General features: G+C 40.2%; 1 long non-coding RNA gene across 1 annotated transcript; it reads right to left on the reverse strand.

Moving 5' to 3' along the window:
* Window positions 1-42,438: 42,438 nt before the first annotated feature.
* On the reverse strand, window positions 42,439-43,486 carry LOC307163153. Its single transcript, XR_013822027.1, has 3 exons — window positions 43,274-43,486; window positions 42,661-42,742; window positions 42,439-42,470 (listed from the first exon to the last, which is right to left on the reverse strand). It is a non-coding gene; the product is annotated as an uncharacterized lncRNA (long non-coding RNA).
* Window positions 43,487-72,089: the final 28,603 nt, after the last annotated feature.

A 72,089-nucleotide genomic window follows, 5' to 3' on the forward strand; every position in this document is an offset into this window, starting at 1 on the left:
TCTGGTAAGAACTCGAGCTGCTGCGTTTTGAACTAGCTGTAGTTTGTTTATTAAGCGTGCAGGACAACCACCCAGTAGAGCATTACAATAATCTAGCCTTGAGGTCATGAACGCATGAACTAACTGTTCCTCATTTGTCACTGAGAGCATATGGCGTAATTTAGATATATTTTTAAGATGGAAAAATGCAGTTTTACAGATACTAGACACATGACTTTCAAATAAGAGATTGTTATCAAAGAGCACACCCAGGTTCCCAACCGATGACGAAGACTTAACAGAGCAGCCATCAAGTGTTAGACGGTATTCTAGGTTATTACGTGAGGAAGTTTTTTGTCCAATAATTAGAATCTCTGTTTTGTCAGAATTTAGAAGTAGGAAATTACAAGTCATCCAATTTTTTATATCAGCTATGCATTCCGTTAATTTTGTGAATTGGTAGGTTTCGTTTGGTTTTGAAGAAATATACAGCTGAGTATCATCGGCATAACAGTGAAAACTAATGCCATGTTTCCTAATGATATCTCCTAAGGGTAGCATGTACAGAGTGAACAGCAGCGGTCCTAGTACTGAGCCTTGTGGTACGCCATACTGAACTTGTGATCGATGAGACATCTCTTCATTTACTGCTACAAACTGATAACGGTCAGATAAGTATGATTTAAACCATGCTAGTGCAATTCCACTAATGCCAACATAATTTTCGAGTCTATTTAAAAGAATGTTGTGGTCAATAGTGTCAAATGAAGCACTAAGATCGAGTAACACTAATAGAGAGACACAACCACGATCGGATGATAAGAGCAAATCATTTGTGGCTCTAATGAGAGCTGTCTCGGTACTATGGTACGGTCTAAATCCTGACTGAAAGTCCTCGCAGATATCATTTCTTTCAAGAAAGGAACACAGTTGTGAAGACACTGCTTTTTCTAATATCTTTGACAGATAAGGTAGATTCGAGATCGGCCTGTAATTGACTAATTCTGTAGGATCAAGTTGCGTTTTTTTAACAAGCGGTTTAATCATAGCCAGCTTAAAGGTTTTTGGTACGTATCCTAGAGACAAAGATGAATTAATGATATTAAGAAGAGGATCTATGACCTCTGGAAGTATTTCTTTCAGTAGCTTAGTCGGTATAGGGTCTAACATACATGTTGTAGATTTAGATGATTTAATGAGTTTAGTAAATTCTTCCTCTCCTACAGCAACGAATGAATCAAATTTTTCCTCTGGGAGACTACAATGCACTGCCTGATGCGATACTGTAGTAGACGGTTGCATAGTTATAATTTTCTCCCTGATATTATCAATCTTATAAGTGAAGAAGTTCATAAAGTCATTACTGCTGTGCTGCTTGGAAACTTTGGTGCTTGAAGCTTTCTTTTTCGTTAGTTTAGCCACCGTTTCAAATAAATACCTAGGATTATGTTTATTTTCTTCTAATAGGGTTGTAAAATAAGCAGATCTAGCAGCTTTTAAGGCCTCTCTGTAAGTAATCGAGCTCCCTTTCCATGAAATGCGAAATACCTCTAGTTTTGTTTTCTTCCAGTTGCGCTCCATTTTTCTGGCTGCTCTCTTAAGGGCCCGAGTGTGCTCGTTGTACCACGGCGTTGGACTATTTCCTTTAATCTTCTTTAAGCGCAATGGAGCAACTGTGTCTAAAGTGCTGGAAAAGAGAGAGTTAAAAGTTTCTGTTGCAATATCGAGTTCTTCTAAGCTATCCGGGATGCTGAGATGATGAAACTGATTAGGAAGATTATTAATAAAGCAATCTTTAGTGGCAGAAGTGATAGGTCTAACATATTTGAAACACGGAGTCGGCTTTGCAGCCTTGGCTAAATGAAGTTTACACGAGACTAGATAATGATCTGAGATGTCATCGCTCTGCTGCAGAATTTCAACGGCATCAACATCTATTCCATGTGATAATATTAGATCTAGAGTATGATTACGACAATGAGTAGGTGTTGTCTAACTCCAATAGAGTTTACAATGTCTTTAAATGCCAAACCCAATGCATCTTTTTCATTATCGATGTGTATACTCACCAACAATTAGTACTTTATCTGCAGTCAATATTAATTCTGATAGAAAGTCCGCAAATTCTTTGATAAAATCTTTATGGTGCCTTGGTGGCCTGTATACAGTAGCCAGCACAAATCTCAAACGTGATTTATCATTTATACTATATACTTTTACATTAAGTACTAACACTTCAAAAGAATTATATTTAAAACTTGATTTCTTAGTGGTTTTGAAAATATTACTATAAATTACAGCAACTCTCCTACCCCTTTGCGTTTCAGACGAGGCTCATGCTTATAACAGTAATCTTGCGGGGTGGACTCATTTAAAGTAATGTAATCGTTTGGTTTTAGCCAGGTTTCTGTCAAACACAGCACATATAGGTTATTATCTGAAATAATATCATTAACAATGAGTGCTTTTGAAGTAAGCGATCGAATATTCAGCAACCCAAGCTCTAGCATTTGCTCGTCTGTATTATAGCTGTTTTTTATTTGTTGAACATCAATTACATTTTTAACCTTAGATGGGTTTAAACGTTTTTTGGATTTCCAAATTCGGGGAACAGACACAGTCTCTATATGATGATAGCTAGGTGAAAGAGGCTCTATGTGAAGGGATTTATCTGACCTTGGTGACGCGAGGCCTTGCATTTATCACATATAAATCCTATATTGCCAACAGAGAAGGCTATGCTAAACATGTGACATGAAGTGCAGGTGACAATAACAGGACAAGACATTACTCACCGTGTTTGTTGAGTGATTCTTACTCACCTGAGCTTTTTATGAACTCAAAGGCGCGGGCGCGCGAGAGAAAAATAAATAAATAAAAATAGCTGAGCGCACGGGTGGCGCGTTAACAGGCTAGCGAATTACTAGCGTGTTGTGCTAGTAGTAACGGAAGCTAGCGATGTCAGGTTAATCTGAGATGTTGGGTAAGCTGTATTTAGTAGTATAAACAACTAGAAATTGTAGTAAATGATGGTTCAAAACAAGGAAATACGAAGCTAAGACGGACCTTACAGCACCGAAGCAAACACACTCACAGCAGGCAGTGAGGCAGACAGGAGCAATCGATCAGTGATCATATATATAACATACATAATTCATAAAACTATAAAAACATAATTCAATCAGTTAAATCTTTAAGCAAAAAAGGTTAATGGCTGTAGGCTACATTACTTTACAAACATTTGACACATTAAATAAATATCATTCAGTGTCTATTTCAATGTGCAGCAGCTTTTTCCACATAATGCTCTTTTCACATAATTAAATGTTCTCTAATCCAACCTGTATCATTTCTTAATTAGGGTAATGAAGTTAACATTTGACTACTTCTCAGCCAACGGCAAGAAGGCAGAGGCTCGCAAAATGGGGGGATGAAGAGGAGATGGCCACAAAACCAAGTATTGAAAGAATATTAAGATAAGAATAGGAAAAAGAATGCTTTTTTATTTGTAGGAAATAAAGATGACTAAATAAATCATGAATAATTTGTTTATTTGACAGCTGTGGTGGTGGTTACGGCATATATATCTTCCCTTCCATCTGGCATCCTTCCATTCTTTACAGTAATCTGTTTCATTTTCAGAAGGTGTGATGATGGGAATATGTGTCATCAATGCCTCTAACCACATTGGAAATATTAGGTTACTTCCAGAGGTTGCAGCAAGATGTTATCGAATGTCATTTATCAGATTAGCCTAATTTAAACCGATTTTTACACTATAGACCTCAGTCCTGTGAAAGCGAGGCATACTTTCCTTCCCACTGTTACAGCAGCCTTACTAATGTGCTCTACATCTCTGATGTTATAAAGAAAAATGTGATGCAATGAATGAATATTGCACTGCAAAAACATTTTTTTTCTTACTTAGCATTTTTGTCTTGTATCCAGTCAAAATATCTAAAGATTCAATTAAATCAAGATGCATTTTCTACATAAGAAAAATTACATAAGGTATGTCTTTCCTGGAAAAAAACAAAACAAATTTAAGTAAATTTTTCTTATTTTACAAATTATCTGCCAATGGGGTAAGAAAAATAATATTTTTTCAGTTTGCATTGTTTATTTTTGCAGCATGAATAAATTAAATATTTAAACCGCCTACACTTTAAAAAAGGGGGAGGAGACCGAAAGAAACTTAGCTGTGCTATGTAGATAATGTAATGATTGCTACCAATAAGTTAAAGACCTATCAGCCTGCGCCATCTAGAGTTTCATGTCTGAAAAAGTTTCATGTCTAGAGTTTCAGGTCTGGCAAAGCTTCATTAATAACTCATTTCCAAAGGGCGTCACCAACGGGTGTCGCTCAAATGCCTCTGGGTGTAATTGGATAGACCTAAAGCCAATCAGAGCAATCGTCATCGTGTAAAGGCATAATGCTGCGTCCATTCGCCTAAGTTACACTACGCCATAAAATATGTACTCTTTTTTTGAAGAAAAGGTATTTACTTTTGAATTTGTAGCAAAAAAGTAGGCAAGCTTTGGGACATACTATTTCGTCATCTTTATCGGACGGATCTGTCGCGTGCATCCTGTCACGTAAACTGCCCTGTCAATCATCTTGTCACAGTTAAAATCCTCTAGTCAAGTCAAGTCAAGTCATCTTCATTTATATAGCGCTTTTAACAATGTAGATTGTCTCAAAGCAGCTTTACAGAGATAAGCGTATAATTTAAGGTAACAGAGATTGTTTCGGCTTTACAGCAGAGTTAAGTTATTTCCATCTAAAGTTAGTTTTAATTGATTTGCTTCCGTCGCAATGATCATTTGTTATTAAATTAGGGGCCGCTAAGACGACACCATTCTCTCTACACAGACTTTAAACGCGAACCTGTGAGAAACACTGATGGCGTTCACATGCGCATTTAGAATGGGTTCTATAGTTATGTGCGTTTGAATATACGCAGGTTTGGAATTCCCTACAAGCCAAGCCTAAACAAAATACTTGTCTTTCCTTATAAATTTTGATAAGGAATTTTATTTTATTTGTTGCTTTGGGGTAGGACCGCGAGACAAATTTTCCCGACAACGCCTTATCTGTAGAGTGGTAGTGGGATCCTCCATAGGGAGAGACTAGTTGGCACTTCAGCACTGCGTTGTCATCGGTCCAGGCGAAGGTCCTTCGTCAGATCTGGATACGGCCTGGATCCGGCAGGCTGCAGGAAAACCTCGGGATAAACACAGACACTAAAATTAGCGTAGATGCCATTCTTCTCATGATGTAACGAGTACATCAGGATTTTTGGGAAGTGTTCCCGGTTCCGGCTGACCTACTATATGCAGCCTAACATTAAATTATAGAAGTCTATAATGTATTATGTGAAAGCTAGGTCAAAGAGATGTGTCTTTAATCTGGCTTTGAACTGACAGAGTGTGTCTGCTTCCCGGACAATGGTAGGAAGACTGTTCCAGAGTTTTGGTGCTAAATAGGAAAAGGATCTACCGCCAGCAGTCGATTTTGATATTCTAGGTATTATCAACTGGCCGGAATTTTGAGATCGTAATAGACGTGACGGACTATAATGCGTTAAGAGCTCGCTCAAGTACTGCGGAGCTAAACCATTCAGTGCTTTGTAAGTAATCAGCAATATTTTAAAATTGATGCGATGTTTAATAGGGAGCCAATGCAGTTTTGACAGAACTGGGCTAATATGGTCATACTTCCTGGTTCTGGTAAGAACTCGAGCTGCTGCGTTTTGAACCAGCTGTAGTTTGTTTATTAAGCGTGCAGGGCAACCACCCAGTAGAGCATTACAATAATCTAGCCTTGAGGTCATGAACGCATGAACCAATTGTTCCGTATTTGTCAATGAGAGCATATGGCGTAATTTAGATATATTTTTAAGATGGAAAAATGCAGTTTTACAGATACTAGACACGTGACTATCAAATGAAAGATTGGTATCAAAGAGCACACCCAGGTTCCTAACCGACGACGAAGACTTAACAGAGCAGCCATCAAGTGTTAGACAGTATTCTAGATTATTACGTGAGGAAGTTTTTTGTCCAATAATTAGAAACTCTGTTTTTTCAGAATTTAGAAGTAGGAAATTACAAGTCATCCAATTTTTTATATCCGCTATGCATTCCGTTAATTTTGTGAATTGATAAGTTTCGTTAGGTTTTGAAGAAATATAGAGCTGAGTATCATCGGCATAACAGTGAAAGCTAATGCCATGTTTCCTAATGATATCTCCTAAGGGTAGCATGTACAGAGTGAACAGCAGCGGTCCTAGTACTGAGCCTTGTGGTACGCCATACTGAACTTGTGATCGATGAGACATCTCATCATTTACTGCTACAAATTGATAACGGTCAGATAAGTATGATTTAAACCATGCTAGTGCATTTCCCGTAATGTCAACATAATGTTCTAATCTATTTAAAAGAACGTTGTGGTCGATGGTGTCAAATGCAGCACTAAGATCGAGTAACACTAATAGCGAGATACAACCACGATCGGATGATAAGAGCAAATCATTTGTGACTCTAACGAGAGCTGTTTCGGTACTATGGTACGGTCTAAATCCTGACTGGAAATCCTCGCAGATATCATTTCTTTCAAGAAAGGAACACAGTTGTGAGGATACTGCCTTTTCTAATATCTTTGACAGAAAAGGTAGATTCGAGATCGGCCTGTAATTGACTAATTCTGAAGGATCAAGTTGCGTTTTTTTAACAAGCGGTTTAATCATAGCCAGCTTAAAGTTTTTTGGTACGTATCCTAGAGACAAAGACGAATTAATGATATTAAGAAGAGGATCTATGACCTCTGGAAGTATTTCTTTCAGTAGCTTAGTCGGTATAGGGTCTAACATACATGTTGTAGATTTAGATGATTTAATGAGTTTAGTAAATTCTTCCTCTCCTATAGCAACGAATGAATCAAATTTTTCCTCAGGGAGACTACAATGCACTGCCTGATGTGATACTGTAGTAGACGGTTGCATAGTTATAATTTTGTCCCTGATATTATCAATCTTATAAGTGAAGAAGTTCATAAAGTCATTACTGCTGTGTTGCTTGGAAACTTCGGTGCTTGAAGCTTTATTTTTCGTTAGTTTAGCCACCGTTTCAAATAAATACCTAGGATTATGTTTATTTTCTTCTAATAGGGTTGAAAAATAAGCAGATCTAGCAGCTTTTAAAGCCTCTCTGTAAGTAATTGAGCTCTCTTTCCATGAAATGCGAAATACCTCTAGTTTTGTTTTCTTCCAGTTGCGCTCCATTTTTCTGGCTGCTCTCTTAAGGGCCCGAGTGTGCTCGTTGTACCACGGCGTTGGACTATTTTCTTTAATCTTCTTTAAGCGCAACGGAGCAACTGTGTCTAAAGTGCTGGAAAAGAGAGAGTTAAACGTTTCTGTTGTAATATCTAGTTCTTCTAAGCTATCTGAGATGCTGAGATGATGAAACTGATTAGGAAGATTATTAATAAAGCAATCTTTAGTAGCAGAAGTGATAGGTCTCACATATTTGTAACACGGAGTCGGCTTTGCAGCCTTGGCTAAATGGAAATTACACGAGACTAGGTAATGATCTGAGATGTCATCGCTCTGCTGCAGAATTTCAACGGCATCCACATCTATTCCGTGTGATAATATTAGATCTAGAGTATGATTACGACGATGAGTAGGTCCTGACACGTGTTGTCTAACTCCAATTGAATTTACAATGTCTTTAAATGCCAATCCCAATGCATCTTTTTCATTATCGATGTGTATATTAAAATCACCAACAATTAGTACTTTATCTGCAGTCAATATTAATTCTGATAGAAAGTCCGCAAATTCTTTGATAAAGTCTGTATGGTGCCCTGGTGGCCTGTAGACAGTAGCCAGCACAAATCTCAAACGTGATTTATCGTTTACACTATATATTTTTACATTAAGCACCAATGCTTCAAAAGAATTATATTTAAAACTTGATTTCTTAGTGGTTTTGAAACTATTACTATAAATTACAGCAACACCACCCCCTTTGCGTTTCAGACGAGGCTCATGTTTATAACAGTAATCTTGCGGAGTGGACTCATTTAAAGTAATGTAATCGTTTGGTTTTAGCCAGGTTTCTGTCAAACACAGCACATCTAGGTTATTATCTGAAATCATATCGTTAACAACGAGTGCTTTTGAAGTAAGCGATCGAATATTCAGCAACCCAAGCTTTAGCATTTGCTCATCTGTATTATAGCTGTTTTTATTTGTTGAACATCAATAAAATTTTTAACCTTAGTTGGGTTTAAACATTTTTTGGATTTCCAAATTCGGGGAACAGACACAGTCTCTATATGATGATAGCTAGGTGAAAGAGGCTCTATGTGATGGGATTTATCTGACCTTGGTGACGCGAGGCCGCTAGCAGACAGTCGGTTAAGCCAGTCTGTCTGCTTCCTGACCTGAGCCCCAGATTGTCATGTTTGAGCTCTAAGACTATGAGCCATATTACTAGAGAGAAGAGCAGCACCATCCCAGGAGGGATGAATACCATCTCTTTTCAACAGGTCAGGTTTGCCCCCCAAAAAAATTGCGCCCAGAGGCGCAATTTAAATTTCTATTAAATCTAATTTAATTCCTACCGTTTCGGAGAGAAATGTAGTACCACGTTCATCTGCCAGTGGGTCTTTCATGGAGACTGTCCTCATGTGTTTGCAATTTGTATATAATAATGCATTTAAAAGTTGGTGCGCTTCACCAACGGACGTCGCTCAAATGCCTCTGGGCGCAATTGGATAGACCTAAAACCAATCAGAGCGATCGTCATTGTGTAAAGCCCGCCCCAACGTTTCTGATTGGTGCCGCGATTTCGACGGATTAGAAATGGGCTTGAATGAGCTCTTTGCAAGACTACTTGCAGAGCAAATCTAAATTTGCCGGAAGTTGTCTGGGTTTTCCCAGGCTAGGTAAGAATGTCATAATCAACTGCAGGCAGTAGATCCTTTTCCTATTTAGCACCTAAACTCTGGAACAGTCTTTCTATCATTGTTCGAGAAGCCGACAATGTCAGTTTAAATCTAGACTAAAAACACATCTCTTTAACCTGGCATACACATAGCACATGATCAATTTCTATAATTCAAATCATGTAAAATGATTATTAGGCTGCATTAGGTCAGCCTGAACCGGGAACACTTCCCATAACACCTGATGTACTCCTTACATCATAAGAAGAATGGCATCTACGCTAATATTAGTCTCTCTGTTTATCCTGAGGTTTACTGTACTCAGCCGTATCCAGATCAGGACCTGTGCCTAGACACGACCACAACGCAGCCCTGAAGTGTCAAGCAGAGACCGTGTCAACTAGACTATCCCCTGCGAAGGCCTCATCGACACGACAAAACAAAAAAAAATTCTACGACAAACGTTTTTCCTCTGTACAGATGAACACGTTATCAAAATGATTACATTCACACGCATCCAAGGAAATGACTAAAACGCTGTACTATGCATGCCAGACAAGTAATTGGCAATGTCACTTTGTAAAGAAATATGGTAACACTTTACAATAACAGTAAATGAATAATCATGTACTAATGCCTGAATTAATAGTTACTTTAACATGAACTCATGATTAGTGAAAACACACTAATCATGAAACAATGAAGAGCGATCCTTAACTATGACAGGTGTCATAAGGATTCATGCATGAATAACAGCAGCCTTAAAGGTGCTCTAAGCGATGTTGGGTGACGTCACTTCTTGTTGACGTTCAAAGTATTGTCAAACAAAACAGAGGCTAGCTCGACCGGTTTTTGTGGAACCGATTCCTCAGGAACTGTTGTAAGTCTCAGTAGGTTGAGTTTGATGGGAAAGAGAATATCACAAAACAGATTAAGATGAATTATTAATTTAGTATCTTTTGATGAGGATCAGTGAAAATAATGACAAACTAATCCTGTGCCATTCAGTAATGTTTATGACAAAGCTGCAGATGTCAATAGTTTAAATTATGACTATTAATAAATAGTATTAATACTTTTTTTTACATTTATTTCAAATACGGAACCTGATTGATTTAGTTTACCCCTAAATGTTAATTAATACATGACCTATCAAACATGTACTAACATGTAGTTAATGCTGCCGTTATTCATGCATGAACCCTTATGTGTAACAGAATCCACTGGAGGCAAGTTGAAGTGAGAACCCAAGTGCAGCTCTAATTCCAAAACATGATCAAACATAAAACAAAGTCATGGCGTGGCATGGAACTCAAAACATGAACATGAACTTACAAGACACAACATTGGTTACAGGAAACATGACAAAGACATGAGACATGGCCAAAACAAGACGTGACAATATGAATCCTGTCGTAGTTAAGGATTGCTCTTCATTGATTCATGATTAGTTTGTTTTCACTAATCATGAGTTCATGTTGAAGTAACTATTAATTAAAGTATTAGTACATGATTATACATGTACTGTTATTGTAAAGTGTTACCAGAAAGACTATGCGCCCATGCACATACGTATTCATACATGTAATACATGTAATACGCATGTGCATGCCATCACCGTTTTCCCAGATTCACATTTTTGAAGTTTACACGGAGATGATAACGGTACCGCTTTCAAAACCCATTTTTAAAAATGTGGACTTGTATACTTCAAAGTTTGCGTTCTCAGGCCACCAAAACACTGTTGTCGTGTAAATGAATAGCAAAAAACGTTTTCAGTTGAAAAAGTTAATAACTAATGGTTTTACTTTCTTCTAGAGCTGCTGAACAGCCAAAACAAGCTTTGTTGCATTAATTTCCTATTATCACTGTAAAGCTTCTTTGAAAAAATCTGTTGTAAAAAGGACTAGTCTGTATATATGTATGTTGATTGTCAGGTCTTGTTTTTCTATAGCAGGTATGTTGGTGTGCTCCATTATGTTTACTTGAGTTTTTGTTTTGCCGTTTTTTAGTTATTTGTATTCTCTTATTTCTCTTTTAATTAATCTTCTACACTTGGATTCAACCCTCCCTCGTCTCTGAGTTCGCTAGCGTTACACCCATACATGAAAATTCTATCATCGTGACCACCCTCATTCCAAACCTTTGAATTTTTTATTATTATTATTTTGAACAATTTACAAACAGCTCTAGATAAAACATAATACCATTCATTGTAACCAGAATTGTCAAGCTACAAAAATATTACTTGTTCATTAAATACACATGCTAAATAATTTACATGTGGCATGTTATGATAGCTTTGGGTTTTATCTGAAATAGATAAGATGAATTGCCTCCAGGGCTACAACTCAAATAAAAAATGTGTGTTTATGTTACAGATTAAGTTCCTCTAACTCAGTATACTTTGTTGGTTGAAAATAATTTAATTTGAAGTTGTCATAACTCAAAAAAAGGAAAAGAAGAAGAAAAAAGATGCCAACACATTATTTTTTTTAGAGCACATACATGCCTGTTAAATAAACTCTTTTCAAATTATATTTTGAAAAAGTTGGACAGTGAAATTAAATACAGTAGAAAAAAAAGGGAAGGGAAATATAAAACTTTAGGAGTGTTATTGGTCGCTTCACTGTTGTAGCTACTGAAAACAGAAAAAAGTTCAGCATGTTTTAATTTAAAGCAGTGACTCAACAGTTTAACTGACTTCATTACTTGTGGAAAGCATCTCATTTCCATTTTAAACCATTTTCATAGACCTTCATCTGTCTTCTCATGTTCAAAGGGACACTTATAACCCAACAATAAATTTAACAAGAGCTTATTACCCCTGAGCAACAGACTGACACCCTTCATCTTCAGTTTCCCACTGCAACCCATTGAAACCCATTGAAACCCCTTTAACCCAATGAAGTGTCAGCAGCACCTCTGCTGTTTGCACTGTAAATCACACCTTATACTCATAGCTCTGTATAAAATCATAATTTATGTAGAATCATTAATCAACTGCTGTAAAAACAAAACAAAAATTTCAAGGCAATCAATCTAAAAAATCAGAGCTCATAACAGTTTATCTCAGGTTTTGACTGTAACCCTGGTTCCCTGAAAATAGGAACGAGACACTGCGTCTTGGATTGGCGCTATGGGGAATGTCCTCAGCGTGATTGGTGTCTGAGGCACATGTGACAAACACGCCAATTAATTGCCTGACGACAGTCCATGACATCACAAGCTGAGCGTCTGTAAGTATAAAAGGGTGCCTGTAATACACGTCATCAACTCTTTGTCTGAAGGAGATGCACAGGCAGGCCCTAGCCATGGAAACAAGATGCAGTGTCTTGTTCCCCTTCTTAGGGAACCAGTGTTACAGTCGTAACCTGACAAATTCTCTGTCGAAAAATCTTCGATTGACACTATGGGGAACCAATACCCACTAGGCCATGCTGAGGGAATGCCTACCTCATTAAGCGGTGAATATGCACAAACATAATGGGCATAGCATGGGCTGATTCTGCTGATACTTAGCATGTCAGAGCGTATCCAAAAAGACTCATATAGACTGTCAAGTGGTACCACTCCCTATGCCACTGTCTTCTAATAACAGAAGGAGAACAAAATAACTTTCCTGCTAAGACAGAATGTGAGATCAAATGCCCTGCCATAAAGCTCACTAATCTGGAGAAAAGATCCCAAAGAAAGAGCATAGGACACCGCCTTGCCCAATCTTCATACCACGTTTATCTTTGAGTCCCCCTCTTCTACTCCCTCTCCTTTCCCTTGACTCGAGTATCTTGTGAAACGATCTTTTTTCCCGTCATGTTTGGTATCATTTTAAATGTCTCAATGCAATTGGTAAAATGGTCTCAGTTTCACAGTAGACAAATATATATTGAGGGATATTTAAAACTTAAGAGAATTATGTTCTCCTGTTGTAGTTGGTGTCCCTTCAAAGTTAATGTAACTCTTGGTCCACACCCCCAAAACGAGGTGCAACCCTTTGGGGCACATGTATAGGCTCAACCAAATTCAACAAATATTTACAGTTCTTTTGTTCTGGTATGGGTATTTAAGGCAAAAGAGCCATTGGGATTCTGTGACCAGAAAAACCTGCGCAGTGCTGCAGTCACTGCATCAGTGTCTTGAGTCCTGCACCAAGAATACTCGCACAACTGCTGTAAGTCTCTCTCCTGTGAGGCAAGCATCTCTAACTCTTAGATTCATCTTTGAGCAATTGATATTATGTATTTATAATTTCTGAATTGGCATGATTTATATTTACCTGACAAATAAAAGGTTATATTTGATTTATTCTCTATTCTTCTGAAATGATTATGGCCAGTAGATTAAGTGGAGTCTGGTGTTTCCGCAAATCTACACTTTTTGATTGGTCACGCATGTAGCAGCCAACTAAAAGGTATTTGTTAACCCTGCACCCTCTGACTGAGATCAGAACTGGTGAGTTTGTGTCCGTGAGATTCGCGACCCAGCTGGCCTGAGACTCTATGCGACATGAATGAATAACTGAAAGTATGGGATACCCAGAATAATCAAATATCCAAATTGATAACACAACTAAAATTAATAATAATCTCAGTCTAAATTTTAGAGTCATTTGAAATTGGAGTCAGATTAAATACAGCACTACAGGCAAATTGAAAGTAAATTATTACAAATTAGGTGAATTTTACAGAAGCGCAAGTAAAATACCTACACATAATATACCTTTTCCCATGCCGTTGGATTACATTGTTGGGTCAATGGGTGGTCCATACACAAACTACCTCTTCTTGTCGGATTCTTTGAACATGGATTGTACTAGAAAGATGCAAAGGGGAGCAAAATGCCCTACTTTAAGACCCAACAACAATTGGGGAGGCAGGTAAACTAAACGTGGAATACAAATTGTCCGCCATGCTCAAATTCATCTTACTCAACTCTAAAGGGGTCTCATAAAGAGCAGCTACAAAAGGAAGCATGTACTGTAAGGTCCTAAAACATCAGTAATTAGCCTTCCACTCTACAACCTTGATATTGCGCTCCTCCAAAAGGGGAGCCTACATCCATATTCTTACCAATGCAGGAAGGCCAAACAAGAGCAGGACATCATTTTTCAGTTGTCCGGTAAATCTCCCAGGCTCTAAAAACCCCAAGGAACTGCAGGGAAGCTTAGGTCCTACTTAACTACATGTGGTCGATCACCTTGCTTTTTTCTTATCAGTGTAAAAGAGACTCAAATATTTCCATCGATATTTATCATACAGGCAAGTGTTATACATAATTCAAAACTGTTAAATGTCTACTTTTATTTGTGTACTCACTGTAATCAGACTTTAGCCATGAAAGTGTTACAAGTAACAGCAATAAGCACAAATGTCAGAGCATGTCAGAACACCTCCAGGGCCCAGAAAACACCTCAGACCCCAGAGGGTTAAAGACCCCAATATAACTGGGGCAGGGCAGATCAACCCTGCCTTGAGTAAAATTCACTCTACCTAAGCCCTGCTATAGCTAGTTGTTCATCTTTTTGTTTTATCACCAGACAATAGCATGTGGCAGATAACAAGGAGGGACGCCCACAGTTGAACTTCCTCTACTTGCTAGCATTGTCAAATCAGGGCCATAGAACAGCCTTCCAAAGGGGAGCTATGTGTCAACGTCAAGATCCAACAGTAGTTGGGAATGGAGGAAAACAAAGTAGAGGGAATCTATACTGCCCTACATAACTCTGTTCACCCTGAATCCACCCTTAAGGGGGTACTTACCAAGCAATCCATTCACAGTGGAGCATAATTCTACTTTAGACCCTAAGATAGAGGAGAATATAGCTCAACCCTGGAAAAAGATACTTTTAGAATATCAGTGCGGAGCAAGAGGGATGCCAGAGACAATCAACATCTTCCCACAACTACTGACCAATGCCACTCTTACTTTGGGCGGCAGGTGAAGGGGCAGGATGTCCTCAGACATATGCTCATCCAACAACCTAATCTGAAAGTATATTGCCGAAACTGCACCAGCATGCATAAGTAATCCAGCACTGCTTAGTCACTATGAGACAGGGGACAGAAAGAGCATTTTTTGATTCCTGTTTTTCTTTTAACTAAAAAAACAACAACAAAAAACTGCTCCATACCATACCGAAGCTCCAGAGAAGCATGCTGCCTCAAAGGCAGGCCTGGAGCAGACATGGGGCCCGAACCACGAGGTGCAAACACCTGACTTTCATTCCACAAGAAAAGTCAAGCCCTCACCACAGCTCATAACAGTGAGCGTTTTAAGCTCTTAAGCACCTCTTCAACTGGGGCATCCTTACATACTTCTATTATACTGCATATACTGCATTACCTCGACACCTCAATGTGGAGATCTAGGAGGAATAAGTCTCACATATTATATAACCTATATACGGAGCAGCGGAGGAAGTGGATTATTATTTTGATAACACCTGACTCAACTCTTTTTGCATCTAATTCCTCAGAATTAGACACACCACATTAACCATCAGGTTGGAAGCAGCCATAGAGTGGTTTCCTGAACCAACATTAAAAGCAACAGAGCTAACCTGAGATATCCAGTGATCGATCACATCTTGCCACCTTGGCAGCCGCGGACCTGAACTCCGAGGTGCAAACGCTAGGCTCTCATCCCCCCAAGGGTGGAACTTCTCACAGTGAATTCATCTCAATTAATGCATTCAGCTCCTTTGAGAGCATGTATGTGCTAGATTTATATATCGAGATCAAGCAATCACGTGATGATCATGAAAACATGAGTTCTCAAACTGTGATGTGATTTGCTGATGATACCAAATCTTCAATCAAAAGTCAGAGATCGGTAACACTTTATTTTATTGTCCTTGTTACACGTTACATGTAGTTACTGTAGTAATAACTATAAATTATGCATGATTACATGCAACTAACCATGAACCAAACCTTAATCCTATCCCTATAGTAAGTACATGTAATTAATTATTATTACTCAGTACTTTAAATGTAATTACAGTGTAACACGGGCACCTTAAAACAAAGTGTAATGCAGAGATCTTAACATTAACTCAAACATTTCAAATTCTTCCAAAATCAAATGATCTGAGCTGCTATCCACATTCATTGTAAAGCTCTGTAAGCTTATTGAATGACAACTCAGTTAAAAATAGTATGACTTTTTATTTATTCCAAAATCATTTTTAGATCAAACATCTGAGACAAATTTGGTTTTTAAATTAAATATGACTGAGAACTCCATTAGGTATTCTGCAGTTTTGATAAAACAAGCTCTAAGCAATACAATTTTCTCTGGGTAGGTAGTATAATATAAAATGAAGAAATATATAGTCATCATTATAATTAGTTTTTAAACCAATAAAATCGAATTACATGAAAGAAAACTAAAGGCATGCCTAAGAAAACTGCCGCAGAAGGAGAGTTAAGCCAGGGTGGTGGCTCAGCACTCTTTATTTTCATGACGCTTGGGAGTAAAAAGAGGCCTAGCTGTTTTTAGCACAGTGGATTGGTGGGGTCAATGGGTTTGTTTAGCCTAAAAGAGAAAGAGAGATTGAAATATTGGAAATTAAGATCACAAAAAGAATGTTTGCTGTTTTGACAGTCCCTGCTCAATTCATTTCATGTCACACACTATACCACAGTGTGAGTGTGTGTGTGTGTGTGTGTGTGTGTGTGTGTGTGTGTGTGTGTGTGTGTGTGTGTGTGTGTGTGTGTGTGTGTGTGTGTGTGTATAGGTGATGTCTGTCCAGATGTTGTGGACACTCTCACTTTTTTTAGAGACCACACACTGAGACGACACGAGAAAGGAAAGAGAACTGAACAGACTAAACGGCAAGATGATTGTGAACATCACATTAAACAGCTTGCTGTGGTCCAGTAGCTTTGAACTTCTGCTTGCAGACTGCTCAAACATCCTGTGGTGTGTTGAAACTGACAAAGAGGAGACCAGCTGAACTCCCAGTAAGTACTGTAACTGAGGATTTCTCCAATTGTTTGCACCATAACTAGCACAGGCTAAAGAAAGAAATCTGCCCCAAATATAGGAGCTTTGCATACCAAAATTAAGGGCTGAACTTTAAAAGATGAGTAGTTTTGCATAGACTGATTTGGTCCACTTCATTTGTGCTCATAAAGGAGCAATGAACCCTAAAACACATTTTTTAGAGATGTTAACAGATGTACAGGTTACACATTGTTGAAAATTATAATAGCACTCATTATGTTTATCATTAAGGGGAAAGTGGTTATTCTTTAGGAGCCAGTTCGTTCTTCCGGTTTATAAAGCAAAGTTGAGCCAAGTAATGCAGGACTAATTAGTAGTTCTACATTAACACTTCAGCAACTACTATTAACTATGGAAACAAGCTTAGCTAATCAGTAAGTGATATCAAATTTAGGACTCAGATAGTTCCTTAAGTAATCAATAATTAATTAATGAGATTGGCATCATTAAGAGCTAATAGGTAATTATGACAAATTATAAAGAATTACTAATTAATTGCTAATCACAACATTAACGTGTCTGAGACGTTCGATTTTTTTTTTTTTTTTTTACTCTCAACGTGGTAATTGATGCATTTTATGATTATATTCAGACAGAGTAAAAATTATGACCGATTACGTCTCAGATACACATAATGTTCTTTATAATTTGTCAGTTAGTTAATAGTTATTAATGAGGCTAATCTCGTTAAGTAATTATTCACTGTAAACCCTAACGCTCAAAATAATTAATTAACAATACGAACTATTACAGGAAAACACATCAACGAAAAAATCCTACTTACATGTTGTGGCTCGTAAACAGCTTCTGTTTTTAAAGTTGGAACTGCTCGATCTTTCAGGACAAGCCGTTGTGCGAATCCTACATTGTAACTCGTGTAGATTGAGGAAGCTTTCTTCCGGAAAATGTGTAGCATAGAGGGACCGAGTTAAAAATAAATTGTAACCGTCCTTAGGAAGACTGAACAAAGTGGACCTGCAATCTGGGTGAAAATAACAGTGTTTCGACGGCATAGCGGCAAGATACTATACTACCACAACAACTCTTTTCCAAAGCAACATAAAATGGCCTCGCCCCCTTTATGTATTGTGTTCCCAGAGGAGGGGTTTATGTAAATGTTGGGCTTAGTGATGTCAGCAAGCCCGCAGGAATGTCGTGTAGTCCCTATCAGCCGTTTCTGTAGTTCTTAGAAATTGATTTCTTTAAAAGCAAATATCTCCCTTTGCTTTAAACTTTGAACGTTGTAACTTTGCAGATGTTGTTTATGCTCAAACAGCAACATTACACACTAACTAAATTTAGAAAAGTGAAATCGTGTTTTACCACCCCTTTAAAGATTACATCTTACGCAGGGCACAATAAGTCCAATGTCCAGGCAAGCATATCGTTCATGCGGTTTATTTCCATTTCAGCAAGCATACAAACAAGTGGCATCTGCAGCCTCTCTTTCCCTGGTAAAAAACCAACAACCTTTCCCAGTGCCTGCCTGTGCTAAGTGTAATCACCAATATATACCTGCCAACAGGTGCTCAGTACAATCAAAATAAAAGTCCCCAAAAAGATACTCAAATTAACTAAAATAATAACATTAATATTCTGTGTCTACATCAATAATATAATCATGCAAATTATTTAAGGCAAAACAAAATAAAGTAATTTAATTATTAACTTAATTACAAAACAAGGAAATAGCTCCAACATTCCGGCCCCTAATTGTGAAATGTGTAAACCCACAATTACTTTTCTTCCTGTAACGGAGCTATTCTCTAGCTATACCCTAACTATAATACATAAATTCTTCTGATCTTCTTCCCGTGGCTGTCTGAAAAAGAAACAAAACAGAAGAAAAATAGAAGAGAAGGAAAAGAAAGAATATATGTCCATGATGCTACACTGTGGCCTCCAGAAGCAGACATATCTTCGTTATAGGTCTCTCCAAGACACTGGTCTTAGTTTGGAGGAGCACAGAGCGAACCAATCCTTTGGAGTCTGATTTAGTACTCAGAACTCGGCCCATCATCCAGGATCCTCTCGGTGCCGTGGCAACAGCAATGATGACGATATCCCCAGGAGAGAAACTTCTTCTTGGTATAGCCCATTTTTGTCTTTCCTGCATTAGAATTAAGTATTCAAATGTCCATCTTTTCCAAAAAAGTTGGGCAATGTACTGTACTTGCTTCCATCTTCTCCAGATATACATGTCACTCTGTGTGAAGAGTCCTGGAGGAAAGATGGGTTTTCCTTTTAGCAGAAGAATATGGTTTGGTGTGAGGGCCTCAAGGTCATTAGGGTCATCGGAGACCTTTGTAATGGGTCTGTCATTTAGTATTGCCTCTACCTCACAAAACGGCGTCTGCAGGCCTTCATCATCCAAAACCTGCTGCCCGAGAACCGAGGTGAGTATGCTTCTTACTGAGCGGATCAGACGCTCCCAAACACCGCCTTGATGTGAGGCTGTAGGTGTATTAAAGCTCCACTTAATCCCATCTTGAACCAAAGCACCTTGGATTTTGCATTATTCAAAGCGGCAAGACTTTGCTTTAACTCTTTGTTTGCTCCAATTAAATTCGTGCCATTATCTGACCTTAGGCTGGACACCGGACCTCTTCTACAAATGAATCTCCGCAAAGCATTAATGCAGGAATCCGTATCTAAAGAGTATGCCACTTCCAGGTGTATTGCCCGGCTGGTCAAACATGTGAAAAGCACTCCATACCTTTTTAGAAAGCTTCTTCCTCTTTTAACTTCTATGGGGCCGAAATAATCAACTCCCACATCTGTAAAAGGAGCCTTGTCTGGCATAACCCTCTCTTCAGGTAAGTCTGCCATCTTCTGCTCTCCAAGTTTTCCTCTGTAACGTCTACATGTTGTACAGTACATTCTGCAATTATTTTTCTTGCAGCAGAGTTGGCATTGATTATCCAATATCTCTGCCGGAGCTTATTCAACATGTGATTTCTACCAGCGTGTCCTAGTTGTTGATGGAAGTGACGTAAAATCAGCTGGGAAACATGCAAATCTTTGGAAAGGATAACAGGATGTTTAATCTCTGACTCTAATCCCCGACTCTGAGAATGTCATCTTCCAATATAGCATCCAACTTGTACAATGAACTGTCCTTGGGGACATTAACCAAGCCGTTCTTCAGGGTGGCAATTTCACTTTTAAACCTGTGGTTTTGAACAAAACAAAGTATTGCCTTTTCTGCTTCGTCATAATTTTCTGGAGTTAAGGATTTCCCTCCAAGAGTGGCTTTGAAGCTCTGAAGTTTCTGTTCAACAAAACCTTTGACTTCTAGGTCTCTGTCACTTTCCGTAGATTTGAACTCGTCTCTTTTGGCGCAGGAGCAAAATAACTCTTTTAAGCTGGAGAAACCAGGCAACAGATGTTTTAAGCTTCCTCCAAGATGAGAAATAATTAATGAGATAGTCCGTGGGATCTTCTGAGTGCTTGACAATAGCATTCACAGCTACTTCTCTTTTGACCTCTGGGTCCTCAGATGGAATCACAGCTATATCCACGTCAGTGATTGGCCACTCCTCCTCTGACAAAGAGAGGAACTCTGGACCTTTAATCCATTTCTGGTGTGTGAGAAATTCCTCTGCTCTCAGTCTCCGAGATGCTTCATCGGCAGGATTGATCTTAGAGCCCACATACTTCCACTGGTCAACGTCTGTGGCTTCTCTAATAACCGAAACCCTGTTTGCAACAAAGGTATGGAAACGCCTAGTTTCATTGCAGATATACTTGAGGACGGATGTGCTATCTGTCCAAAACACTGACCTCTTCAGTGGCCACTGTAACTCTCTCTGAAGCATTCTGTCCATTTGGACAGCCAGAACTGCTGCTGCGAGCTCCAGACAAGGAATGGTGACTTGCTTCAGGGGCGTAACTCTAGTTTTTCCCACAAGAAATGAAACGTACTTTGTTATCATCTTTTAGTCTCAGGTAAGACACCGTACCATATCCAACTTGACTGGCATCTGAAAAGTTATGAATTTGTGCTGTTACAGATATTCCAAAATCAGAAGGTTTAATGCAGCGATCCACCTGGAATCCAATCATTTTTTGGAGATCCGTTAGCCAGTCAGACCATTGTTTAGAGAAGGAAAGGGGGTATTTGTTCATCCCACTTCAAGTTTCTTCTACAGAGCTCCTGTAACATTAACTTAGCTGACATGATAAAAGGACCCAAAAAACCTAATGGATCGTACAGTGAGCTGACCACCGACAAAATACCTCTCCTGGTATGTGGCCGTTCCTGTACCGAAGTCTTAAACCTAAACTTGTCAGACTCAACAAACCATTGCAGACCAAGCGCTCTTTCAATCGGAATCTGGTCCGTGTCTAAATCCAGTTCTTTCGTCTCTGTTGCTCTGATGTTACTTGGGATTGACGTCAACACAGAGCGGCTATTAGTCACCCAGTTTCTGAGACTAAATCCGCCTTTGTCACAGAGCACAGTCAAGTCCTTTGCAATTTGAATTGCATCTCTTTCTGTGGCTATGGACTTCTGGCAGTCGTCCACATAAAAGTTATGACGAACTGTACTGATCACTTCATCTGGAAAATCTAACGCATTGTCCTCTGCAGTTCTTCTCAAGGCATAATTTGCACAACTTGGGGACGATACAGCTCCAAACAAGTGTACCTTCATTCGATGTTCCACTAGTTCTTGATCAGTATCGCCATTAGGCCACCAAAGAAAGCGAAAAAAGTTCACGTGTTTATCAGGCACCTGTACTTGATAAAACATGGCATGGATGTCAGACATGACAGCGATATGTTCTTTCCTGAATAGAATGAGGACCCCAATAAGAGAGTTGGTGAGATCTGGACCCTGTAAGAGCTGACAGTTTAGTGATGTTCCTTTGTATGTAGCTCCACAGTCAAACACAACCCTCAGCTTTCCTTTACTGGGGTGATGTTCCATCCACTTGATCCAGTTGGTCAACTGGTACCACTTCAGCATAGCCCTGAACCAACATATCACCGATAAATGAGGTGTACTTCTCCTTAAACGTATCGTTCCTCTCAAACTTCCTCTTCAAACCTTGGAGGCGCTGTTCAGCAACACAGCGATTATTTGGTAAGACAGGATCTTTTTCTCTAAAAGGTAAGTCAATGCAATAATGTCCGTTTTTCAATTCTGCTGTACTACTCACAATCTTCATGAATTTAATGTCCTCTCTTGACATCTCCAATCGCTCCTCTGATGTTCTTTCATTAAAATCATGGTTATATTGTTTAATGAGCATTTCCTCCAGATATTCCACCGAAATGCGATTGGTTGTAACAACAGAGCAGCCATTATTTACTCTATTGCTGCCTCCACCTCGAAGTGGTCCATTAATTACCCAGCCAACTCTTGTTCGAACTGCATATGGTCCTTCACCTTGACTGTTAATTACCTCCCAAGGTTCCATCACTTTTGCTGCATCGGTTCCAATGAGCAAATCAACATTTGAATCCACGTCATGAAGGTTTATGTTCCCCAAGTAAGACCATTTAGCCACATCCTCTTGTCGTGGAATGTTCAACTTTGACACTGGCATAATCTTTTGAGTTAAAACATTAGGCAACTCAATAAAATCCTTAGTATCCATGCCAGACACTTCCAAACCAGACAAAACATTAGTACTCACAATTTTCTTTTGACCCATTGTCCTTAATAAAATGTTTGCTGGCTTACCTCTTAGACCTAGTCTCCTTGCCAAATCAACAGTGCAGAAAGTACCTGAACTTCCAGGATCCAGAAATGTGTAGGTCTGCACAACTGTATTACTCATCTGGCTTTTAACCTGAACTGCAACAATTGAGAAGACAGCATCATCCTCTTCACCGGCCCCTATATGACCACATGTCTGTTGTCCAGTTGACACACTTAGTGGAAGGCTCACAGACTCCTGTGCTTCTTTGAATGATGTACCCTTTCCCTCAATGTGAAGGACCGATGGGTGCTTCAGGTGACACACACTACAATCCAAACGACTCCTACAGTCTTTGCTAGTGTGACCAATTTTTAAGCAGCCAAAACAAATGTTTTCCTTTATGAAACTTATCTTGTCCCGGTGCATCTTCAACTTAAACCGTGAGCATTTATCCAGAGCGTGATTGTTCTGTTGGCAGAATAAACAGCATTTAAGATTACCTTGGGCAGGGGAGGACTTGATCTTATCATCAATGTAGATCTTATCTCCTTCTTTTACTGAACTGACACTGGTTGCAAAAGTGCTTCCAGTTCTTCTCTGTTTTGCATGACCAGCGTTGGAGGCTTTAGTATAGCTGGTAGGTTGACAAGTATATTACCAAATACTGTAGAGGGTCAGAGACAATTCTTACTTGTTTTTCAACAAAGGTCACAAGGTCAGTAAATACAGCCCTGTTTCCACTTTGCTCCTGCAGATCACATGCAACATTTCTCCATTTTTCCCTTAGCTTATAAGGCAATTTCATCACAATGCTTCTGAGGTTGGATGGCATGTCCAACTCCCTCATATACATGACTTGCTATGTTAAATTGGAACAACCTCGAAGAAACAGAGAAAATGATTGTAGTGCTTTCACATCCTCTGGCTTAATGAGAGGCCATGCAAGAATTTTGTCCATATAAGCAGAGGCAATTTTGTGCTCATTGCCAAAATGTTCTGCAAGAAGGGATTTAGCTCTTTGGTATCCCTGCTGAGGAGCCAAGTGCTGACAACTTTTCACCAGGTCTCTTGGCTGACCTCTGGTGTACTGCTCCAAAAAGTTCAAGCAATCACTCATATTATTAGTCTTTTCTTCTACACAGTTTTCAAAAGCTCTAATAAAGGTTCGAAACTGAAGAGGGTCACCATCAAACACGGGAATACTTCTCATTGGCAGAGCAGATGCTAAATTTTGCTGAACCAACAGTGTGGTAATATCATTCTGTCGTTGCATAATGCTCACAATATCATTCTGGGTGTTATCATTGCGTGCTGAGTTAAGATAGGATTGCCGTCCTATTTGTTGAGCATCATGAACCATTTGTGTCCTTTGTGTTTGGGTGTCACTTGTTGCAAGTCTGGTGTCTGATTGTTTCATTTCCACCCTTTTAGGCCTGACAATCTGAGCCTGTGACTCAGGGTGAGATTCACTGTGAATATTCTTTATGTCACTGTGTTCTGGAATGAAATGATCAGCGTGCGGATTCAGGCGGCCTGTCCTTTGCTTGTTCCTTTCATAATAGGAATTCATTCCGTCAGATCCTTTAGAACCACATTTTGAATTAATTTCCAGCACACGAAGTTTAGCATTGTCTGCAGCAAGGTCGGCTTCCAGAGCCAACTCTTCCTTTTCCTTCCTTAATTCCTCTTCTTTGGCTTCTAACAAGTGTTTCCTTTTTAATGCAGTCATGCGTTCCATAAGCGCTGCCTTATCTGCTTCTGCTTTTATCCTTGCAGATGAAGTTGAGGATACTCTTGATACTTGAGAGTGTAATCTGGAAGTATTCTCCTTTACAAATGAGATGTTAGATGCACTGTCTTCAGGTTTAATCCCATCAGAAGTTACACTTTGGTTATCAGGATGTTCGGCATCAATATCAACTGATTGTACATATGGGTGAGCAGCCTCAGACAACCAGCCCTTTATTTCCTCAGTGAAATCACAGAACATGGTCATTTTTGTATGAAAATACTAATTTTGTCTTTGAACTTCTCTCTCTGGCAAATTCAAATTCAAGAAGGATTCATGCATGTAATTAGCTTCCTCATAACACTTAATGCATTCTCCCATGCACTTGGATCTCTCTCTTTTGTGTGTGATGCGTGACAGAAATTATGTCACAGTGTCTGGTTTGTGCTCCCTGGGTGTCCACTAGAGGTCCTCTTCCCGCACGGAGTCCTTCTGTCACGCATCACACACAAAAGAGAGAGATCCAAGTGCAGTTAATTTATTGGGGTAATCCGTACTCACAATCAGTTCAGGCAAATGGTCAAAATCCAATAAGTCAATCCAAGGACATAAAACACGAACAAGAACAGCCAGCAAACAGGAACAGAAGTGTGAGGACATTAAACAAGGACTCCGTGACAAACACTGAAACTGACAGGGTATATATACACAAGTGCTAAACGAGGTGACGAGAAACAGCTGAACACAATGAACACTCAGTGACAGACAGGATCATGGGAAATGTAGTAACAGAGTGTAGGACACCGTGCGGGAAGAGGACCTCTAGTGGACACCCAGGGAACACAAACCAGACACTGTGACAGAATGTCTCTGTTGAGGTATTGCGCAACCGCTACACATCCTCCAAAGTCCCTCAAAACCTTTAAGAATTCCAATATTCAACCTCATGCAGTGAAAAAATGAATCCAACGCTCCAATAGCTAAGCCATCTTCCAATACAGCTTCACAGTAAACATTTTTTTTCACATACCGACTGTTGAACAGCTTCCGGTGATGTCCGTAGGCCACCGTCTTTCAGACAACGACGTGATTTTCAACATACGTTAATCCACAATCCTCTTTCATGTAAGCAATCCAAACTTCCACGAAATCCATCGACGTGAATGTCCACAATAAGGTGGGTTTTTTACTTTTGTATTGGCGATTTGTCCTCAAATGAAAAAAAAAAAATCAAAAATAAAATAAACAAACTCAAAATCAAACGGCCACTAAGGCAGTTAAAGATTACATCTTACGCAGGGCACAACAAGTCCAATGTCCAGGCAAGCATATCGTTCATGCGGTTTATTTCCATTTCAGCAAGCATACAAACAAGTGGCGTCTGCAGCCTCTCTTTCCCTGATAAAAAACCAAAAACCTTTCCCAGTGCCTGCCTGTGCTAAGTGTAATCACCAATATATACCTGCCAACAGGTGCTCAGTACAATCAAAATAAAAGTCCCCAAAAAGATACTCAAGTTAACTAAAATAATAACATTAACATTCTGTGTCTACATCAATAAAATAACCATGCAAATTATTTAAGGCAAAACAAAATAAAGTAATTTAATTATTAACTTAATTACAAAACAAGGAAATAGCTCCAACAGAAACGGATGGGATGTCTATTTCCCAGCATGCTTTGCCGATGGCACTTGAAAGGGAGAGTAAATGCTAAAATTAAGTGTAATATAATGTTGTTGTTTTTTTGTGCAAGATTAATGTTAAGTGGGAGATTTAGTAGTGATTAATGTTTTATGCTAATTTCGAAGAATTTCTGTTAATGTTGGTTTTAGGATAATTACCATCATGGTGACAAGCTTGATTTGAGAGCAAATTAATCCTTTATATTGCTGCACTCATACAGCAAGTGCTATTGTATAAATCAAGCGTAGCGTTAGTTCTGGCAGGTCACGTTATTCAAGCTCGCATCAGCTGACTCTATCAGCTAATCCACATCTACCTAGAAAAACGACACCTATCACCGGGAAACGGTGTAGGCTGAAGGACGTGTATTCGAGGGCTTCCGGCGGATTGGGAGACAGCTGATCTGTGACTGGAGTGTGCATGGTAGGAAGTGGAGTAGATTCCGGAAGCGATCCAGAAATGGAGGATGAAAATTTTGGTGCGGAAGGTGGAGATAGTGAATGGAATACAGTAGGAAATCAGAAAAGGAAGAAAAATAGAAGTAATGAATCTGAAACTGAAAGTGAGAATGGATTACACGTGACAAGGGGAAGGAAAGAAGAGTTTAAGGTATTGTTGAAATTTGCTGCTGGATCTTTCACTGTCATTAATCCATTGAAATTAAAGCGATTAAGGAAAAAATAGGACTGGTTGAAAGTGTGAAGAAGTTGAGGGATGGTAGATTGATTATATATTGTAAGGACAGTAGACAACAGAAAAATGCTCTAGAAATTAAAATGATCATGGGACAAGGTGTGACCGGTTCAGTTCAAGAAGAAAAGAAATGGGTTAAAGGAGTAATTACAGGGATCCCCACTGATGTAACAGAGGAAAAGATTAAGAAAGGTCTTACGGGAGGCGCAGTAATTGGCGTGAAAAGACTGAAATGTAATAGAAACAATGAAAGGAGAGATAGCCTATCGGTGATGATTCATTTTGATGAGGATAAGCTGCCAAGTAAAGTCTTTTTAGGATTTATGAGTTTCTCGGTTAGGTTTTACGTACCCCCTCCTCTAAGATGTTACAAATGCCAAAAGTTTGGACATGTAGCGGCTGTATGCAGAGGTAAACAAAGGTGTGCGAGATGCGGTGGAGAGCATGAATATGGCAAATGCGAGCAAGGAGTTGATCCCAAGTGTTGTAATTGTGGAGGGGAACATAGTGCGGGATATGGAGGATGTGAGGTGAGGAAAAATGCAGCTCAAGTGCAAAATGTAAGAATAAAGGAAGGATTGTCATATTCGGAGGCGGTAAAGAAAGTAGGAAAGACTTTGGAATCAGGAGATAATGGTAAAGGAATTCATCAACAAAAGATGGAAACGGCTCAGGAAAAAACTAAAGAGAACTTTGGGATTAAGAATAATGTGGCATTTGTAACCTTTATAGCTGAAGTGGTAAATTGTTCTGCGCAAACAGAAAACCGGACTGAAAGAATCAGAATAATAATAAAAGCAGCTGAAAAATATCTAGATATTGAGGGAATTTCTGTGGAAATGATTAGTGAAAAGTTAAAGATGCAGTTAACAAATACGCAAGCAGGATGTGGTGGTTCATAATGGTGTTTTTAATATTCCAGTGGAATGCGAGAAGCTTAAAGGGTTAGTTCACCCAAAAATGAAAATTCTGTCAGTAATTACTCACCCTCATGTTGTTCCAACCATGTAAGTCTTTCGTTCATCTTCGGAACACAAATTAAGATATTTTTGATGAAATCTGACAGAATTTTGACTCCTCCATAGGCTTCCAGTGTGACCGAAACTCACCGGCCCAGAATAGTTATTAAAACATCGTTAAAATAGTCCAAGTAACTACAGTGGCACTACATTAAGTTTATCATGCGACGACAATACTTTTTGTGCGGAAAAACAACAAAAATAACGACTTTATCCAACTATTAGTGTTCCTCAATGTGGGCCTCTGACGAGAGTTCACGGGAGCGCCAGGACGCATGCGCGAGAACTGAGCTTACGGCGTTCTTCTTCTACTACTACTTGTTACTGACTGCTCACTCCTTGGGAGTATTTAAGCTCAGTTCTCGCGCATGCGTCCTGGCGCTCCCGTGAACTCTCGTCAGAGGCCCACATTGAGGAACACTAATAGTTGGATAAAGTCGTTATTTTTGTTGTTTTTCCGCACAAAAAGTATTGTCGTCGCATGATAAACTTAATGTAGTGCCACTGTAGTTACTTGGACTATTTTAACGATGTTTTAATAACTATTCTGGGCCGGTGAGTTTCGGTCACACTGGAAGCCTATGGAGGAGTCAAAATTCTGTCAGATTTCATCAAAAATATCTTAATTTGTGTTCCGAAGATGAACGAAAGACTTACATGGTTGGAACAACATGAGGGTGAGTAATTACTGTCAGAATTTTCATTTTTGGGTGAACTAACCCTTTAATTGCTAATGGACAAGAGTTTAAAAAATTCATCTCTGATTTGGATAAAAGACCAGATATTATATGTATACAGGAGACATGGCTAAAACCTCAGTTAAATTTTGTTTTACAAGGGTATCAATTAATTAGGAAAAAAGGTAATGGAGGTGGGGTAGCAACATTTATAAAACAAGGGGTGGGATACAGGAATGTAGAAGTGAGTGAGGATCAAGAGGTGTTGATGATGGAAGTATGGGAAGGGAATAAAAGTATTAAAATAATAAATTTTTATAATCCATGTGAAAAGTTATGTAAGAAAGCAATGGAAAAAATAAGAGGTAATACTAATCAGAAGGTAGTATGGTGTGGTGATTTCAATGCACATAATACATTATGTGGGAGTGTTAAAACAGATTATAATGGGTTGATAGTGGAAGAAATGCTAGATTGGGGACGGTTAGTATGTATTAATAATGGAAATATAACAAGAATAGATGTGAGTAATGGGCGTATTTCAGCGTTAGATATTACTCTAGTTTCAGAAAATCTAGCTAGAAAATGTGAATGGAATGTAAGCAAGCAAAGTTCATTGGGAAGTGATCATTATCCAATATGGTGTCAAATTGGTGTGGATATTGTACAAACCGTGGTGGAGAGAATGCCAAGATGGAAATTTAAGGAAGCTAATTGGGAGCTTTTTAAAGAACTGTGTAATAACAATATGAACGAAATGGGAGAAATTGAAGAAATAGAAGAGTTAAGTATGCAAATAACTAAAGTGTTAAGAAATACGGCAGAGTAAGTAATAGGAAAAAATAAAATTATAAGTAGTAGAAAAGCAGTCCCATGGTGGAATGAAAAATGTAGTAAGGCAGTGAGGGAAAGAAATAAAGCAATGAAGAAAGCCAGAAAATCTGTATTGTTTACTGATTACATTATTTTTAAGAGAGCTCAGGCTATTGTAAGGAGAGAAATAAGAATAGCAAAAAGAATGTTCTGGAGAGAATATTGCAATAGAATAGGGGAAGACATTGAAATAAATTATGTTTGGAACATGATTAGGAAGATGGGAGGGATCCAGAGAAATAATAATATTCCAGTTTTAGTAGGAAATGGGAAAATAGCGATAAAAGATAGTGATAAAGCAGAGATGTTAGTGGAAGCATTTGTAAAGGTGCATAGTAATGATAATATTACAGATAATATGAAGAAGTATAGGGAACAGAAAGTGAAAGAGAATGAGCATATATATGAAAAGAAGATTCCATCAGGAAGTAGGTTAGACTCAAAATTTACTTTATATGAGTTAAAGAGAGCACTTGTAGGGGTTAAACATACTTCCCCGGGAAAGGATGAAATCTGTTATGAGATGATTAAGCAATTGTCAGGTGTATCATTGAATATAATTTTAAGACTTTTTAATAAAATTTGGGATTCAGGGAATATTCCTGTGAATTGGAAACATGGAGTAATAGTGCCAATCGCTAAACCTGGAAAAGACCATTCCCAGCCAGTTAGTTATAGACCTATTGCTTTGACATCCAATTTATGCAAACTTATGGAACGGATGGTTATGAATAGGTTGACATATGAAATGGAGAGTAAAAGTATTCTGTCAGCATGTCAAAGCGGATTTAGAAAAGGGCGAAATACGATGGACTCAATTCTGAGTTTGGAGGCGGAAATTCGAAAAGCTCAAATTAATAAAGAAATGTTGGTGGGAGTCTTTTTCGATGTTGAAAAGGCTTATGATATGTTGTGGAAAGAAGGGTTGTTAATGAAATTGGAAAGTTTGGGAATTGAGGGAAAAATGTATAACTGGATTTCAAGTTTTTTGTTTGGAAGAACGATTCAAGTTAGAGTGGGGTCTGCATATTCTAGGATTCTCTCAATTGAGAATGGAACTCCCCAGGGAAGTGTGAGCAGCCCTATTCTTTTTAACTTAATGATTAATGACATATTTAGTAATATTGAGACTGGAATAGGAAGATCATTGTATGCAGACGACGGGGCATTGTGGAAAAGGGTGCGTAATATGATATTTGTAGAAAATAAAATGCAAAAAGCAGTGAAGGAGGTGGAGAAATGGGCAAATAGTTGGGGTTTTCGGTTTTCTGTGGTAAAAACACAAGTAATTTGTTTTTCAAATAAGAAAAATAATCCTATGTTAAATATTCAAATGTATGGTAATCAGCTGGAACAAGTCAAAGTAGTGAGATTGCTGGGTATGTGGATGGATTCTAAATTCAATTTTGGAGTTCATGTTCAGAAATTGATAGAAAAGTGTAAAAAAGGAATAAATGTTTTAAGATGCTTGTCAGGTGCGGATTGGGGGGCAAGTTGCCAGTCACTGAAAAGAATTTATTATGCAGTGATCAGGTCAAATATAGACTATAGTTCTGCGAATAAAACTTTTCTTAAAAAAATACAAGTAATACAAAATCAGGCCTTGCGAATTTGTTGTGGAGCATTTAGATCTTCTCTGGTAGTATCACTACAAGTTGAATTGGGAGAATTACCGTTGGAACAACGTAGACTTCAATTGAGGATGAGATACTGGTCTGGTGTATGTGGACATCTGGAAAGTCATCCAGTAAAAATACCTCTGAAGGAATGTTGGGAGTATGAATACAAAGAAATAGCAAGCTTTGGTTGGGTAGTAGGGAAGGAGGCAAACAGCTTGGGATTGAAAGAATATTTAATAGCCCCTTCTGTTCCAATACCAGCAATTCCCCCTTGGATGTATCCTATGCCATTAATTGACTTACAAATACATAAAGAAATAAATAAACCAATAAGCGTACCAACTGAGTTAGTAGTTAAACAGTATGTAAATCGAGAGTATTATTCAGTATTACAGGTATTTACAGATGGGTCAAAGGAACCAGAGTCTGGTAGAACTGCAGCAGCAGTATTCATTCCTACATTTAATATACAAATTGCAAAAAGAATATCGGATCATGTGTCAGTATTTACTACTGAATTACTAGCTATCATATTAGCACTACGGTGGATTGAAGAAGTTCAACCAGCAAGAACTGTGATATGTACTGATTCAATGGCTGCTCTCACTAGTCTTATGAGTGGAAAATCTGAATCAAAGAAATTTGAAGTTTTGCAATGTTTATTTAGAGCAAGGCAGTTAGGGGTATTGGTATTCTTCCTCTGGGTGCCAGCACATGTGGGTGTGGATGGTAATGAGGAGGTAGACAAGTTGGCAAAGAAAGCATTAAATCATCCACAAATAGAAATTAATGTATCACTAAGTAAATCAGAAATCAAAAGATTAATAGCAATTGAAATTAGTAAAATATGGCAAAAGATATGGAATAGTGACTCTAAAGGAAGACATCTTTATCAAATTCAGGAACGGATTGGAAATGAGAGGAAAAGATATGGAAATAGGAAAAAATATGTCATTATTACAAGGTTAAGAATTGGTCACACTGCATTAAATTATAGTCTTTATAAAATAGGGAAGCATGATACAGGAAACTGTGATAATTGCGGGGATTCAGAAACAGTGCAGCATATTCTTTTAGAATGTGCTGCATATGAATGGGAGAGACAACAGTTAATTCAAGAGTTACGATTGATGGGAGTTGATACAATTTCAATAAAAGTATTGTTAGGAAATGGGTCAAGACAATCAAGAATTCATGAATTAATATTTAAATATCTAAATAAAACAGGAATAATAAATAGAATTTAATTTTTTTTTTTCTCATTTCTTCCAAAGCCCAAGTATACTCCACACTCCAGATCAGTAGGTGGCGGGAATGCACCATTTATGTTGGTCTGCCAATCCGCCATTAAACACCAGAAGAAGAAGACACTTATCACCGCCAGGGTTGCCAGATTGGGCGGTTTTGCAATCTATTTTGTGGGCAAAAATGGGATTGGGCGGGTGGATAAAAATTGGGCTGGTTTCGGATCAGTTCGGCGGGTTTTTGTTGCCGAAACACCGGCACTTCAGATCCTTCTTCCTGTGACCCAATGTTCAGCAGGCAGCAGTCTCACTCACACACACACACACACACACTACAACTCTGGCTGACGTGCCCCCTAACCTCACAACAGACCTCCCACTACCTTAAAGTGACTCATGCCAGCACCGCCCGCCCCTCAAACTGCACACTAGATCGCGGGGTTTTCAAACTTAGCTAGCTGCGGTTTCATGACACTCTCTGGGTCAGTGGCAGCGCCAACACAGATTTGAATGTTGCGATATGATTTTGTCAAAGGTTTAATAGACAGACGAAATGGATCGCGTGGGTGTTTGAATCGAGATCACAGTCTTTTAAAGATGAATGGTGCAGCTCTGTAACGGCATATTTCACCCTCTATTGAAACGAAAGTGACTAACTTCTGTCAACCTCATCTATAAGCAAGGGCAAAAATAAAACAATTTAATTTGAATTAATATCTGTAATATTCTGTATTTAAAAAATCGATTTTAAAATCATTAAAAAAAAATCGCGATACCTAGTGAATCGATTTTTTTCTCCCAGCCCTAATATGCATGTTTCATGTTGCCATTTGAAATAACTGAAATGTTAAAGTGGGTTATTTTTTATGTCCATATATCCACTCAATGTTTTTATGTTACTGAATGCTTTTGTTCCAAGCGACTTATAACAATATGTTCCAAGCGACTTATGACAATAAACAATAAACAGACTCATCGATAGCCTAAGTTGATCGCATTATTTTCCATAATAGTAGAATAGTCTGACTGAGGTCAGTAGCCTACTTTTGCGTTCATTTGATTGAATATTGTTTCTAAAATCAGATAGGCTAAGTCAAAAAATAGGTCATTTTAAAGCTTGTTAATGATTTCAATGTGTTTAAACGAGAAACAAGCCACAAAAAAAATTGGGCGGTTTTTTGTGCATTCTCGCGTTTTTTGACGAGGTTTTGGGCAGGAAAACCTTGCTGGCACCTGGCAACCCTGATCACCGCGCTCCTTCAGTATTATCAGCAGCTATTGCATTTCTCAGGAGCAAATTAAATGGCGAAATTCGGCAGGCAAACAACATCATCTCGCAAGGAATCGGCAATTGGGAATTTAGCAAGAGGAATTCGATACCCACAAGGATTTCACCTCAGATTCATCTTAAACTTGAACACGAGATTCGCCACATTGATCATTAGTTGCCTGATTTGGAAGTGACCTCAGTCTGCATTGCTGCTCGCATCGCTGCATTATTGACACAGTACTCGACGTGATTCATTCTCCATTCATCTCTGAAAGACTTCACAAAGCTAAGCTAAGTCCTTTTTAAAACTCATTGCTAAAAGCTGTCAGGGTATTGAATTAGCATGCTTGTTGCTAATTCTATAGGCTACGTGTGGCTTGGGCTTATCTAACTTGGTCGTTTTCATTGAAATGCTCTTGCTAGGCTTATGCGATCATATTGGCTATGTGCGTTACTATGTGTTGTCATTGGCAACTGATCGCGTTGCACACGCTGTGCTTTTAGCAAAGAGTATAGAAGTACCAAGAGGCGAAACTCTATAGAACGTTCCATTGCAACAAACTCCCCCATGCGCAGAGCTGCAGCTCCGCCATCTTGGACTGAACGCAACACAGCTGTCATATAGTTGAACGATAATTAATTATATTTTTTAAATTTGTACATTTTAATAAACTCAAACTTATATAACTTTTTTTCTGTTTCACTTTCATAATTTATTTCACTTCAACAATAATCTGACAAATTAAAACAAGACCAACCATAGGTCTAAATTCCAAAGCATTCTTGAATTACAACCATTTAAGTTTGGATAGTGATTTTCATGTTTATGCGAAAAAAAGGTGACAGTTAAAGGGTTAATTTAGTGATAACAATGAATTAATAAAGCGGTCATTTGGCAGGTTAGGTGTTCATATATCTCTGAAAGTATGCGATTTAAAAAGCTCATTTCGAGTCTTGACAATTTCGACCAAATACATAACATTAGCAAACTGTTACTGCGGTTATGGGATAGCTTACATTAACGTTACAGCACCTGTTATCGTTGACGTTAGCTCACTTTAAAGTTAATAAAACCTTTTCTACTTTACCTCTCTGGATCTTTAGGGAATCTATGAAATGCTAGTTGATTGGTTGTACACTGGTAGTTGTTGCAGTTGATGGCAGAACATTGTTTTCTTTGTTTCCAATTATTTCCAGACATAATGTTAATGCTGTACAATAGTTGTGCTAACGGTAAAGCCGTTGGTTCAGTCCAAAATGGCGGCCGCGCTACCGAAGCGCCACCTAGTGGTTGTTGTCAAAACTGCAACGGAGTTTTGCCTCTTGTTACTTCTATACTCTTTGCTTTTAGTACTATGCAGCACATATTCACGCAGCTTGCTTGATAGGAATTAACAATTCATGATGCAAATGTAAGTCAATAATTTTGCTGTGGCACAGCTTTAAAAAAGACATAGTAACACGCTTGGTCTATCTAGTTCTTGGAAACACAGCGTTCTTAAAGCTATAGTGTATTGTATACCATGCTTTCATTTAAATTTTATAAAAAAAAAAAAAAAAAAATGTAGGGGCTTGCATTTTTATAGACTGAAATTCAACATGGTGGTATATTTAAGCTGTGTATAAAAATGATATATATATATATATAAAATATATTATTGAAACACTGCTTGCTCTAAAGGCTATAGTGGCTATTGAAAACTGCTTGCTTTAAAAGCTGTTAGTTGCTATTGGTAAAATGGTGGTTTTACTTTTAAGGTTATTTAGCCCAGTCATTATTTGGAACATGGCTGTGTTTTAGGCTTATACCTGGTGTCATTGTCACATGCTGTGCTAAGCTTATCAGGCATCAGCAATATGCTGTCATTTCAGCAACAGTACTATCAGTACCGTATGGTGGTTGCTAGTGCAATGTTGTCGAATATATGCTTGTTACTTCGGCTTCTAGTATTTTGCGCATACTGTCCTCAGCAACATGCTGTAGTAATCAAGCGTTGTTTTATGCTTATCTGGTTGCATTACATTAGAAAAATGCCTGTTCTTTATTCTATCTGATTATTGCAACATGCTGTGTTAAAGTTACCACATGCTTGTGGCTAAAGCTATCTAGATATCAGTAACATACTTGTGCAAAATACACAGTACATTCACCGCAGAGGTCTGGTATTCAACACTAACAACATCGTAGCTTGATGGTCCTGTGAAGGAGTGGAATCATGGGAGTCGTCATCTTCACCTCCACAGCCGATGGAATCCATAGGACGGGAGCAGAAATCATGTTCATGAATGAGGAAGCACACTGTATTCAGCTGCGCACTGCATCTGACTCAGAACTAGAGGGTGTATACTTCTCCGACCAGACTACACTAGTTTTAATACTAGTCCTATGGTTATACATGCTAGTTGTATCAATTCTGTTGCCGCTAGTCAGAGCTATTGCTGTAGGGTGTATGCTTCCTCTGCCAAACTTCACTAGTTTTAGCAATAGTTTTATGATTTATACAACATGCTTGTTGTATGAGTTTGTTGCCACTAGTCAGAGCTATTGCTGTAGGGTGTATGCTTCCCCTGCCAAACTACACTAGTTTTAGCAATAAGTTCTGTGATTTATACAACATGCTTGTTGTATCAGTTTGTTGCCGCTAGTCGCAGCTATTGCTGTAGGGTGTATGCTTCCCCTGCCAAACTACACTAGTTTTAGCAATAAGTTCTGTGATTTATACAACATGCTTGTTGTATCAGTTTGTTGCCGCTAGTCGCAGCTATTGCTGTAGGGTGTATGCTTCCCCTGCCAAACTACACTAGTTTTGGCAATAGTTCCGCGATTATACAACATGCTTGTTTTATCAGATTTTGCTGCCACTAGGGGTGTAAGCTTCCCCCAATAGATCGCATACAATTGTTAAATTGGCTACAGCGAAACGCTTGTTGCAATGTGTCCTTGCTTGCTCCAGCTTGGGGTGATGCTTTCCCCATAAGATTGGATCTATAGTGCTCAACATATGATGCTAACATCAGGATGTAACCATTATATCAGCCTCAGTCGTGGTGGGGGTAGTGTGTTTAAAAAAAAAAAAAAAAAGAATTCTTGGTTTCTACAGAAGTAAACTACAACCAAGTATAACAAGGTTATGACGTCATTGACAGGTGACAGTGTACACAGTACACGTCAACAAATAACTTGTCTAGTGATTGGAATTTATTCAAACCTACATATTTGTGACTAAATATATCCAAGCATCAGCATCACGCTTGTTACATTAAACCATCCAGCTGTATTAATGACATGTTTTGCTAATTCTATGTGAACCGGAAGTTTCCACCAGGGGCCTGTTTCAGAAAGGAGGTTCAACCAACTCTGAGTTAAAACTTGAACTCTGAGTTGACTTACCCTGAGATGGGAAACTCTGAGTTTTCGGTTACAGAACAGCTGAAATTAGTTAGTTCAATCAACTCTGAGTTGACCTACTCTGAGTTAAGCGCGTGCACCACAACTATAAAAAGCCATTATCAATGGAGCGCAGATATTATGAGTCACCATGGCAACAGCGCCATACAAAAAGAGGTCTTCATATTTCTCACCAGCAGAACTGGATGTGCTTCTGCAAGCATATGGAGAGTACGAATTAATACTGTAATTTAATTAAAGGGATTACTCTTAATTCTTCTGTAATTTAAAGTAAAATCTGATGTAATTGCATTAGACTATAGAACAATTCTGTATATTTAACATACATTTTTAAAAGGTATATTTTTAATGTAACCTTCTCCCTCTACACACTTTGGTCAATTCAAGAATAATTCATGCAATTGTATATTGTTTATTTGAAAGCATTAAAAGTGCAGTTTCTTGTCTCTCCTTGTATTGTTCAAGTGGTTGAGGTTGATATGGGATTTAGTAATTAGTAAGAAGTAGACCAATACTTTCAAAAGATAGTCATTATTACATTAATCTAATTACACTGTTGAATATGTCATTTGTAGTTAGTAATACAAGTAACTTACCCAACTGTTATAATATCAGAGGTGAAACTGGAAGAACAGTATGTTATTCAACCTAATTTTAATTTTCATGTAGGTGCAATCCTGCAGGTATTAAAAGAACATGTCTTGAGCAAATCATGGGTGTAGGCTACCTGACTTTACAAACATTTGACATATTAAATAACTAAATAGCATCCAGTGTCTAGCAGTGCAGCAGCATTTTTGGCTGAGGGAATTCCTGGAGGGACTTCAGAGCCAGTCACTCCCGAAGATCCAAGGGCCTTCATAAAATGTAAGAGGTTTACATGTGTTATTTTTTATATAAGCTATTTTTGATATTTCCATTTATTTTACTTTGGGTTGGGTTTTTTGTTGGTCCCAACAGATTCTGATGGTAATATGTGTCTTTTGGATCCTCCTGTCCAACAGAACCCCAGTCAGTCGTAAGTCGCCAACTCAATACACCAGAAATTAAATAGTGTTATAAATTGTCCTCAACCAAATGCTCATCTTCACAGGACGATGGGGATAAATAGTTTCTGCTGCCACAGAGAGGCCTATAATTAAGGTAATGTTAATATTATGTGTCTACACATCAAACAATCTACACATTCAGATTTTTTTCACATTTTTATGTGGAGAATCTAAGTTTAAATCTAAGTATAAATGGGTATTCTTATCTCTCCCCCGCCCCCAGAGTGTGGAAGAACAGCAGGAGGACGGTCCATCAACTTCTGTTGCACAGATCAACACAGTTCAGTGATTTCCAGTAAATGCCACAGTTTAATTCTGTAGAATTTGTTTAGAACTACATTATGTAACTCTAATACTACCGTATTTTCAGTTGAAAGTTAAGGAGTTATATAGACTTCATCTTATTAAAAAAAATTGAAAAACTGCAGTAAAAATAGCAATATTTTATTTATTAATAAAAGATTAGTTTTATTAATAAAAATGTACTGAAAGAATGAATGAGGTGTTTAAACACCACTCCCTCTTTAAAAAAGGGGAGGAGACCGAAAGAAACTCTGGGTTTACCGAAGAAAACCTGCTCCCGACCAGGTTAGGTTCACAGAGTAAGTTACCATGGTAACTGACTCTGAGTATACCTCTCTTTCAGAAACGGGCTTGACTTACTCTGCTTTCTCAGGTTTAACATACCTCCCATTCTGAAACAGAAAACCCAGAGTTTCCCTCATTTTAGGGTTAACATACTCAGAGTTTTCACTTAACCTCCTTTCTGAAACAGGCCCCAGGATTACTTCAGTATTGTGTACTTCAGTACTTATTTCCAATGAAAAAGATAATTGAAAAGGAAATCTCCATCTCTCATCTCTAGCTCACAGGTGTCACTCAAAGAGACTGGAACTGGACTGTGGATAAACAACAAGCAAGCAGCTGATTCAATCAGACTCTGGAAATGACTCTGGAATATGTCAAATCAAGACTCTGTCAGCTGACCCACATCTACCTATAGGAATACGACACCTATCACCGTATACATATATATAAGCTCCTTCAGTATTATCAGCAGCTATCGCGTTTCTCAGGAGCAAATTACCCTCCTCCATCCCCAGCTCCTCCTCTCATCAGTCAGGATTTGGCATTCGGATTCCCCTTGAATCAGAATAAATTCTCAAATTATGTTGTACTTGAAAATCTTGAATTAAATATATTTGCAATCATTCATGTTGGTTCTGCTCTGTTTACCCCAAGGGGGTTATTGCTGCTCTCCCTGCTCTTATTTATTCTACACTGTAAAATCCGATTAGTTCAGCTTACTCAAAAAAAGCATGCAAACCGATTGCACTTAAAAAACTAAGTAACGTGAAATAGGAATAGTATGTAGTACTAACAAGTGCATGTCTAGTAGTGTACACTTACAAGAGAGTTCCAGTAACTTAAAACTAATTTGTATAGTATACTTGATCATTTACTTTAGATGTACTCATTTATGCTAGTTGTGTTAACTCTGATGTTTTCTGCATACAACTTGGAATTACTGAGTTTACTTTACTTTAAAAGCAATCCAGTTTACTTGTTAAAACCATGCAAACCGATTGCACTTAAAATAGCAAGTAAGCTGTACTCCAATAACTTAAGTGCTATCAATCATCTATTATATATCATTGAGAATACTATCACAATTTTACAAAGATAACATTTACAACAGGACAAATAAATTTAAGGCAATGATACAGTTCAAAGGTAAATTTATTGTATTTGCTGACACAGGGGTGGTCCACACAAGTTTGCATTGGGGTATACAATTTATGTAAATAGTCACTTTAGGTTTTTACATTTTTTTGAAAAAAAAAAACGGAAACACTTTATAATAAGGTTTATTAGTTAACATTAGGTAGTGTGTTAACTAACATGAACTAACCATGAGAAATACATATAAAAATAAATATTTTTGAGACCATACCCTAACTCTAACAGATTCTCAACAAACAGCTTTAACAATTCAAGTCATAACAATGACTCACTTTAAAGCTAGGGTAGGTAATCCTGTTCAGAAAAAAAAACATTCCAAATTTGTTTAAACTGTCTTTATATACCAATACATAATTAAAATGTAAGTACTCTGAAAAAGAAAGTATAAAAATCGAGTGTCTGTAGACCTCTCACGACTGTTGTAAACACAGCTCATTATTTCCATTCACTCCACCCCCTCCATTCTGGGCTCCTTCCAAAGCCACGCCCCCAAAACACATGAACGCGCGACGCCAAACGCTCAGGCTCAGCTGAAGACGCATTTATTATTTACCTGAGACGAGCGGAGAGGAAGGAGCGCAGTGCATGCAGTGACATCATGTCAGAATCACATGTAATACAATACCTAACTTTATCACTATGAATATAAACAAATATGATGGCTTTTAGTACTCACTATCAAGCTAGCATATCGATACTGGTAAAGTTTTACGAATCAGAGGCGGTCGTTCAAGAGTGCGGGCAGGGTCCGAGGAAGTAGTTTAGCAAAGTAGCAAAGCTGGCATTGGTACTTTTTGCTGCATTTTCTCAGCCATTGTGCCGCAAACTCCTGCTTACTCGGTGTAGTGAGCTGAATATTTCCGGGAACGGTGACATGTGATGATGAGTGCACGCAGTGGTGCTCGGGCACGAGACATGAAGGCATCTGATTGGTTCTTTACATTCGCACCGAATGGCAGTGATTGGTCAGAGTTTTTACTGTCCTGCAGCTGCTACAGAGGTCAGATTTTTTCCATTCCTTTTTCTGAACACATAATGTATTGACTACTATCAGAATGGAAGGACCATTTCACCCAGTATAAAAAAAAATGTTTCTGAACAGGATTACCTACCCTACCTTTAATCAATAACACTTCGGAGACCAAACTTGGTATATAGAAGTGCAAAAACAGTGGCTACATTCATTAACGATGGAATAGTATTTCATCGTTTAAGCCTAAACGGTGAAAAACCAATGTCTCTCAAACACATACATTAGAAATGAATACACTGACAGATTCTTAATTTTTTTTTACTTCTGTCAGTAATTACTCACCCTCATGTTGTTCCAACCCCGTAAGACTTTTGTTCATCTTAGGAACACAAATGAAGATATTTTTGATGAAATCTGAGAGGTTTCTGTCCCTCCATAGACTGCAATGTCATTGCAACTTCCAAGGCCCAGAAAGGTAGTAAAGACATAGTTAAAATAGTCCATGTGACTACAGTACTTCAACCTTAATGTTATGAAGCAACAAGAATACTTTTTGTGTGTAAAACCCCCGCCATTATTCAACAATCTCTTCTCTTCCACATCATTCTCCAACACTGTTGACGTAGTGTAAACGTCCAGCGCTTCTGGGTTCTACGTCAGATTGAGGCTTATTATTGTCTGATGCTGGTCATGTGTGATGCTGGCCAATAATAAGCCTACGTTCTGACATAGAACCCAGAAGCACTGGGATGTTTACACTACGTCAACAGCGTAGGAGAATGACGTGGAAGAGAAGAGATTGTTGAATAATGAAGAGATTGTTGAATAATGAATAATATCTTTATTTGTGTTTTGAAGATGAACGAAGGTCTTACGGGTTTTGAACGACATGAAGGTGAGTAATTACTGACAGAATTTTCATTTTTGGGTTAACTAACCCTTTAACTTGCTCATGAACTAATGGGCTGACAATTTTAAACAAGTGGCTTAGTTTCCCTTTTATTTTTCTATCAACTAATCTAATTCCACTGTCATAAACAAATGTAATCTAATGCCAAACATCATCAATCTTGCACATTTGATTACTCAACAAGAGATTGTTCAGAGATTGCAGTTTTGGTGAGAGTTTGTTCTGTCTCAAAGCAAGCATCAATTTCTGAATGAAGTTAAAAGTATTTTTCATGTCTTTTGGGTAATCCAAATTTAAAGCATAAAACAGACCAAAATAGATGCAAATTGCCTGAGGCAGGTTCTGCAGATTATCCATTACAATACCTTTCTCAACAATGATGGCAGTAGACACTGGGCAAAGGTAGAGTTTATTTAGAGAGGGAAGTTGTTCTTCATCAATGACAGTCAGCACCCCAACAGATAGTTGTGCCCAGGCTTCATCAACATCACATACCTGAATGAAACCAAACAATAAAAATATTACAACAGAGAAAAGTGAAAAGGCATGATCTATAAATTATAAATTAAAATTTTCCTCAAAAACCTTAATTTCTTTTTGACTGAAGAAAGAAAGATATGGACATCTTGGATGACATGGGTGTAAGTAAATTATCAAGAAATTTTAATTTGAAAGTGAACTAATCCTTTAAGATTACAGTCCACAGTTAAAGAGTTTATCAACAAAACCCCACAACACTTTAGACAACAGCTACAGCTAGATAGATTGTAAGCAAAACCATGATAAACTCAGAATATTAATACAAAATTAAGGCTGCAGTAAACTCACCCCTGTATTCATTTGCTGCATAAGCTCATCTAATTTCTCTCCAATGCTTCTTGAAGACTTGAAGATTGTGACAAAGCGTGGTGTGTACCGATCCACAGCACCATAAAAGTTACTCTGCAGATCTGTGGGGACTATCCTGTTAAACTCTGCAAACACCTACAACACAGGCAAAAAAAGGCATGAGACAGCGTGGAAATCTTTCAACGAACAATTATTAATAATTGTTTAATAATTACAATTATTAATAATCTTTCAATGCATGGTCAGGCCAACAGGCCAATTCTAAAGCCAAACCTAAACAGAATGTGGTTTATAATGGTGGAAAAGGGTATGAATAAGTACTTACTTGTCTCTCTGTAAAAAGAGCTGGCCACTGCTCCATCTGCATCCACAACTTCACCTCTTTGCATTGAGAAGGTCTGGTCCATCTTTGATGCAGTGATAAAGTAGTTGAATAAAAAAAAGTCAGCATAAAAAATAAAAATAAATCACTTTTACAGTGCTTTCATTACAATCTGAATTTACTCAATTTAAAATAATAATAGTTTAATGCTGTTGTGAAATCACATACTGTCAAAAAGCATCACATACTTCATCTCTGCATAAGCTGCAGATTACATTTAACTGTAGATGTGCGCCATTTCACCAGATTTGGAACCTTAATAATTAAACCGATGCCAACAGAGGAGAATGCATCAGTGAAAATGGTAAAATAGAAAACCATAATTCTTACATTTGGGACAAATAAATCGCTTTTCAGGCATTCCAGGAACTGTTATGGTAACTTACCTGATAGTGTTATGCGCAAAAACAAACAAACAGGCCAAACCATATTCTTCAAGCTCTAATTATCTCAATTATTTGGTAACGTTAGACATTAAGGAAATCAGTAAAAATTAGCGACAGACAGTAAAAAAAAAAAAAACATTCACACAAAAGTCGCATGCTTGATTACTCACCTTATTATTATTCCAAAAACGTAGCGAAGCTCCAGATAAAAATGTAGGTAGTCTGTCAAAGTCTTTCCACATCTGCAAAATTGGCGCCGAAAATGAAATACGCACAGAATCTATTGCGCATGCTCTCACAAGTGCCACTTCTTCTTCTTTGTTTTTTCTGCACATTAGGCATGCTTAAATTCACTGCTGCCTCTTACTGGTTTAGTAACGTCATTGCATCCTTTGTTGTTACTTGCTTATTTCAAGTAAGCGTCACTCAAACGATTGAGTAACTTGTAATTTTCACCCTGCAATTGACTGTAACTCAACAAAACCTAGTAAGAAGTATGTATTTTATATTACTGAGTAAAGTTTACTAAGTATATGTGAGTCAGGAAAGCTATTGGATTTTGGCTGCATGGATGCGCAGGGAGTTCTCGCCCAGAACGGAACCATACCACCAAACTGTATCCTAATTGTCAATCGTATTTGACAGTAGTGGTCCTGACAGAACATACTCTAGTTAAAATGTGAACAAACTAATATGTTAGCAAACTAGCTTGTTAAAGCTAGCTAAGTTTATACTAATAAAAGTGTTCACATTGAGATTACATGAATGTTTTAAATTACATGTATGAATTAGTGTACTCAAACATTTCAAGTTAAGAACAATTAAATATATAAGTAAAAAATAAAAATCTGACAGTTCTGCTTATTTAAACTTTGAATTTCTTAACTTAAAAAATTTGAGGCAACTGATTGCCTTAATTTTTGTTTTGTTTGTTTTGCCAACTTATTTGGGTTTACAGTGTTGATTACCTAATAAGGAACTATCTCCTACATTCGATATTACTTACTGCTAAGTTAAGCTTGTTTCTATATTAACAGTAGTAGCTGAAGTGTTAATATAGTTCTACTCATTTTTCCTGCATCCTGCATAGTTACTTATTAATGACGGACCATTATTCTAAAGTGTTACCAAATATTTAATATGTAACAACACGCGGTGAGCATGTATGAGTGCGGTTTCTGTGCAGAACGCCTCAATGAGTTTAACAACACCTGCAACGCAGATCACACTTCATATATGGAACGAAGCAAACATGTTTCCAGTTATTTAAGTAAGGAATTTCTAAGAAATCCTGAAAATTTTAAACAACACCTAAACAAACAATTTTGTGAATTGGCTTTAGGGGACTGAGATTCTCAAATATCTCTCATTTTAGTATCAATAGTGTCTCAGATGTTTCTCCTAAAATTTCTTAGGAGAAATAAAAGTAGACACAACTGAGACATTAGAAAGTTCTGAGAAAAATGAGTCCAAATTGAGAATGGGCTGTGAGAAACATGTGAGATCTCTTTATTGTCTTTCAGAGGCTGCTCTTTTTTATTATTATTGTCATTTTATGCCATTTAAAATTTTCACCTTTAATTGACAGGACAGCTGGAGGAGGGACAGGAAACAATGGGAACATGAGCAGGAAAGTACTTTTAGCTGGGACCCTTGCTGATTGAGGGGCAGTTTTCTCAATGTTGATGTGCTGCCCACAAGGCTATGACTCTGACAGAGGTTTCTCTAAGCTCAGGGTACTAAATGGTGATTTTCTTATACGTCTCATTTAGATATCAGTTTTGTCTTCAGATGTCTTAAATCTTATATTAGAAGGAACATGTTCAATTACATATTTTTATTCTTAATACCTAAACTATCATTTAAATACCATTATACATTTCAGAAAATGAAGGGTTACTGGTTTAAATTTACCTTCAATGCCCAGCATTGTACATGCAGCACATTTCCCAAACACACTAGAAAGGGATTAGATACTGTATGTGTAAGATAAATACTTTATTTTTATCAAAAGTAACACTAGTGTACCAGTCATTGTTGCGTAACCTTTTTTTTTTTTTTTTGTTTAGCATTGAAAATTTGGTCTTGTACAACCCATTTTGTATGCATGTTAATATAGGTCATGATTTTCTCATTTGATTTTCAATCATTTTGCAACAAAACACTGTCTACACTAAACAACTTCAAATATGACAATTCATATTTAAGTAAGGAGAAAAATATGAGCACAGTGTGTGATGTTATTGAGATCTCATCTAAAACTTTAGAGGAGACAAAAATCTGCGATTCTTAGCTAGAGATTCTGGAGAAAAGTATGAGCACAGTGTGTGACGATGATGAGATCACTTCTGAACTTTAGAGGAGACAAATGTGAGAACTCCAGAGTCTCTAGCCTCTGGCTAGAGCCCTGGTACACTAGAGTTAAGTCATTCAGAAAGGTGGCCCAGGCACACATAGTCATGGTCCACTAGAGTTAAGCCATTCGGCATGGTAGCCCAGGCACACATAGTCATAGGCCACTAGAGTTAAGTCATTCGGAACGGTAGCCCAGACACACATATATTTTAAAACATACAGTCTTTTGGTTCTTAAAGGAGAGAAAAAGGTAGATCTGCTTGTTTGGGGGGAAGGGGTGTTCTGCCTATCTAGCAGCTTGTTTTCTCACTCAGGAGCACGTATATATTTTTTGGTGTATTGTGTCTTTCTTCCATTATCCTGTGCAACTGGGCTGGGTGAAAAGTTGCTTTACAAATGTATATAGAAATAGCCTCAGCTGTTGCACAACTGTGCTCCAAACTCTAAATCTAGAATGCCTGGACCAAGACCAAATGCATTAACATTGCCATATCCATTACCATGCCAATCTCTCTGAGAGTTGTCATGACAGAAATCCTGTTGATGTTGAATAACAGCTGATTAATTCATGATACTTGTGCTAGCTGTCTATCTGCCAGATATTAGGCCACATTTACATTGTTCAAGTGACCCAATTTTTTGTGGCACATATCAGATGTGACCCACGAACGTGTAAGCAGGAAAAAAAAAAACACATGGATTATGATATTCTCAGATCAATTTCAGGCCTCATTTATGTGTGTAAATAAATAAATATGAATCTTTCAGTCAGTAGCAATGAAGCAACAAGGGTAGGGGTGTTTATTTGGGTGTCGATTTCATATATCAGTGTCTAATAATATTTGGATCTAATAATAAGAATCTTGGAAAAATAGTTTAAAATAGTTGCTCCCAATTCGGTTCTTTTTTTTCTGCTTATATTTTAATATTCATTTGTCTGTATAACAAATAAAGGACACAAAACACTGTAAGAGTTATGGGAGAAATAGTGAACTCAAATCATTCTTTTGAGTTTGAGTTCATCCATTTGATTCACCGGTCTGACTGATTTATTTATGAACCAGACTGGTCCAGTCATCGAGTTCACTGACTCACTCCCCCGCTCACACAAGGGAAGAATACTGGTGAATAGCAACAAAACAATTTGGTCTGTTTGTCACACAAAGCTATGGTATGATTTCAGAAGATTTGGAATTAGGGTTGCCAAGCCTGTGGTTTTCCTGTTAACCCCTTACTGCACCCCCCCGGCAAGTGTGGCATAAATGACAGCCGTGAAAGTAAAGTATGATCCAAATAAGCCGGACAGGGATGGGCTTCATAAGGAAACATGAGTGTGGCCTAAAGAGGGCCATGATATAGTGTCATATATGAATTATAGCTCTGTAACAGGACCGGAGATAACGGGCCCATGTTAAACAAGAAAAAAAAACCTTATACGTTGTTATGTATGGTATAACATATGAACATACTGTAGTTCGTGTAAAAAATGGGACCGGAGAGACTCGGGTTTCATGGGGGGGGGGGGGGTTGTGCTTACACATTCATACCGAAAGCACCCTAGAATGCAGGGCAGGGACTTGTAGGTTATAAAACCTGATAAAAGTGGACGGCGAGGCCCAGCCGGCCGCCGCACAGATATCCTGTATGGGTATTCCACTCGACCAAGACGAGGCCATGCCTCAAGTGGAATGAGCTCTGATGCCTAAGGGGCAGTGGAGGCCCTTAGACTCATAAGCCAGCGCTATAGCGTCAACTACCCAGCGCGATAATCTCTGCTTTGAGACGGCAAGACCCTTGGTGTGGGCGCCAAAGCACACAAAAAGCTGTTCTTACTGTCTGAATGAGGCAGAACGCTCCAGATATACTCTGAGAGCCCTGACGGGACAGAGTAAATTCGCGTCTCTTTCATCCTCTGGTGAGGAGAGAGCTGTCAGGGAAATAACTTGTGCTCTGACGGGGGTAGAGAGCATTTTAGGAATATACCCATGCCTCGGCCTAAGGACAGCTCTGCAGTCGTTAGGTCCAAATTCAAGACAGGACGCACTCGAAGACAGCGTGTGCAGATCGCCCAATCTCTTAACTGATGCGAGCGCCAGTAAAAGAGCGGTTTTGAGCGAGAGGTGCTTCAGGTTGGCAGACTGAAGTGGCTCAAACGGGGCGCCCTTCAGTGCTTCCAGGACCGTGGAGAGGTCCCAGATAGGCACAGAGGGGGGACGCAGAGGGTTTAGTCTCCTTGCCCCTTTAAGGAAGCGGACGCCCAGGTCGTTTTTCCCTAGTGATTGCCCGGCCATGGGAGCGTGCGATGCTGCTATGGCCGCCACATATACTTTAAGCGTGGAGGGGGTGCGACCCGTGTCCAGCAGCTCTTGTAAAAAGGCGAGTACACTAGGTATCTCACACGAGTGTGTTTCTAGCGGTGCACCAGCTAGAGAACACTCTCCATTTCTGCGTGTAGAGGCGTCTGGTTGACGGCGCTCTAGCCTCAGCAATGGTTTATGCCACTTTATCCGGGAGGTCCCCGGGTACCCGTTGAGCGGCCATACATGAAGGGCCCACAAGTCGGGACGGGGATGCCAGATTTCTCCGTTTGCCTGCGTGAGGAGATTTTTCCTCAGCGGGATCGGCCACGGGGCTGATTTCAGCAGTTGTGCCAGCTCTGAGAACCATAGTCGGTTTCTCCACGGGGGGCTATAAGAAGCACTGCACATTTGCTCTCCCTGATCTGTTTGATGACCTAAGGTAGCATGACGACCGGGGGGAAAGCGTATAACGGGCGGCTCGGCCATATGTGGGCGAGCGTGTCTGTGCTCTTTGAATAAAATAATCGGCAGTGAGCGTGTTCTTCGGAGGCGAAGAGGTCGACCTCTGGCTCGCCGAAGGTGCTCCATATTAGCTGAACCGTCTGAGGGTGAAGAGACCATTCCCCCGGGGAAACGTTGACTCTTGATAGCATATCTGCACCCTGGTTCAAAATGCCTGGCACGTGCGCCGCCCTCAGGGAGCGCAGGTTGTGCTGAGCCCACAGAATTAGACTCCTGGCCATGGTGTGCAAAGTGTTTGACCTGAGGCCGCCCTGGCGGTTTATGTAAGCCACCACTGTCATGTTGTCCTTTCAGACTAGGACGTGATCGTCTTTCAGGTACGGGAGCAAGGCTTTGAGTGCTAGAGCGACTGCTCTCATCTCCAGACAGTTTATGTGTAGGCGCTTCTCTGGGCTCGACCAAAGGCCAGAGACGGGCCTGCCCTCGTGGAGGGCTCCCCAACCTAGGTTGGAGGCGTCTGTCGTAACCACCTTTCTCCTCGAAATCACACCTAAACTCACGCCCGACTGGTACCAGTCGACAGCTTTCCAGGGAGTCAGGGTTTTGATGCAGCCGCGACTCACTTTGATCAGTAAGTGACCGGAGCGCCACGCGTGAGCTGGTACACGGCTGTTTAGCCAGCGTTGGAGAGGGCGCATTTGCAGTAATCCGAGCTGGAGCACTGCTGATGCTGAGGCCATAAGACCCAACATCCTCTGGAATCTTTTGAGGGGGGCGCGGGTGCCCGCTCTGAAAGATGCCGCGAGGCGCCGAACAGAGAGCGCGCGCTCCGCAGAGAGGCGCGCTTTCATATGTATAGAGTCTATTACTATACCCAGAAAGGAAATGTTCTGTCTGGGGATAGTGTGCTCTTGGAAAAGTTGATCCTCAAAACAATCTCCCGGGCGAATTTGCGCGAGGATATGTTTGGTTGTCAGCATTCTGAATGGGCGTTTCGCCAGTGCTTTGTTCAAGTGTCTAAGATCTAGGATGAGTCGGAGACTACCATCCTTTTTCGGGACGAGGAAATAACGGCTGTACAGACCCGACTCGCTCTGTGAGGGGGGTACTGCTTCGATAGCACCCTTTTCTAACAGTTTGAGCACCTCGGTGCGGAGAACATGTGAAACATCTTTTCTCACTCTCGTCTCGACCACGGCTGAAAAGTGCGGCGGTCTGCAAGCAAACTGTAGCGAGTAGCCGTGTTTTATTATGTTCAACACCCATTTTGATATGCCGGGGATAGCCTCCCAGGCTCCGGCCCGTACAGCTAGGGGTTGAATAAAGGCTGGGGATGGGTCGCTGTGAGATAGGGACCCGGCCGTCAGGCCGTTTTGAGCTATAGATGCCGTGTATACAGCGCTCATGAGCGGGGGCGCACGCTGCACAGCGGGCGCACTCGTATTCATGTTCCCAGCATGGGTTAGAGGGAAAACTGTTGCGGGAACAGTTCTTATGTGTAGCTGTGCGCGCTGAAGAGTGGGCACAGGATCTACGTTTAATATCTCCCCCGCGCTGGTAGGGGGGAGAGTGAGTGTCGAGTTGACAGTGTTTGTGTGTAGGGGTGCGTGTTGTAGAACAGGCACGCTCGCTACTTTTATTAATTTATTCGCGTGAGCGGGCAGACATTTGTGACTGTGGGGACAGTGCTTATGTGCAGGGGTGCGTGCATGACAGCAGGCACGCGCGCTACATTTATGTGACTTCCAGCCTGAGCTGGGGAAGTATTTGAGACTGTGGTAACAGTGCTTATGTGTAGGGGTGCGCACATAGTCGCGGGCACGTGACCTACAGGAGACACAGACAGAAAAGGGCTCTTTTCGTGCTTTGTGTGTGTCGCCGTAAAAATGGCGTTTGTTTGCAGGTGAGCGAGTTTTGTAACCGGCACATTGACTGCAGTGTAGACATTTTTGGTCGCCTGAAAGGAGGGAACTGGGAAATGTTTGAAAAGCTTGGGGGAGGTCGGTCCGGCTTCGGCGGGACTCAAACTCACCCTTTTTCTCCCTGTTGTTAGGAAGACTTGCGAGGCTCGGGGTCCAACGCAATCTTGTGTTGGGGTCCCCACTTCTCAGGGAACTGTCGGCGCCTAGCGGAGCGAGAACGGTGACGAACTGCAGTCGCCGGCCGGGACTGAGTGGCCGTCGGTGCTGCCTTTACCTGCGGAGGCGGCGGCGCCTTCTTCTGGCGGCTCGACGCAGAGCTGGAGCGCTTGGGCAAAAAGTGGCGCATAGCCTGCGATGCCTTTTGAGCCTCAGTGAAGCGCACGGCGAACCCTTTAACTGCCGGCCCGAATAATCCACCAGAGGAGATCGGTGCGTCGAGAAAAGCCGCCTTGTCCGAGTCTTTCATCTCTGTCAGCGTGAGCCAGAGGTGTTGCTCAAGAACAGTCAGGTTCGGCATGCTGCGGCCGATGGACTGGGCTGTCGATTTAGTGGCTCGCAGGGCAAGGTCTGTGGCGCTGCAGAGGTCCTTGAAAGCCTCAGGGTCAGGACCAGACTCGTTCATAGAGCGGAGAAGTTTGGCCTGAAATACTTGTAAAACAGCCATGGTGTGAAGCACCGAAGCAGCGTGGCCGGTGGCGGCATACGCGCAACCGGCAAGAGCTGACGTAACGCGGCAGGGCTTCGACGGATGAGAAGCGTTGGACTTCCATCCGGCAGCAGAGGGTGGGCAGAGGTGGGAAGCCACTGCTTCTTCCAGGGGAGGCATCGCCTCATATCCTTTTTCCTTCGCGCCGTCCACAGAGGAGAGCATCGGAGGAAAGGAGTGTTTCAAGCGAGCTGAGTGTGGAGCTTTCCACGACTTAGAGAGCTCGTCATGAACTTCAGGGAAGAACGAGGCGGGTCTCTGTTGGGGGGCCTGTCGGCGCCCCTGAAGGTACCACTCATCGAGCCTGCTGCGTGTAGGCTCCTCAGGGGAAGACCACTCGATATTGAGGTCTTAGACGGCTCTGGAGAGAACGCAGATCATTTCGGCGTCCAAATTCGCTCTAGCGCCGGCTTGGGTCGACGGTGGGGGGCCAGAAGTAGAGCCCGTCCAGTCGTCGCAGTCAAATGCAGCGAGAGAAAAGCTGTCATCTTTGTCCTCCTCATCGTCCGAAGCCCCAAAGGAGACGAGACCTGCCGCTCGCACGTAGGGGCGCTGGTCTGCCTGGGTGAACTGGACTGGTGAGGGGGAATCATCCAGAGAGAGCGAAGCACGCGGGGACTGACCCGGCGTGACATCGCTCGTCTCCGTCCGCTCAGGCATCCTTTGCGAGCGGTGCTTTTTTTTGCGCGGCTCAAGCAAAGGTGGAGAGAGAGCGGGAGGGGCGGGGTCGTCCTCGGCGAAGATGGCAAGGTGAGCCCGCAGTGTGGGGAGATCCTTAAGGTTGCACTCAGGGCCGCCGCCCTTGGCGAGCGCAGCTTCCGCATGGTCCCGGCCCAGGCAAGAAGTGCAGAGGATATGTTGATCTCCCCCGATGCTGTTACAGGCACAAAAGAGGGTTTTTAAAGACACTCAGTTGTTGTTTCTTATTTATTTACTCACGTGTGCCGTCAAACAGTTGTATAACGCATTATCTCATTCGTAGCCTGCAGCCTCTTGCCTACGGCCAAATCACAGCCATGCTGATATACAGCCTAATCGCACTGCTACTCGTGTGGTATTGCTCATTTATTCTGGCATTACATGGCTAACCCATCAACACCACTTTGATCCCACTATACATTAATCCACCTATTATCAGAAGTCTTTCTAGGAAAAAAAAGCATATTTTTGGGACCCTATGTGAATTATTTTAACAAATTAGATTGTTAGGGGGTAACAGTTTAGGACCCAAGGACCAGATGTTTGAAAGAAGACCCGGAGCCAAACGTAGTTTAATAACAAGTAATCCAAGAGTAGGCAGACAGGCATTAGCACAACACATCTTATAACAGTGACCGGACACTGAGTAATGGGGAAGGGGAATTTTAAGTACTGAATGCAAACAAAGAAATGACAATACACAGCTGATACACATCAAGGAGACAGATTAGTTGCGGGAATCTGAACAAAGAAACACATGTGACTAACGAATACAAACAGAAGGTCCATGAAATTTGAAACTAAACTGAACATAATTGTGACATAACGCTCCCTCTAGGCGCGACCTCGCACCGTAACAGAAGAAATGAGGGAGAGATGGTGGGGGCTTTGGAGGTGGGTGAAGAGAAGGCAAAGGGCTGGTGAAAGGGGCAGGCAGACAGATAGACGAAGAAGACCAGGGAGGAGCTGATGATAGTAGCAGCCATGATGGAGCTGATGGGAGGAGCCATGGAGGAGCTGACGGTGGGAGAATCCATGGAGGAGATGACGGTTGAAGGGCCCATGGAGGAGTGGATGGTGGTAGGATCCAGGGTGGTACAGCTGGCCGATGAGATTTCAGAGTGACCCAGGAGACGGCCATGATGGAGGACATCCACAGTGATGGAGGGACGAGCCAAGGTGGTAATTTGAGCCCGACCGTCAAAGGTGACGGAGGGCGATGATGAGACCTAGGTGATGCCCGATGGACTGAAAGACCTAGTGACATCGCTGGACCTGGTGAACAAGGTGGATTCCCGGCTACGAGCGGCCGAGGTGGAGCCTGGGGGCCGGTGGACCAAGGCGACGCCGGTGTGAGCGAGTACCCCGGTGAAGACTGAGGGATGGAGGAGCCCGTCGGAGCTGGGGCAGCTGCAGCACAGCAGACAGCCCGGAATTCCGTGGCGATGGTGTGGTGACGACTGACCCAGGTGGAGTCGGTGGGACGAGGTGTCTGGATTAGTGGCGGGAATCTGAACAAAGAAACACGTGTGACTAATGAATACAAACAGAAGGTCCATGTAAACTGAAACTAAACTGAACACAATTGTGACACTAAGTGGGTAAAAAAAAAAAAACACTCAAATTTTCAATATAAACTATATTACATTTTCATTTAATTGCAATTAACATTCAATTTTGTGTCAGAAACATTATAGTGAGTTCACACTCAATAATATTCTTTATGAATATCAAGCATTGCTTTAGTTCAGGCAGGCCACGTCAGCCAAGCTCGCATCAGCTGATAACCAGCTGTTCCTGACGTGTACCAATCCAGTTTCGATATCTATCACAGCAGCCCATTTAAATTCCCATTACTTCAGCATTTCCTCCATAGCATCGCTGCTTGCAATCAAACTCCCTCCTCCAACCCCAACTCCACCCAACCTAACCTGTAATAAATCTGACTTATTTTGTTTTTCCGTACAGTTCACTACATTGCAAGTATTTTCTATCATGTATTTGTATTTCCACAACTCATGAAATTGAGAATTGTAATCATGTATGCATACTGGTTCAATTCTGTACCCCAGGGGGGTTTGACTTGCTGCTCTCCCCGCTTTGTCCAGGCATAGCTGCATGGATAGGCGTGGGAGTTTTGCCTAGAACAGAACCATACCGCCAATACTAACTGTATGCTATAATTGTAATAAATTATATTTAGGCTATGTTTACACGGAAACGATCTGAAGAGAAAACGCAAAAGTGGCGTTGCGTTATCACTTTTTTATTCTGCGTTTAGACGAGCGTTTTGGGGGGGAAATCTGCGTGCATATGGTGACGCAAAAGTGTGTGAAATTCGATGTAGTATGCACTCCAGGCGGCTAGGTGGCAATGGACCGGTGATCGGTGCCTTCACTGTCTAGCATACTTTTGCGTTTTTACCCTTTAGACGGGAACGCGACGGTGGAGCGTTTTTAAGATTTCCACTCTGGAGGGTGGTTTCACTTTTTTGCGTTTTTAAGCCCCAAAAACGCCGTCGCCGTCTAAACGAAAGGCACATCTGATAAAATATTTTTACGTTTTCACCCGCGAGCGTTCTCGTGTAAACGGGGCCTTAATCGGCGAAGTGGTCCTGACTGAAATTATCTTTCGCAATAAGTACTCTTTTTAAAGTATGCTAATGTGTACTTTTTCACAAGGGGAAACCAGTGTAGAAGGTTCTGTCCAATGGATTTCTAAACTAAGTTTTGGTATTGGGCTGGTTTTGAGCTAGTTTTGATTTGTCATTGTTCTGTTCTATGTGACTTAGACCTGACAGCTGCTTGGATTTTAGCATCCTTTTTTAAGGTTAAAAACTTCAGTCCCCATTCATTGTAATGTACCACCACAGTACCTTTCGTGTTCCACAGGATTTAAAATTTTTGAGTGAACAATTCAAAATGAGTGACCAATTAGCAATTAGAAAAATAAAAATAAAAAAGTACAGAGAATACTGTATGATACAGTTTAGTGGACAAAAGTTTCAAAGGAGCTCTGATTTAATGACAGAACAGACAAATAATCCAAATGTCTGAAATCAGTGCACAGAATGATGAGGGATTTTTTTCTTTATTTTTTTTTATTTTTTTTCTTTAAGAAAGTTTTAAGGCAAATTTCTGAGAGACTGATTGATGACAGATTTTGGTTCATTTGTTTTATTCTACATTAAAGAGCAGAGAAAAGCCTGATGCTATAAAGCTCTCGTCATCTGTAAACTCAACTAGTGACTTCATTTCTCTGCACGTGGCAATTGGGCTTACAGAAATGGCAGCGGTAAACCAAGCTTGTATAAAACAGTACATTTTACTGTTCTCATTGCCAGTTCACCCCAGCAGAGAGAGAGAGAGAGAGAGAGAGAGAGATAGAGAAATTAATTTAGAATGAAGCTCAGAGTTAATGGTGACAACACAAAGACATCCAGGAGTCACTGTGAAAACAGACAGTAAGAAGAAGCATGCCATAAGAGATGATCTTATTATTGGGAGATAGGAGGGTCCGTGGCTCTACCATTGGAGAAAGTGTAACGGCTAACTTGGATCATGTGTACCAATCACTTTACAGCCTTGACGTCATTGAATTTCGATTTGAGTTGTGCGACAGTCAATCACTGTTTAAGTGCTGTTAACTGAATCATACCTGTCACGCAGTTGCCTGTGACTTCTCTTATAAAACAGCATTTTTCGGTGTAAACTCTAAAAATAGATCAATCCAAAATTAATGTTTGAGAGCAAACGTGTTGAAGATTAGCAATGGGCTGTCGATTAATTAATCAAATAAGCCATTTCATCACAAAACCTGTTTATTCAGCGAAGTGAAGCCTCTCCTCCATTGACATCCATTAAAAAAATAAAAAATGAACACAAAAAAATGGCCTATTGTCTCCTTCCCTGCATACTGCGTTAACAGGTGCTCGGCTAAGGTTGCAGACTTGCTTTCAGCTGTGCCCCAATTCAATGGAGCGAGCTTGGCTGAGCGTTGTTAAATTGGACGGTATAGCTTAGGACGACTGTTCTTGTCACCTAGCAAATGTGACAGCTTCCGTTGACGAGCAGCAGTAACTTTTGTACTGGACTTTTTAAAAAGTTATATTCAACTGCCTAAAAACAAATCAGGGTTCACAATCTGTTAAAATATGTTCACCTTGGTCAGTTATGTGCATAATAAAGAGTATGAACTATTTATATTTGGATCTTGGTAAAATCTAAGTCAACATTTGAACTGCTTTATATACAGTATGTTTTTTTATTTTTTATTCTTACTTTTGTATCATTAGATACATTAGATTATTCGAGTAAGTAGAATCCAAAACTTACATTTAAAAGTGTAATAAGGCAATTTCATTGCCCGTGAAATGAAGGCCGCATTTTGAAGGAGCCTTCGAATTGGGACAGCCTTCGTCACAGAGTGGTGACGCAATTGGCCTTCGAATGTGGCCTTCGAAGGATACAGCCTCTGAATTGGAACACAGCATTCAAGTGGCTTTGGCACCAAAGCTGTGTCCCAATGTGAAAGCTGCATCCTTCGAAGGACTGAAGACTTCAAGGGATGCAGCATGTAGCCTTCGTAGGATTACCTAATTGCGCAACCAGGTGTTCCTGATCACCGCTCCTGGCGCCAAGCAATGGTGCGAGAGGACAGCTGCCATCCTAATTCATTTGATATAGCCTAATTGAGCCAGAATTGGCTATTGTATTTTTATGTTTTATATTTTACTGGAGGACATGTTGAGGATGTTTCAGCCCCGGCGCTGCCGGATCATGTAGCCTATTTTCGGTTTAGCCCGGTTCGAATATAAAACCCAATTGAATATAAAAAAAGTACAGTATTTCTCGCGCTCGTCATCGGCAGCTGTCACAGTTGCCAGGCGACAAGAACAATCCTCCGTAGGCTAGACCGGTCCGAGCGCTTCAGATGCGCCCTTTGATATGGGACGCAGCTGTAGTTAGCAACAATTTGTTAATATTGTGACAATAGACCTACATTTTGTTACTTTAATTTTAGGAAATGCATATTTCATTAAGTATTCACGTACAAATGTGAAGTAACCTACTGAAGTACTTTTTTTCCCTCACATATGATTTTACATTAAACTACACAAAAGTATAATGTAACAACCTTGAAAATATTCAGAAGTAAAATGCCGTAGTAGCATAATATAAATACAAAACTATAATAAAAACCCTGACAAGGAGTTTTTTCCCCTGCAGAATACATACCTCTAGTTTTACTCTTGATACTAAAAACTTATTCTTAAAAGTACTTTTTTCAGAAATTACTCTTTTTGAAAAAGAAAAAAGAACCTCAGTGACATGGCAGCCATCGATTGAGTCAGCCCTGCAAACCTGTTGGTAGACAACTTAGTGGATAGTGGAAATATGCACTCAAACACTCTGGAGACCATCCCAGATGATGTCCCACCAGCAGAGAGGCCTTACCAGGGGCAGCCCATCCTGGTCCAGCAGCTCCAGGGTCTCCCTGCTCAGCTCAATACAAGTCTACATCATTTTTTTCTTATTTTATGTAGGCTACTGTAAATGTTTGTTGATTTTGATATGTTTAACGTATGTTGTTAATAGTTGGAAAAAGTACTTTAATGTAGCCCGTGGAACAAATGATTTTCATTTACGAATTTTATTTAAAAAAAAAAAAAAAAAAGGTATACAAGAGTTTGTTTCATGTAGAAATCATGACTGTCAAAAAAATAAACAATGTCCATAGAAATTATGACTGTCAAAAAAATAAACAATTCATTCTCTTTTATTTACACATTTAAAGTTGCATAAAAATAAATGTACAGATTTTTTCTTTCCTTTTAAAAAATAAAAGTGAAAAAAGTTAAACAAGAATATGTAGAAAAAAATATTTTTCAATCATTCTCTCAAGAAGAGAAAACAGCCTGTCCATCCTCTCCCTACTCTCCTGTGCTCCCCTTGCCTCTGCCTTCGTGCTGGTGCTGCTGGTGCTGGCTCCTCCTCACCGTGGGCACCCACTGCTGAACTCGGCCCTGAGGACAAACCATTGCCAAGTTTCAGCAGTGGGTTTCCCACTCACACCCTCACCTGTCCCAGGACACTTGCAATCCTAAGGGCAGAGCAAATGAACCATGGCTTGTTAACAACAACAGCACAATACATTTCAGCAAAGACATGTGTATTAACTTTCTTACTTTGTATTTTTTTCTCCTGAATTGCTCTAAAAAAGCTTAACACATGGGTGCAATCGTAAGTACATTGTTAACACTGCAAAATATGACACATCAAGACATGCATACAAAATTCTTAAGAAATCATATTGCTATATACTCAAATTTGGTTAAAACCACATAGCTTTCATGACAGCACTACAAAAACACATAAAAGTGAAAGCCCATTCCTTTATCAACTGCTTTTCTTATTGTTGTGGGCTTTATAGGGTGAGTGATATTTCTTATAATACACAAGTGAGATAGACTAGTGCAAATATTATAAATAGGTCGTTAAACTATTAGCACAAGTTTTGCCTCAAACTACCTGGCAAATAAAGCCACGCAATGGTGACGAAGGAGTTAAGATGAAGTTTATAATAAACTTTAACTCTGGTTTCGTTAGCTATTTGAGTAAATGAAAACATAATACTTACATTTAAATGTGAATTTGCTGTCCACCACCGATCTCTAGTCTCGGCCGCCTTTAAAAATAAATAAATAAATGCTGTCGTCAACGGCGCGCAATGACTTATGGGGTAGAATAGGGTAGGATAGGCCGCTAAGTGTCCATTTAGGCTTGTTCGACTTCATGCAGCTCTGCGCAGACCGATCGGCGGCTGACTTAACCCTTGTGTGGTGTTCGGGTCATTTTGACCCGGAGAGAATTTTCTTTTACCCCAAAATACTAGTTAATGTTATCGCTTTGGACTGAAACTTAGTGACTTTATTCACAGATGGTATAACTACTTCTCAAATGTTTTTTGACAATTTTCTTACTTTTTTAGGGGGGATTTTTTCACCTTGTTACACTTGTGGTCTTCCCGGTCAAAAATGACCGGACTACAAGAAATTGCTTAGAAATCACTTGTTATGCAATATTATCACCCAATATTGGATTCAATCGTTTTGTCAACTTGTTCTCTTTCAATTAGGACTGGTTTTATATTTCTATTTGCATCTGATTAATCGTAGGCCTCATTTATTTGACAGTAGGCATCTCATTTTTTGAGTAAAAAAAACATTATTTTTGAATAATTTTGGAAATTTTAAATAAAATCTGAAGAAAATTGGCACTGTTGATCACACTAGTCTACTTTAATATTTCACCAGGAATTTTGTTTTGAAAAACTTTTATTTTGTACAAAATGGCACATTGTCACACTTGTGGTCTTCCCGGTCAAAAATGACCGGCCTACAAAAAATTGCTTATAAATCACTCTTTATGCAATATTATCACCCAATATTGGATTCAATCTTTTTGTCAACTTGTTCTCTTTCAATTAGGACTGGTTTTATATTTCTATTTGCATCTGATTAATTGTAGGCCTCATTTATTTGAGAGTAGGCATCTCAATTTTTGAGTAAAAATTTTTTATATTTTTGAATAATTTTGGGAAAATAAAATAAAATCTGAAGAAAATTGGCACTGTTGATCACACTAGTGTACTTTAATTTTTCACCAGGAATTTGGTTTTGAAAAACTTTTATTTTTTACAATATGGCACAGAGTTACACTTGTGGTGTTCCACTGGGCCATTGAGGGCCATTGTGGGCCATTGTTTCAATGGGCCATTGAAAGTGAATGGGAGAGACCAATGCAAACAATGAATGGAACAACACAAAATAGGTATCATTTTAAAGCTTAGAATCTCAGCTTTTTAATGCATCTAATCACTTTGATCAACTCCTAACGAGAGCCGAGTTATCTCTCTAAAACAGAGTGTACCACCCGCAGGCGCCACCTAGCTGCGAAATAAATAATCATAATATTTTTCAAAACTTTTACCTTGATCAACTTAAAATAGGTGTCATTTGAAAGCTTAGAGTCTGACATTTACAATGAATGTAGCCAATTTGATAAACTCCTAAGTAGTGCTGAGTTATTTGCTGATAAATAAAAAAAAACAAATTCATAATTTATAAACTACTTTTTTGTACTACATTCAGCAATATGTCAAATACATCATACAGCTCAGATAGTCCTGTGTCATATGTCATTTGAAAGGTCTCAATGAGTAGAATACAGCAAGCATAATTGTTTCAGGCTTTTTATTAAACTTGAGCGAGGTTTTTGTAAAAGAAGCCCTTCAAGAGACCCATGTGTAAACCATATATGGATGATGGAATTTTAGACACATTTCCGCTCGTAACTTCATGAAACATGCTCCGATTGTGGAAAATGACACATCATTATTTACAGCAGATGCTTACAATTAAAATGAGTCCAAACTCAACATAATCCATCACACAGAACTAAATATATTCCTCATGGAGTTCTAACACAAAAAATACCACAGACACACAGACTCACATAGCCAAGCAAGGTAGCTTAGACTTGGCCTTTTTACTCGTATATTCATGAAACATACATCGATCATGAAAAATGAAACATGGTTATTTACAGCAGGAGCTCACGATTAAAAAGAGCCCAAACTCAGCATAATCCATCACTCAGATCTAAAGATATTCCTCATGGCGTTTTAACACAAAAAATACCACAGACGCACCTAGCCAAGTATATACTCATGAAGCTCTCACGTTTGGTTTTCGCTCATAACTGTCACGGTTGGTAGATCCGCTGTCTCATTCTAGTCTGTGTGTTTACGTGTGTGTGTGTGAGTGTGCGGGTGTGTCTCAGTTCATTCATTGTTTCATGTGGGCGTTGTCACTGATCTCCCTATCATCCTGATCTGCGACAGCTGATTGTAATTATCACAGCCTATTTAATGCCCTGTCTTTCGTCCCATGTTTGTCAGATCGTTGTTTGATGAATCCCCGTCTGCGTGCCTGCTCCTGTTTGTTTTCCTCGTGTTTCGCCTGCACTGTGCTGGATTGGATTCCTCACTGCTGATCTCACCACGGATTCTTCATTGTCGATCTCACCACGGATTCTTCATTGTCGATGTCACCACGGATTCTTCACGGTCGATCTCACTACGGATTCTTCACTCACCCACTCACTGAGGATCGCCTGTCTCAGCCCCTGTGTCACGCTCTCCTGTTTGCTGTGTTCCTGGCGATCTCCTGTTGGCTGTGCACTGACGATCTCATCAAGAAGAATACTGTATCTGTCATTTACCCTGAGTGTTTATTACAAAATAAACTTATTGTGCACTCGCACTTGTTTCCTATCAGTTTGTCATTACAGAACGATCTGACCAACATGGAAGCAGCGAGCGCGGAGTCCTTCAAGGATTTTGTGGACCACAGTATCGCCAGGATGGATCAGCAACAGGAGAGTATCTCTAACACCGGACGCGCGGTTCAAGCGCTCGTGACACAGGTGTCCGGGCTCACTCAGCAAATCCAACTGCTGAGCCCTCCCACTGTGCCGCCCACACCGCCTGTTCCCCCCGTCGTGCCAGACGTCAGAGATCGTCCAGAACCACGACTACCTGTTCCTGAGAGCTATGCTGGTGAGCCAAACTTTTGCAGAGCGTTTCTCACAAAGTGTTCTATGCATTTTGCTCTACAGCCGAAGACGTTTGAGACTGAGAATTCCAAGGTGGCCTTCGTCCTTACGTTGCTGAAGGGGAGAGCAGCGTTGTGGGGAACAGCGGTGTGGGAGAACCAGGACCAATGCTGCGCCTCGTTCCACGCACTCTCCACAGAGATGAAGAGGGTCTTCGACCGCGCGGTGGCCGGCCGGGAGGCGGCCAGAAGACTAGCCGACCTGAAACAGGGAAGCTCTTCGGTGGCGGATTACTCGATTGAGTTTCGGACCCTGGCGGCGGAGTGCAAGTGGAACGAGGAGGCACAGTGGGATATGTTCCTGCATGGGCTGTCCGACCGTGTTCAACGCGAGATCTACCTGCTGGACCTGCCTCCTCGGCTCAACGGGCTCATCGACCTGGCTCTGCGGGTGGATGCCCGCATCAACCAGCTGGACCAACACCTCCCTCCCCGCCGCATCCATGGCGGAGTCGAGCCGAGGGGCAGCCTGGAGGAGAGCACGGTCGGACCCACCAACGATCCCGAGCCCATGCAGGTAGGGAGAGCCCGGCTTTCCCGGCAGGAGAGAGAAAGGCGGAGATCCCAGGGACTCTGCCTTTACTGCGGCGGCCATGGACACTTCTTACACTCTTGCCCGGTAAAAGAGCAAGCCCGATAGTAAAGTTGAGGCTACTATCGGGTGGGATCTCCGCCGGGAAGTCCTCACCATCCACTCTCCTGCCGGTAAGGCTGAGATGGGCCAACAGCACGCACACTTGCCAGGCACTTTTGGACTCCGGGGCCGAGGGGAACTTCATGGACATTCAGTTAGCTCACAAGTTACACCTTCCCATCTTGTCTCTTCCCCATCAGATTTCGGTCAGTGCTTTAAATGGTCAACAGCTCCCCAACATCTCTCTCTCCACTGGTCCCATAACCCTCATCACCTCTGGCAACCACGTTGAGACTATTCCCTTCCTCCTTATGGACTCTCCTGTCGCCCCGGTGGTGTTGGGTCACCCTTGGCTCGTCAGACACAATCCTCGTGTGGATTGGGGCTCCAACACTATTTCTATGTGGAGCGTGTCCTGTCATGAGTCCTGTCTTGTTTCTGCCTGTCCGTCTGTGTCTGTTTCTGTGTTACAGGAGAAGGCGGCGGATGTATCAAACGTGCCTGCGGAGTATCTGGACCTGAAGGAAGTGTTCAGTAAGTCTCGGGCTGCTTCTCTCCCTCCGCATCGTCCCTATGACTGTGCAATAGATCTAGTGTCAGGTAAGTCTCCGTCTAAGGGCAAACTTTACTCTCTTTCGGTTCCTGAGAGGGAGGCCATGGAGAAATATATTTCTGATTCTTTAGCAGCCGGATTCATCCGACCTTCCTCTTCTCCCGCGGGGGCGGGATTCTTTTTTGTGGGTAAGAAGGATGGTTCTCTGCGACCTTGTATTGATTACCGGGAGCTGAATAACATCACGGTAAAGAATACTTATCCTTTGCCGTTGATGTCTTCAGCTTTCGAGAGGTTGCAGGGAGCATCCATTTTCACAAAATTGGATTTACGTAATGCCTATCATTTGGTTCGCATCAGGAAGGGGGATGAATGGAAAACCGCTTTCAATACCCCCAGGGGACACTTTGAATATTTGGTTATGCCTTTTGGGCTTTCCAACTCCCCAGCGGTTTTCCAGGCACTCGTCAATGACATGTTGAGAGACATGGTTGATCAGTTCATATATGTCTACCTGGATGACATATTGATTTTTTCTTCGTCTCTCCAGGAACACGTTCAGCACGTCAGACGAGTGCTTCAGAGGCTGCTAGAGAATGGGCTTTTTGTCAAGGCGGAGAAATGCGAATTTCATGCACAGTCTGTCTCTTTTTTAGGATACATCGTCTCTTCTGAGGGAATGCGCATGGATCCTGACAAGGTTAAGGCTGTGATGGATTGGCCAAGTCCAGATTCCCGTAAGGCCCTACAGCGGTTTCTGGGGTTCGCCAATTTCTATCGGCGTTTCATTCGCAATTTCAGCCAGCTAGCCGCGCCTCTGACTGCCTTGACCTCCCCCAGAACGACGTTCAGGTGGTCGGACACAGCTGAGGCTGTGTTCTCCAACCTCAAGAGTCGCTTCGTTTCGGCTCCCATCCTCGTCGCCCCTGATTCCACACGTCAGTTCGTGGTGGAGGTCGACGCGTCAGAGGTGGGGGTAGGAGCAGTTCTATCCCAGCGCGCGTCCTCAGATGACAAGATGCATCCTTGCGCGTTTTTCTCCCATCGTTTATCACCTGCCGAACGTAACTATGACATTGGTAACAGAGAGTTGTTGGCCGTCAAGTTAGCGTTGGAGGAGTGGCGTCATTGGTTAGAGGGGTCGGGGGTACCTTTTATCGTTTGGACCGATCACAAGAACCTTGAATATATTAGATCTGCCAAAAGACTCAACTCCAGACAGGCTCGGTGGGCACTTTTTTTCGGACGTTTTGACTTTACTCTCTCGTACCGCCCGGGTTCCAAGAACATCAAACCCGATTCATTATCTCGTATTTTTGATCCATCCGAACGCCCGGTTACTCCCGAGTGTATTTTACCCGAGAAAGTAGTTATCTCCACACTCGTATGGGAGGTCGAGTCGAAGGTCAAGACGGCCTTAGAAGGGGTAACACCTCCGCCCGGTTGCCCACCGAATCGTTTGTTTGTGCCGGAGGGGTCAAGGTCCGACGTTATTCGATGGGGTCATTGCTCCAACGTGGCTTGTCATCCAGGAGTAAGTCGTACTAGCTACTTAATAAAGCAACGATTCTGGTGGCCATTAATGGCTCGCGACATTCACGATTTTGTTTTGGCTTGTTCAGTTTGTGCCACTGCTAAGACGTCTAACCGACCTCCTGATGGGTTACTTCGACCGCTGTCTGTCCCTTCTAGACCCTGGTCCCACATAGCGCTAGATTTTGTCACCGCCCTCCCGCCCTCTAATGGCATGACGGTTGTTTTAACCGTAGTGGACCGGTTCTCGAAGGCGGCACATTTCATTCCCTTGCCCAAACTACCATCAGCCAAGGAGACAGCGGTCACGGTCATTGATCACGTCTTTCGGTTACATGGCCTCCCGATGGACGTGGTTTCTGACAGAGGTTCCCAGTTTGTGTCCAAATTCTGGCGTGAGTTTTGTAGATTATTAGGGGCCACAGTCAGTCTGTCTTCGGGTTATCATCCCCAGAGCAATGGTCAATCTGAGCGAGCCAACCAAGACCTGGAGAGAATGTTGCGATGTTTGGTCTATAAGAATCCTTCGTCCTGGAGCCAACAACTCTCTATGGTTGAGTACGCACATAACTCGTTGCCAGTGTCATCCACGGGCCTTTCTCCGTTTAAGTGTAGCTTAGGATACCAGCCACCTATCTTTCCGAGTCTGGAACCCGAAGTCGCGGTCCCCTCCGCTCACGCCTTCGTCCAGAGGTGTCACCGCACATGGACTAGAGCCCGTGAGACTCTGCTCCATGTGGGGGCGCGCACCAAGGCTAAAGCCGATCGCCACCGGTGTAAGCCACCCGTATACGTCGCTGGTCAAAGAGTGTGGCTTTCTACTAAGAACATTCCTCTCCGCTCCGTGTCTAATAAGCTTGCCCCCAAATTCATTGGCCCGTTCACTGTCACCAAGATTATTAGTCCGGTGACAGTCCGCCTCAAACTTCCTCCAGCGTACAGGAGAATTCATCCCGCCTTTCATGTATCCAAAATAAAACCCGTGTTTCGTTCTCATCTTAATCCGCCTGCCCCGGTTCCTCCCCCGCCGCGACTCGTAGATGGGGAACCTACTTATTCGGTACATCGTATCCTGGACTCGAGACGGAGGGGACGCGGGTTTCAGTACTTGGTGGACTGGGAGGGTTACGGTCCGGAGGAGAGGAGTTGGGTACCTGCTCGAGACATCCTGGATCACTCCCTCATCGATGATTTCAATCGACAGGTAGGGTTGTCTGGGAACGCCAGGAGGCGTTCCTAGGGGAGAGGGTACTGTCACGGTTGGTAGATCCGCTGTCTCATTCTAGTCTGTGTGTTTACGTGTGTGTGTGTGAGTTTGTGGGTGTGTCTCAGTTCATTCATTGTTTCATGTGGGCGTTGTCACTGATCTCCCTATCATCCTGATCTGCGACAGCTGATTGTAATTATCACAGCCTATTTAATGCCCTGTCTTTCGTCCCATGTTTGTCAGATCGTTGTTTGATGAATCCCCGTCTGCGTGCCTGCTCCTGTTTGTTTTCCTCGTGTTTCGCCTGCACTGTGCTGGATTGGATTCCTCACTGCTGATCTCACCACGGATTCTTCATTGTCGATCTCACCACGGATTCTTCATTGTCGATGTCACCACGGATTCTTCACGGTCGATCTCACTACGGATTCTTCACTCACCCACTCACTGAGGATCGCCTGTCTCAGCCCCTGTGTCACGCTCTCCTGTTTGCTGTGTTCCTGGCGATCTCCTGTTGGCTGTGCACTGACGATCTCATCAAGAAGAATACTGTATCTGTCATTTACCCTGAGTGTTTATTACAAAATAAACTTATTGTGCACTCGCACTTGTTTCCTATCAGTTTGTCATTACAATAACTTCACAAAGCATGCACAGATCGTAGAAAAATGTACATCATTATTTTGAGTAGACTATCACAATTAAAAAGAGCCCAAACTCAGCATAATCCATCACTCAGATCTAAAGATATTCCTAATGGAGTTGTAACACACAAACCCCCACAGGCGCTCACAGAGCCTTGAATATAGATGTAGCCTAGCACTTATGTCGCGTTTTAACTCATAACTCAATGAAGCATGCATAAATTGTGAAAAATGGCACATCATTATTTACATGAGATTGTTAAGATTAAAAAGAGCCCAAACTCACCATAATCCATCACATGCACATATGTGTACATAAACAATGAACATGCTCCTGAAAACTTTTCAGTCTCTCCCATTCACTTTCAATGGCCCATTGAAACAATGGCCCTCAATGGCCCAGTGGAACACCACAAGTGTAACTCTGTGCCATTTTGTACAAAATAAAAGTTTTTCAAAATCAAATTCCTGGTGAAAAATTAAAGTAGACTAGTGTGATCAACAGTGCCAATTTTCTTCAGATTTTATTTAATATTTCCAAAATTATTCAAAAATATTGTTTTTTTTACTCAAAAAATGAGATCCCTACTGTCAAATAAATGAGGCCTTCGATTATTCAGATGCAAATAGAAATATAAAACCAGTTCTAATTGAAAGAAAACAAGTTGACAAAAATATAGAATCCAAAATTGGGTGATAATATTGCGTAACGAGTGATTTATAAGCAATTTTTTGTAGGCCGGTCATTTTTGACCGGGAAGACCACAAGTGTGACAATGTGCCATATTGTACAAAATAAAAGTTTTTCAAAACAAAATTCCTGGTGAAAAATTAAAGTAGACTAGTGTGATAAACAGTGCCAATTTTCTTCAGATTTTATTTAATATTTCCAAAATTATTCAAAAATAATGTTTTTTTTACTCAAAAAATGAGATCCCTACTGTCAAATAAATGAGGCCTACGATTAATTAGATGCAAATAGAAATATAAAACCAGTCCTAATTGAAAGAGAACAAGTTGACAAAAAGATTGAATCCAATATTGGGTGAAAATATAGTATAATGAGAGATTTATAAGCTATTTTTTATAGTCCGGTCATTTTTGACCGGGAAGATCCCGGGGGTTATAGGGTTTTGAACACCACACAAGGGTTAAAGCAGTGCATGCCGGTTAGAAATTTTGTCCGACTTGATACAGCGCCGACACCACGTGACTGTGACGTATGCCATCAAAGTACTGCGAGAGCGATTCGAGAGTAGCCGGAGAACTCAGCTAGCGCAGCTTCTCAAGAGCGGCTGCACTGGGCTGCACGAGGGCTGATGACGACACAGCTGTTCCACCATTGGCCGGATTCACCGCATGACAACGATCACGTGTGTTTCGTGTTTATTCGAACACCTTTAGTTCCTCTAAAGCTCTCAAATCAGTTTTTTATAACAGTAAACACTCTTTTCATGTCATTGCGATGTTATATTGTGTCATGTTTATCAAATTAAAACTGATTAAAAAACGTAGACTCCACTTCATTGATAGTAGCTTATGTTGAACTTTATTCTTGTTCAAACAGACGCTGTAAGCAGTACATAAAGTATTGAATGAAAATGTCTCTGAAACATCTATTATTTGGCAAATATTGCATTTATTTCACTTCAGCTGTGGCAAAGTATGCAAACACCACGTGAGCGGTCACCACGGGAACCAGAAAGTGTCCGACTTCACGTCTCCATTTGCAGCTCCTCCCCGCCTGCATGCGGCTACTCTCGCCGATCAGGTGCATCCAGCCGCAGCCGATGTCGAACACACCTTTTATGTATCCTTCCTTTCACGGAGAAACAAAGGGTGCATTTGGCGTCGCTTTTGAATCAGGGTAGCCTTCATCGCGCCGCAGTGACGCAATCGGCCTTCAAATGCGACCTTCCAAGGATGCAGCCTTTAGGCTTATTCGACTTCATGCAGCTCTGCGCAGACCGATCGGCGGCTGACTTGAAGCAGTGCATGCCGGTTAGAAATTTTGTCCGACTTGATGCAGCGCCGACGCCATGTGACTGTGACGTGTGCCATCAAAGTACCGCGAGAGCGATTTGAGAGTAGCCGGAGAACTCAGCCAGCGCAGCTTCTCAAGAGCGGCTGCACGAGGGCTGATGACGACACAGCTGTTCTACGATTGGCCGGATTCACCGCATGACAATGATCACGTGTGTTTCGTGTTTATTCGAACACCTTTAGTTCCTCTAAAGCTCACAAATCAGTTTTTTTATAACAGTAAACACTCTTTTCATGTAGTTGCAATGTTATATTGTGTCATGTTTATCAAATTAAAACTGATTAAAAAACGTAGACTCCACTTCATTGAAAGTAGCTTATGATGACCTTTATTCTTGTTCAAACAGACGCTGTATGAAGCAGTACATAAAGTATTGAATGAAAATGTCTCTGAAACATCTGTGCATTATTAGGCAAATATTGCATTTATTTCACTTCAGCTGTGGTAAAGTATGCAAACACCACGTGAGCGGTCACTACGGGAACCAGAAAGTGCCCGACTTCACGTCTCCATTTGCAGCTCCTCCCCGCCTGCACGCGGCTACTCTCGCCGATCGGGTGCATCCAGCCGCAGCCGATGTCGAACACACCTTTTGAATTGGGACGTCCTTCGCCGTGCCGCTGTGACACAATCGGCCTTCAAATACGGCCTTCGGAGGATGCAGCCTTCAGATTGGGACACAGCTCATATTTCAACCTTTCTTCTTTGTTTAATGGCGATTTACATTCTTAGTGCACATCGCCACCCACAGGGCAGTTGTGCAATCATTTTTGCAGTTGGGCAAAATCAATATAAAGTGCCTTTGGTGTCCTCATCAGAATCACTCAGTCATCATGACCATAATGGAAAATAATGAAATTCTGAGGTTTTATGGCAAATGACCAAACATTTAAACACACATAAGTACAATGATAAATCTCTTGAAATTAGTTTCTCTCATTTTATACGATTTTCTTTGATTGGATGTATGTGATATTGGCATGTCCCACACCCTACTAAGCTAACTTCAGCCAAAAATTGTCCACCCTGTCACCAAGCCTTCCATGACAGAGTGGACATGGCATATGACAAGGGAGGACATGTGCTTAGTTTATGCCACATTCTGATATGTTTTTACTAGGGCTGTCAATTTAATGTGTTAATTTGGTGGTGTAATTAATTATGGAAAAAATGACACACTGAAATGATCAAAGGGGTGGTATAGTGCCCTTTTCACAAGATGTAAAATAAGTCTTTGATGTCCCCAGAGTGTGTGAAGTTTTAGCTCAAAATACCCCACATATATTTGTATATACACTCTAAAAAATGATTTACTTAAAATATATATGCACCATTTTTCCATCACACTTTTTAAGTAATCCCAACTTGGAATAATTTTACTCAAAATTAACAAGAAAACATTTGTTATATGTACTTAAATATTTGAGTTCACACAACATTCTTTACTTAAAAATATAAGTACATATAACAAAGGTTTTCTTGTTAATTTGAAGTAAAATTATTCCAAGTTGGGATTACTTACAAAGTGTGAAGCAAAAATGGTGCATATACATTTTAAGTAAATCCAACACAGTGCAGGCCATGTGAGATCAAAATAAATCTTAGTTGTGTTAACTTAACATTTAAGCTCATTTATATATAAAAATAAGACAATTAAATGAGTTAACATTTTTACTTAACATTTTAACTTATTTTAGATCTTCAGCTATTGGTCTGCTTACTGCACTGCTTTCAATGTCTTAAAATAAATTAAACATGCAAATCACACACAATAAAGCATTTCACTTTATTTTTTGCCACAGGCTGCAAAGCCTGAAACCACACATCATGAAATGTACAACAAAATGTGGCAAATTGACAAATGGAAGTTCACTTACAACAGGTCGCTTTATCAACCTTTGCAACACTTAAAATATTTTCTGTTGAGCCACCTTTCGTGATGATCCTCAATGTGAGCTGTTCCAGTTCCTCTTCGTTCCCATGAGTATCCTTAAAAAAAGGAAAAATCTGCATTTACTTGCAACTTTACTTGTTATTGTTCAGATTGTTGCGAAAAATACATTGCATTGAAAATACATTGTATTGAATCACAAAATTAGAAAGAAATGTACCTTTTATATTTTAAAATAAAATTAATATCTTACAGCCTCTTACATCTAATTTGGTTAAATTAATTAATTGCCATTATACAAGTTGTTTATTTAGGTTTGGAGCTCAAATTGGTTATTGATCAATTTTAGATGATCACCTGATAATGCTTGATGAGATTCTCAGGATTTTCTGAGAGGTAGACAATTATCCTAGTCTGTAAGACTGTACATTTTAATATAAGTGCTAATAGTACATGTTAGATGCTATATAAACTACAGGTCAAAAGTTTTTGGGTGGTAAGATTTTTTAATGTTTTTAAAAGATGTCTCTTCTGCTCACCAAGGCTTCATTTATTTGACCCAAAATACAGCAAAAACTAATATTGTGAAACATTTTTACAATTTAAAAATAAACTTTTCTATTTGAAAATGTTTTAAATTCAGTTTATTTCTGTGTTGGCAAAGCTGTATTTTCAGCTTCATTACTCCAGTCTTCAGTGTCACATGATCCTTCAGAAATCATTCTAATATGATGTTTCGATGCTCAAGAAACATTTATTATTATTACCAATCAGTCAAGTCAAGTCAAAGTTTATTTATATAGCACTTTTTAAAAACAACAGGTGTTTAACAAAGTGCTGTACACACATATCCTTTATCAATAATGCAAACAACCAACATGACTTAAAATAAAAAGAATAAAAAACAAAACAATAAAACAATACTCTCACATAGCGTCAAATGCCAAACTGTAGTAGTAAGTTTTGAGATTCGATTTAAAAATAGCAAGGGTTTGAGCCTGCCTGATGTGCAGGGGCAAACTATTCCAGAGCTTTGGTCTTGCTACAGCAAATGCTCTTTCACCTCTGCTTTTTAATTTCACCCGAGGGACAACCAAAAGTAAATGGTCAGCAGACCTAAGCGCTCTTGATGGAGCGTATTGCCTAATCAGTTCTGACATATACTTAGGAGCAAGGCCATGAAGCGATTTAAAAACAAACATCAAAATTTTGAAGTTAATTCTAAAATAGATTGGCAACCAGTGAAGAGAGGAAAGAACAGGTGTAATATGTTCGCGCTTTCGTGTCCCTGTCAACAAGCGAGCTGCAGCATTCTGAACCCTCTGCAGTCTAGAGAGAGAGGCCTGACTAATGCCTATATAGAGGCCATTACAATAATCTAGACGCGATAAGATAAAAATGTGGAGAAGTCTTTCAAAGTCTCTAGAGGACAGAAATGATTTCACCTTGGTGAGTTGTCTCAATTGGAAAAAGCTCGATTTAACTACCAAGTTAATCTGTTTATCCAATTTAAAATCACAATCCATAGTGAAACCTAGATTTTTGACATAAGGTTTCACTAGTAGATTCAACTCACCAAGATCAAAATTTAGTGATTCATAAGTACCACCGGGAGTAAAAAGCATAACCTCTGTTTTGTTTTCATTAAAACATAAAAAATTATGTGCCATCCAAGCTTTAATTTCCTTGAGACACTGGAGTAAAGGCGCTAAGGTGCAAGTGTCTTTTCTTTTCAAAGGCATATACATTTGGGTGTCATCTGCATAGACATGAAACGAGATTCCAATGTTGAAAACAGTTGTGTAAAATTTTTTTTTTTCAGGATATAATGAATAGAAAGTTCTAAAGAACAGCATTTATTTGAAATAGAAATATTTTGCAACATTATAAATGTATATACTGTCACGTTTGATCAATATAATGCATACTTGCTGAATAAAAGTATTAATTTATTTTATTTCTTAAAAAAAAAAAAAAATCTAACTGACATTAAACTTTTAAATTGCATCTTAAAATATATTCAAATGGAAAACAGTTATTTTAAATGAAAAAAAAAATCACAATATTACAGTTTTTGCTGTATTTTGGATCAAATAAATGAAGCCTTGGTGAACAGATGGGACTTCTTTTATAAACATTAAAAAAATCTTACTGGTTGTGTGTGTGTGTATGTGTGTGTGTGTGTGTGTGTGTGTGTGTGTGTGTGTATACACTGCTCAAAAAAATTAAAGGAACACTTTGAAAACACATCAGATCTCAATGGGGAAAAATATCATGCTGGATATCTATACTAATATGGACTGGGTAATGTGTTATGAACGAAAGGATGCCACATCGTTTGATGGAAATGAAAATGATCA

This window comes from Squalius cephalus (genome assembly GCF_949319135.1).
Source record: "Squalius cephalus genome assembly, chromosome: 8".
NCBI lineage: Eukaryota > Metazoa > Chordata > Actinopteri > Cypriniformes > Leuciscidae > Squalius > Squalius cephalus.